This window comes from Mytilus trossulus, chromosome 11 (assembly GCF_036588685.1).
Source record: "Mytilus trossulus isolate FHL-02 chromosome 11, PNRI_Mtr1.1.1.hap1, whole genome shotgun sequence".
Taxonomy (NCBI): domain Eukaryota; kingdom Metazoa; phylum Mollusca; class Bivalvia; order Mytilida; family Mytilidae; genus Mytilus; species Mytilus trossulus.
In genome coordinates, this window is record NC_086383.1 from 56,736,966 (window position 1) to 56,809,054 (window position 72,089).

Sequence of the window (72,089 nt, forward strand, 5' to 3'; positions counted from 1 at the left end):
CAATGCATAATACATTGAAACGAACTATTAGATAACAACTGCCATATTCCTGACTTGGGACATGACAATCAAGAAAACTGCGGATTGAACCTGATTTTGAGGCTAGCCATACCTCTGTCGTTATTGCAATTTAAAATATACCGCTAAAATTACAACATTTCATGACAAAATACATCAACGCTGGATAAACAAATACAGAGAATTGAGAGACACACCTAGGAATAGGAATTAGTTCTCAGCGAAACAGTCATATGCGGGAATAGTTCACGTTCGGTACTTAGTAGACCAGACGAATGTTAATATCATATATGCTTTACATAAACAAGAGAAATGCATAGAACAATGTGTTTTAATTAATTCATTTAAAGCAAATCCAGTTCTAGTGATCAATAACTTTATTTAGATTAGTCCTTGTCTAACATAAGATTAGTTGACAGAGAAATGCTATGATTAATTGTAAATTCGAAATCCTGCTTAATCGTCCATAAACTTGCCAATGCATGGTAATGACTAAACCAATTATGTTTATAAGTAGATAGGCCATTTATCAAATCTCTATAAAAAAATGTATTTTTTCCAAATCAGGTACTAGTAATACGATTATTGAAAAGATTAAAATAAGAAAACCTATAGTTACAAGTAATGTTGTTTATTTAAAACCTAGCACGACTTCGATCCATTTGACTTCTTTCAGATAATTCAACTTCCACCTTTGATTTGTGAGAAGTTCCCATGATTCCCTGAATAATGAAGCCATCTCTGTTACTTGTTATGATGTTGCAACTTCTACAATAATTGTCTCTGTCAAATTTATCATCATTTTTATAATACATGCGGTTGTAAATATCCCGATCATCATTAAATTTTATAAAGCCAACTGCTAAACGGTTGTCAAAAAAATCGAAATTATATGGTGCCGACCACATAATAACCATTCGTAAATCAGAATCGCCAATCAAATAGGATACAACACCTGTAGTTCCTGTTACACCGGCGCTGTGTTTATGACCAATCTGAAAGAAAAAAAATAGTGTCTTGGTTTAATTAATTACTTACAGGAAATATATTACGCAAAACACTAATGTGTATAGAGTATAGTTTCCGAAAAGAATGCAATGCTTAGCCATTTTTTCGGATAGTTGTTTTGTTTTGGCCGTTATTTAGTTGATTTCGACAATATCTGTCTTATGTAAGTCCTCATCTAAAGACAATCTAACTCGTAAAAAGGTGTAATACGACCAAATCAGAGTACGTCACACCCGGTAGTATTCGAAAAAGGGTAAAAAAAATTGGTAGCAAATTAATTCTACATTTCATTGCAGTAAAACAATTCTTTGGAAGAAACATATTTCATATAACTATTTATCTTGTATATTTATGGTTTCTATAGAATATTTTAAAACTGATGGTCACATGGTTATAACAGCTTGTACCCAACGACAACAACTGACTGCAGACTTACACACATGGTATGTGGCGTTGTTAAACATGTTTGTAATTGCTCATCCCTCCACTTATTAGTACCTGGGACAGTGGTGTGATAGTTCAACATAAGAACAAACTATAGATATCCGTTAAAAGGGCTTAACTTGTCCGACGGACACACCTAGCATAAATACAAAGTGGACGTGAACACAACAAAAAGACACCAAAAAAAGACACCAAGTACAAATCTGAAAGCACACGCAGTTACTGAAAACTAGTAAAAGGCCAATGACAATAAATGAAACAAAAAAATCATGTATTTAAGACTAAAAAATACATCAGTCATATCCAGCTCTCAATGGACAAAGTATTTAGACATCATTAACAGTCAGGAAAAAAAACAACAAGACCTTGTTCAATGTTTTACTATAAGTATAGACGGATTGTAGTAACGTGAAAGTACATACGTGTTATTTTCAATATGGTTTTAACATGTTTAATATTACTGATAACAACTTGAATTTACACCAATAAAAACAGTATTCAAAGATTTTGTTAAAGTATTGAATAAGTTAACATTTAAAATAAATTTATTAAAAGTAACATAACCATTTTTTTTAAATAAATTTGCACAGGAAAAAAATCAAGTTTATTTTAAGAAAAGATTAATATTTTATCTTTCCGTGACTTTTCAATTTCTAAATGAAAATTACTATTCGAGATCGTAAATTATTTGCACATTTCTCTTTAAACTCAATACTATAATGTGTATGTATAATTAATTTTGACAGTAATATACAGCTGTATTTCACTTGAAATGACCATGAAAACTCTTGAACTTTAATCATATTTTTGTTCGCTTGTTTTAATGGTTTTTATTTGATAAAAAGAATACAGAAATAATCTAAATGGATTTTCTTTATTATAACGGACATGACGGGTGTATACAAATAATTTTTAAACGTATTAAACAAAAACAATTTTGGTTTTCTCTTGCGCGATTTAAACATAATTCTGTATTTGAATTATAAAAAAAACCTGATTCTATGTCCATTTATAGTTTGATTTGTTCATAGCATTTACTTGAATTGCTGTCCTTTTTTAAGAAATTTAAGAATTTAAAGAAAAAAACAATCTTTATATAATAGGGTATATTTTGCATTCGTACGTGTGTAATGCAGCAGTTTTGTTCTTTAAACACATAAAAAAAAAATAAAAGAACATATCACGTCTGTTCGTGCTCCAATAATTGGTTACTTTCAGGCATTTTATTAATTTCTACAATTACAAATGTACAATACTTGAAAGACTAAAATATGGACAAAAAGAAAATACCTTAAGTTTGATAATATATACTCCAAATTATATGCAAATCTAATATTTTTTTGATAGATGCCTTTACCCCATGTGATGCAAAATCTAATACCCTGAGTGGCACATTTTATATTGAGGTAAAAATGGTTTTAAAACCAATATATTTTTCTTACTAAAAAGCTGAAATTGGGTTAAATTCTACGATATGAATTATTTCTATATAAATCATACTGGAAAAGTGGCAAAAGTGGTTTTAAATCCCGAAACTGGCATATAAAGCCTAAAAATCTGTAACACGGAAAACTAGGAAGAGGTGTTTGAGAAAACAGAGCATTGAAAACGTCTGTTTCTGCTTGTTGGTAATATATTATGATTCAACTAACTAGAACATTTAAGAATAGGCAATAAGTAATATGCATTATTGTTAAAATGTATTCACTCATTAAGTATACAATGCTCTTGTTTTACAATATACGTTAATGTTAAGTTCCTAGCTTTCTGTTTGAATGTCTTTTTTTTATTTGTGCCTATGTACTTTCCATAATTTTAGAAAATTACCAATGAAAAATTTGAGAACAATGCAAGTGTCAAAACTAAATGTGACCTAACCCTTTCTATCATAACCATGATGAAGAACACGTTTTCCTTCATTGACAAAGTAACAGTCATGTAAGAAAGCCCCTTACAAATGTAATTAAAACCTATTATCTTAATTTTAACGAACTTGACTTAAACTCTAAAATTAAAACTATTTTAGATCCAAATTTAGATATTTTGTCTAGTATTGTAGACTGTATGAAGCAATCTATGGAATTGCAAAAATAAGGTCCACATTGGTCAATATATACTTTTAGTATATATATATATAATTATTTTCTGTGACTGTATCTTACATTAATTTGTAGGATCCTTTACTATAGATAATTAAGCTTAGCTGTGAAAATAACATCTCCATGCCTTATATATCATGTACTGTAGTACGACACTAGATTGAAACTGACGTGGAAAGGTAACACCCAGCCACCGAAAGCTCAATTTTTATGAAGCCCAGGTGGTCGTGTGGTCTAGCAGGACGGCTACAGTGAGGCGATTTGGTGTCACGATATCTCAGTAGCATGGGTTCGAATCACGGCGAGGGAAGAACCAAAAATTTGCGAAAGCAAATTTACAGATCTAATATTGTTATGTTGATGTTTAGACGAGTGGTATATATTTCATAAGAAATCCGATGGAAAAGGTATAATTTGCAGTTGTCACTACACATAGACAGATATATACATATATTTATCTACAGTGATTATTTAAAAAAAGATGTGGTATGATTGCCATTGAGACAACTATCCACAAGAGACCAAATGACACAGACATAAACACTATAGGTCACCGTTCGGCCTTCAACAATGAGCAAAACCATACCGCATAGTCAGCTATAAAAGGCCCGGATATGACAATGTAAAACAATTCAAACGAGCAGGAACATACATAAATAATGTGGTGGGGTTAAACATGTAAGCGGGATCTGATTATCACTTCTGTACACTCAAAATAATACTTTGTGTATTGTATCAGAGATCCTTGTTTAATTCCTACGAGACAGTTACACCTCCCGAAACGAAAGCTTATTTTTTATAATCTAGAGTAAGTGAAGGGAATAAGGTCTCTGCGCAATGCTAGGTAGTGTTGTCGTAGAAGTTAGAAATAAAAAGTACAGGTTCCAGCCCCGCTAGGCATTTTATATATATATATATATATTTATATTATTAATATCATCTTCACTTGTTCAACAAATTTATCATGTATTATGTCTTTTGTCAATTGTGTAAATTATGTTTGCATTTTAACCCGTGAGGGTTTCACGTTTTTGCAATAAAGTTACGCAATCTGTCATAAAGCTGTTGAACAATTTCACTTGAAAACAAATGATTGAATACTGATAAAATGATTTGAAAATTATGAAAAATAAACTCAACATAGGGGAAAATGCAGCTTTGCACACAACTAAAGCCTGAATTTTTTTTATTACATGTCTACAGAAACTTACAAAATGTCCTTTGCCACCAGGTTTGATAGCTGTAGGTGGTGGGGATAACAGAAATCCCCACTGGACTATTGTTTTAGGTGAATGTAGAGTATATTTTGTAGAATTCTTAATCTCAATTCCACACACTATTGTATAATTAAGTGTCTGGATAATACTGTCAATATCTTCTCCATACTGGATATTGCTGGACGCACTAGTACCCATTCTAAATGATAAGCTGAAATTAAAACGTACAAAAATATACAAGAAGATTTAAAGAAGATCACATATCGATTGAGCTGACTAAGTAAAGAATCAAAATTACGCGTATAGATATGAAAACAACACCGCACATCAGATACTGCGTCCACCGAAAAACCTAAAATCTAACCTCAGGGCACAATAATTAAATATCTGGGAACCCATCATAATTTATAACTCAAAGGTGATCACATTAAACTCGCATAGTAAAATCATATGGTATATGATTGAAAGGAAAATATTAATGAGAGACAACCTTAAAAACAAAATCTGGTAACTTTTTCCAAATTTTGTTTCCTTTGGACTGTTCGTTTTCTTTCTTTAGACGAGGAGTTTTTTTTTATCAACTTACGTCTTTTTTCTAACTCTTGATATCTTTGGATAAAAATATTTTTATAAGTAGAATACATATAATAATAAAGGAAATTGACAGAAGGTGAGATCTCCAAAAGTAATGTATGCCATAAGACCTAATGAAAACAAACATACGAATATGAATCCTAACACGAGCACGTGCAGTCATATACTGGTAATTTTCTTGGTCTATTTGATACAATATCATATAGGAAGAAAACATGTAAATCCTCTTTTTTTCTGTACTAGAAATATTTTTTATAGGGAAGAATCACTTCTCCCCGGTGCCTGTCTTTCGTCACTTTTAAATGTTGACATTATATTCTTTTTAGTTACTTAAACACACGTGAAGCCTATCCTCTTGTTATGGTCCTATCAAGGTTTACGTGAATACATATTCAAATTAGTTATACTATTAAAAGAGGGGCGAAACTCATAGATAAAGTAAACTGATATCCGATATCATCTTTGAAACGGATACTTTGTAACGGTCAACCAACTCGCGATGGTGTCCTAATTTTTTTTCGAAGGGATGATGACAACTACACCATTTGGAACTTTTTATTTCAATGCTTTCTTGTGAGCAGCAGCTATCTTTTAAGGAAATTATGAAAGGAAATAGAATAAAATTGAGAGAGGAAATGGCGAATGTGTCAAAGCGACAACAACCCGACCATAGAGCAGACAACAGCCGAAGGCCACCAATGGGTCTTCAATGTAGCGAGAATTCCCGCATCCGCGTGTCCTTCAGTTGGCCCCTTAAAAATATGTATACAAGTCCGAAAATATCGTATCAATTAGGAAGTATATACTTTGTATACAGTCGCTGCTGGAATGTTGCCACATATAAATAGAAAGTTCACAATTTGAAAGCAGAAATCATCTCTTTAGTCGTAAGGTTTTGTTTTCAACCGAAATATTATGCATAATTAACTGAATCTTTAGTAACGTTGATCTCCGTTTCGATAATCACCAAATTTTGAAATATTTAATTAGAGCACATCATCTTTATAGCGGGAAAAAAAGTTCAAGAATATTGCTTACTTCTTATTTTTCTTCCTAAGAAGTTCCTATATCAAGTCAGCCTCATAATAATAAAGAAACAAGTCGGCAGGAAAAGGGGCACACTTGGTTTCCATGGGTATGTCGACAGTCTAATGAAAAATACGACCTCTAAGCATAAAAAAGTATGTTGTCAATCACATGAAAGACCCAGCAATATACCGTTGTTTGTAAAGACGCTTATGAAGTTTGAGTATCCAATACAGTGATAGATGTCCAGTCAGAAAAACACCTATAAAATCCAGAATGAGAAAAACTCAATATCAGCATTCTTAGTTTCTTTTGGAAATTAACATTGGAAGGGACCCCTTATAACTCTGTGCATTTTCATTAAAATTGCAAATTTGTGGCTAAATGACCATTTTGAAAGAAAAAAAATGTGAAAATTTGGTACCGTTTATATCTGTAAATCATATTTGTTCAGCATCAACCTTGTTTAAAGAAACTTTCAACCACAAAAAGAAGAATATATGCTGAAGGTGGTATGGGTGTCTTTCCCAATCTTGGGTTGTAACAATCATAGAACCTAAGTTCCAAATTTTAATTAAGTTAGCCAAATTTATTGCAAGAATGCAGATAATTGATATGAATTTTCATTTAAAGGTACAAATGCATATGATTATAACTTTTAAATATTAGGATTTGTAAAAGTGTATATCATTTTACTTTATTTTTATTTTTTGGAAATTGGCATTATAAGGGGAGGTAACTCTGAAATGGTGAATTTTCTGAAGGAATCTACATGGAATTTTGCAAATTGGTATTTTGAGCGGTGTATGGTGAGCCTCTCTTTTCTTTGATATTCTTAAAGCATCTTCTAAAAGCTATCTTCTCGTATTTTATTTTTCGTTTCTATTATTAGTTTAGCTTTTAATCACATAATGATGTTTTTCCTGTTTAATCCATACAAAATGTGTCATTTTGTCACAACCTGTAGCTTGAGAAAGAGGGACATAAGATTCCAGAGGGACAGTCAAACTCATAAATCGAAAATATACTGACAATGACATGGCTTTAAAATGAAAAAGACAAACAGATAAACAATATTACACAAGAAACAACATAGAAAACTAAACAATAAGCAACATGAACCCCACTTAAAAAACTAGGGGTGATCTCAGGTGCTCCAGAAGGGTAAGCACATCCTGCTCCACATGTGACAACCGTCGTGTTGCTTATATGATAACAAACCCGGTAAATATTCTAATTCGGTAGGTAACATTCACGAAGGGGAAGGGATGAGAGAAAATGCGCGGTGACCTACCATTTTTATCATATTTTTGAACATATTCTATCATTTTGAATTTTTACACCCATACCATATTTGGGAATAATATGAACCCAAGAAGAAGTGTGCCCTGGTGCGCCGATAGCGTAAGCGTAAACACATGAGTCTAATAAAATTGAGAATGGAAATGGGGAATGTGTCAAAGAGACAACAACCCGACCATAGAAAAAAAAAACAACAGCAGAAGGTCACCAACAGGTCTTCAATGTAGCGAGAAATTCTCGCACCCAGAGGCGTCCTTCAGCTGGCCCCTAAACAAATATATACTAGTTCGGTGATAACTAAGCATGGAAATCTAATAAAATCAAGACAGTTCCAGGGGTACTTCAGTTGACAGTTTGTAATCAAAAACGTATAAAACAAAGATATCAACTCGCTTCAGATTCCATTATTTTTATATATTTGACACACATTTTAAATTTGTGACATATATGATAAAGTCCGATCTAGGAAATAACACTAGTTGATACAGCATCTAAGCATTCGTGCCGTTTGTACTGTGTGTTTTGTTTAGATAAATGCAGTAGTAACAGCTCACAACCTGAAAAAACAAGGGTAATAGGCAGAATGAACAATAATAATGTTTATCGGTTTACTGATAATACAGGTTTAATAAAAAAAAATATGATTCCGTATTTATTCTCGAGTCCCCCCTTTTTTCTTTGCATTCCGAAACTTGCCCGTGTCTGTCACGTGATGTTAGCGTATTGTGACGTCACTTCTAAATTTCTAAGTTTTGAACGGGAAGCTTTGATAATTTGTTTTTGAAAACACCCAGTCCCATCCTCAACACAGATGAAACCTAAGAAAAGAAATAGACAACCGTCTAATAAATAACGATCTGGTGCAGAGAAAAGTCTACGTCTAAGCGTAAAATACCAAATGTTGTTAAAGGTCATGTGCATTCTGATTCAGTAAGACCCATGGCTCTCGTGGGAATCAGAAAATTAATGCGGCGGGTAATCCTTCAACTCAAGTTATGGCAAATACAAGCGGAGACGAGATTATTGCGTCCAACCAAAACCAACGTGACCGTACGGAATTGATCCCTGTTACAGTAGCCATACATGGCTCGTCGTCGTTGAGATTTCAGATGTCGAGAACAGATTCTTAGCGACCAGTGTTATACCAAGTAACCAGAACAATCCACAGAAGAGCAGCCGATAATGATTCCCGAATAATTTCCAAAGTCGAGATGGTCCCATCGATTCAGAACACTCATGGTATGTATACATATACATGGGACCAAGTTCACCTCCTTTAATCATAGTAGGAGGTCCCGGTCGCCAATTAAAGGCTCGTACATGGTCAGTAATGAATTTTCCCTAGTTATTCACATTCTGGAAGGCATCCCTAGCACATTTGATCTGATTGGGGCTCATATTCCATTAAAGATGAAGGATAAAAATTGGCGGGGTGAGATTATTTATTTATGTTTATTGTTAAAATCGGCTACAGATTTGTGGTGTGATTCTACTTTAGGTAGCACTCCACAGTTAGGTGTGTAGTTTCGCATTTTGGCCCCTGTGGATTTTTCAAATATGAGAGCTAGTGTGCAATAAAATTCATTTTTGGATATCTGAGTATCAAAATAGCCTTTGTATATGGTTTATATGAACATCAAGGTTATGTAATGTATGTAATATAGGCTGTTTTCTGTATGACAGTCCGTATTTGCATGTCCATACCATACATTGGTCCGGCAATTATTGCAATGTTTTTTTCCAACTTTTTATCGCACGAACTTTGTGATTGGATTTTACGAAAAAATGAGGCGAAAGACACCCATTTTTTATTTGATCATTAGGAAGATTTAAGATAACAGTTTCTAAAAAGGTATCACTCAAAGGCATTGAAATTCTAGTTTGATCCAAATTTTGGGGGGATAAATGACATGTTCACCCCCCTTTTTGCAATATTTTATGGTAGATAAATGCAGAATGTTGCCATGGATACACATAACAGGAATCAATTTTCATCCTTTTAACTTTTGAAAATTGAATCTATGGAAGCTACCGATTACATACATATGCACATGTACATCACACACAGTTAGGTTAATGTATTAGAAATCTAGGAATAAGAGATGATAAAACATTTTGGGGCTCATTTTTAATTTTATTTTCTAACTGTGGATTGCTACCTTAGATAGCGATTTTTTCTGGAAAGAGGTACTCTGACTGTGGTACCAGATTCTTTAAACATTATAGAAATTTGGACTTCGGCCTTAATGATTTTCATGCCAATTTTATTAGAAAAAGTGGCCTATAAAAGCCCTAGAGTATTTGAAATATATGCAAAGCATTCGAACAACGTCGTCTAATTTAGGGTACTACCAATGGTTGAGCTTTGTACGATGATTAGTACTGACTAGAAAAGACCGCTTTCCATCATCTTCCTGGGATATCAATTGTCAGGAATTGTGGGTTTTGTGCATAATGACAGGTAGTGTCAACCAGTCATGGTCTGTAGTTATGAACAATACTGTTCATCCCTCCTCTAATTATCATCTCGTTAGGTTTCGGATATCATTCCTAGTAGACAAGAGTGATTTTCGTGGCGACAGTGAAGCCTGTTTTCAATCTCGTCAAAAGTTACGGATTTTCAACCAAGGCTGTTCAACGTTTGGAAGTAACGGGCCACAATCATTCACAAGTTGTAGAAATTAAAAACGTTAAACGGTGTGAATTGTCAGATTTATATCAATTAGGCAATTCCTCTATCAATGTTTGTAAGGTCGAAAAATGTTGGTTTGATTATCCGGAAATAGCCATTGCTCCGAATTGATTCCGGGATTATGTTTCAGCTTTAAACTGATGTACACGGGTCTTAGATATTCTTATACTTGTAAAAATTCTATTTTTTTTTTAAAGAATACAGTCAGAGACCACTAGGAAGAAGTTGCATAAGGAAATTGCTCTCGGGCATATTTCATGTCCATTATCACATCCACATTTTTCTACTTTTCGCTCTTCCCCCCTCGCTTTTATTTCCAAAATAAATGAAGGGGATTCTTTTTTTTTAGCGTCGAATCTTTCATCCCCTTCTGGTAGTTCCGTTGATGAATTTTGTAATCGAGAATTTCGTTCTGTGTGTTATGCAATAAAATCGAGAATGAAAATGGGAAATGTGTCAAAGAGACAACAACCTAACCGTAGAAAGAAAAACCAGCAGAAGGTCACCAACAGGTCTTCAATGTAGCGAGAAATTCCCGCACCTGGAGGCGTCCTTCAGCTGGCCCCTAAACAAATATATACTAGTTCAGTGATAATGAACTCCATACGAATTTCCAAATTGTACATAAGAAACTTGAATTGAAATAATACAAGACTAAAAAAGGCCAGAGGCTCCTGACTTGGGACAGGCGCAAAAATGCGGCGAGTTTAAGCATGTTTGTGAGATCTCAACCCTCCCCCTATACCTCTAGCCAAAGTAGAAAAGTAAACGCATAACAATACGCACATTAAAATTCAGTTCAAGAGAAGTCCGAGTCTGATGTCAGAAGATGTAACCAAAGATTATAAACAAAATGACAATAATTCATAAATAACAACAGACTACTAGCAGCTAACTGACATGCCAGCTCCAGACTTCAATTAAACTGACTGAAAGATTATAATTTCATCATATGAACATCAGGCATAATCCTTCCCGTTAAGGGTTTAGTATCATACCATCATAACATATATGAAGAGAACATAACCCGTGTCATGCCAACAATTGTTTTTTGAATACATGTGTTTAGTTCCGACGCAAAGACCCTATAAGTGAATCAATATTAACGCCAAAATATGCAGTCTTTAATGACCTGACCTAATACCTGAACGTATAAGAAGTCTGCATGTTGAACTATATTTACAAATGATGTCCTTATACCGATGATAAAATTTAGTAAATGTTTTGACTAGTTTGTGATATCGAAAACCCTGGTGTAATAATTTTTCAGTAATACATAAATTTCTCTCGTTAAAATCTAAAACATTGTTACATACATGAGAGAATCGTACAAGTTGAGATACCGTTAGATGGTGACAAGGGAACGTCACATCTTAAAATGGATAATAAACGATAGGAAATGAAAAATCATCTCTTTTATCATTAATTTTAGTATTCAGCTTTCCGTTAGTGATATAGATATCAAGATCGAGGAAAGGGCAGTGGTCATTGTTAGTATAAGCTTTATTTAAAGTAAGTTCAACAGGATAAATTTCTTTAATATACATACTGAAGTCGTCATTATTGAGATCCAAAATATCATCCAAATATCTAGAAGTATTATTAAATTTGTGTATCATATGTTGTTTCGATGGGTCTTTGTTTATTTTTGTCAGAAATTGTAACTCATAAAAATACAAAAACAGGTCCGCAATAAATGGTGCACAATTAGTCCCCATTGGAATTCCGACCACCTGACGATATACGGAATCCCTAAAGCGAACAAAAATGTTTTCTAAGAAAAATTCTGATCTTTTAAATGCCCATTTAATTAGGTGTTTGCATTTTTCTTAATGAGAATGTTAGGCAATGTGGTATACAGGGTAGAAAAATCAAAACTTTGAACAGATTCAAAATCACCAACATAAAAGTAAAAACACAAAAATACTAAACTCCGAGGAAAATTGAAAAAGGAAAATCAAAAATCAAAACGCAAAATCAAAAGTCCAAACACATAAAACGAATCGATAACAACTGTCATATTCCTGACTTGGTACAGACATTTTCTAATGTAGAAAATGGTGGATTGAACCTGGTTTTATAGCTAGCTAAACCTCTCACTTTTATGACAGTCGCATCATATTCCATTACATTGTCAACGATAAATGAACAAAACAAACATACTCAAAGAGTAAAATGTCAAAAATAGGGGTACAACAGTCAATAATGTGTTATCATCTTAATATCACTGTAAAAACATCAAATGAACGAAGAAGCACAAAAAGGCATACATCAAATTTAACATACTAATTTTGTTTTTCTAATACAACTTATATTATAATAATAAGCACGCAATTTATCAAGTACTTCCAACGAGTTCTTGACACTCCAAAAGTAATCAATTTCACTATTTTTGAAGGCCTTATTTGAATAATTTATTATCATGTTTTTAATTGTACCAAGTGGGCTGGTAAATAGAATAGACAATTTAGTAGTGGAACAATTGCTTGAAGACGAAATAAATCTATATTTGTAAGGTGTTTTGTGTAGCTTCGGAAGCCAATACATACTTAAGACTTTCATTGTATTTGGCTCTGCTTGTAAATCGGTAGCTAAAAGTTTATGTTTGTTACAGATGTCGTTTTCTGAAAATGGAGTCAGTTGGAATGTTGGTGAATTGGTTATTTCTTTTTTCAGAACCTCAATGTAGAATTTACGACAAACAAAAATAATATTATTAGCAGCTTTATCGACCGGGACAAAAACAAATTCCTTGGCTAGTTCTTTTAGTTTATGTTTGATACGAGAAATCGGTTTATTGTGGTTATTGTTAATAATGAAATGTTCTTTAAAATGTTGTATACGTATATCAACTATCTTCATTACTGAATTAAAAAAAAGAGTCTAAAGATCGAGATGGTAAAAAATGAAAAAAAAAGTTTAATTGGCAAAAGCGAAAGTAAAGTCCCCCTTCAGATTGTTGAGAATGTTCAAAAAATAATTATATCCTGCCATGCTCTATGCTCATTTTAACATGGTAGGCATTATATTTGTGAATATCTTAATACCAAGCGTTAGCGAGGTATTAAATGTTTACAAATATAATTCTTACCCATGTTAAAATGAGGACAGAGCATGGCAGGATAGAATTAGTTCGATTCTAATAGGAATGCTTGAACTTTTTCACTTCGAGGCGGACCTATAGTAGACGCTCAAAATGTCGTCATTTTGATTTCATGAACCAAAAACGTTATAGAAAATCAGCAGTTTATCAATAAAAAAAAGAACAGAAACATATAAACTTACTTTTAGAATGTTTTTGTTTAATTTCCTAGCGAACAACACCAACAAAAATGTCTATTTTGATCTCTGGCGTTGATCAAAATTCATCTGACGTTACAATTTCAATTGTAACGTCAATCACGTACAACCCTGTTCTATTTGAATTAGAACATTGCTTTGCACCAAAAGCTTAAGAAGAACGTCATATTAGAATGAGAATTTGACCATGTGATTTCGACCAGTTAGATTTTAAATTTGATAATGAGTTTTATTCTGAATATTTTGCATTATTTAGATGAACTTCAGTCACTTATTGAGCTATTGCACTTTGCTTGTCAGGTCGTCGTCCAATACAGGGCATTTTGTCGTCCGTTAATCGATGCAACTTGCAACGTAAAGGAAGCTTGGCATATATTTCAATCGAGATAATCCATATGTACACTGATCGCGCCGAAGGTTCAAAAAGGGGATGGGGGTTTATGTTTATGCCAAATGATCGCAAGCTTGTTGGCATCAAGAGTGGAATCATAACGATATTTTTAGGAATATCACGTTTTTGGAATTTTTTCCAGCCGTCGTTGCTACTGAATGGTAGGGGCGATTTTTAGAGAATAAAAAGTTATTGTTTAATATCGATAATCAGATAGTTGTAACGGTTTTGAATAAAGTCATCAAAATCTGCCTACGCTTTGTCTCTTCAAAGTGAAACGAAAGATACCAATACTCATAAATCTAAAACAAACTGACAACGACATGGCTAAAAATGAAAGAGACAAACAGAAAAACAATAGTACACATGACACAACATAGAAAATTTAAGAATAAACAACACTAACCCCACTAAAAACTAGGGGTGATCTCAGGTGCTCTGGAAGGGTAAGCAGATCCTGCTCCACATGTGGCTCCCGTCGTGTTGCTAATGTGATTACAAATCCGGTAAATAGTCTAATTCGGTAGGTCACATTCATGAAAGGAAAGGGGATTGTAGTTACGACGTAAGGAATATATCCGATATCATTTGTGAAACTGGTTCAATAGCTTCCTTGTGAGCAGTAACTCTCTATCAAGAAAATCATGATAGGAAATGCAATCACGGGAATATCGTATCAATTAGGAGATATATACCCCGTATGCAGGTGCTGCTGGAATGTTGCTACTTAGAAATGGAAAGTTCACAATTGGAAAGCTGAAATCATCTCTTTTGTCGTAAAGTTTTGTTTTCAACCGACCCTCATTGTCAATTTCTAGATGTAAGTCAAGATATTAAGCCGACTTAACTGTATCTGTAGTATCCTTTATCTCCAGTTCGATTGGATAGATGCGTTCCATATAGTCACCAAATTTTTAATTGTTTAGCGAAAGAACATCATCTATATAGCGGAAAGCAGAGTTAAAGGATATTGCTAACTTCTTATCTTCCTTCCTAAGAAGTTCCTGCATGAAGTCAGCCTCATAATAATAAAGAAACAAGTCGGCGAGTAATGGGGCATAGTTTGTTCCCATTGGAATGCCGACAGTCTGTTGAAAAACAAGTCCTCCGAACGTCACAAATATGTTGTCAATCAAGAAATCAAGCATCTTGATAATATCAGTTTCAGATAACTTTTTGTTTGAATCAGAGTGATTCTTTTCAAAGTAGGATTAATCCCTCCTTAAGACAAGATACTTGTATCTACGTTGGCCATTTTTTTTTATGAAGCAAAGTAATACCAACTCTTTTAATTTGTCTTTTAGTTAGGAATGTGGAATACTTGTGTAAAGAGTAGAAAAGTCAAATGTTTTAATACTGTCACAAGATGAAAGAGAGTTAGATTGTATGTACTCTAAAAGATCTTTGGAATTTTTAAGTATCTACATCTGATTCACGCTACCTCTAGAATAGGCAGTTTCACAATAACTTTGAAGCCCGTCTTTGATTGCTGATAAAATAGATGTTAATAATTTAGAAAGAATGTTAACTTTAAGATAGTTAACACAAAAAGCAGTCATGGAACCTACTCCAATGCCAAACCTATTATGGACATTCTAGATGTTGAAACTAAAGAATTGGTACATTTATGATGGCAAAAAATTAATACATGGAAAACTTTAAGACAGCATAAGAGTCGTTAGCAGAGTTTAGCAAAAAATATGACTAAATGTATCATGGCCTATACAAATTGATGTGTTAACTCGTTCTATAGTTTACTTATCGTATTATGGTTATGCATCATCTTCAAATAATACATACGTATCCGGGATTAGCCATAAGCATAATCATTAGGTGTAACTGACACTACATGCACTTTTATAACTTCTAAAATGTTAGAGGGAGTTCAAAGGAAAAGTCCTAAATTATCAGATATTCACGCTCCTGTTACAATTATTTTTTTAGCAAAAATTATACGATCCGTTTGCTCTTCTCATTATGAATCTTGTATGTTTGCTTCTGCATTTAGGCTTGGTTTTATTTGCTTTATTAAGAATAGGTGAGCTCACGACCGATACGAATTCAGATAAAGGAGCCCACGCAATTTTCATCTGTCATTAAAATTTTCGAATAGTAAATATGAATTGCATTTGAAGATTTGCAGTTTGAAAGCTGACCAGAAAGGTATTTCTTCAAAGGTTGACATTAATTTGTCCTATGAGCATGTTGCGTGCCTTTTGGGGAATAAGATACCCTGCTACTAACAAACTCTTGGTTTTACATTTTTTAATTAATGGGTCTCCATTGACTCGTCTTCGGTTTATTTCTATACTTAAAAAAACTTTATTTTTGTGGAGTTAAAGACATGTTCGTTTAGAATAGGCGGGGCCTCGCATTAGATTAGAATTGGGGTTTCGGAAATTTAGAGGTGGGGACATTGGGTTTCTGATACATAAACGAGTTACGTTCGGATTTGGTTAATTCATAGATACGAAGATGCTGTATTTTTATATGCTTTGTAAAGGTTTAAACATAACAGTACTTTTAACAATTAATGTCATTATCGAACTCCGTCAGGTTTGGGTCATGGGATCATCTATTGTATATTTGGCAGCCTGTGGAAGCGTTATGAGAATATCAGGGAGTCAAAACCTCGGATAACAGTCGAAAGGTTATATTTTTCATTGGTATGTCCAAAGAGGGATTAAATGGATTAAATAGGTGAAAATTGCTACCTTTCGTTGCAGAGAATCTTAGATGTTATCCGCCTCTAAAAATTTTGATAATACATTTGGGTTCTAACGATTTTGGTTTAGTCAAAGGAAAAGAGCTGATTGAGCTGATAACGTTTGACAATATGCAATTACATGTGTTATTGCCAAATCACTCCTTGGTATCGAGTGAAGTTTTGACTCGTTGATACTGGCAAGTGGCAGAAAATCAGGTGGCTATCGACTCAACAACTAGTTAATGCAGCTGTTCGAAATATTTAAAGAAGAATATAAAAGCTCAAGATAGAGATATGTTCAGGCATGACGGAATGCACTTGTCAGATGTAGGTAATGATGTTTTCTTAAATAATGTTCAGAAAACTTAAGAGTCGTTTGCAAAGTCTGACCGTCGAGCATTTCCTATTTGATGAGTTTAACTATATTTCACTACGGTGAAGTAAACTCGTTTCGTTAGGGATGAGAGTGTATAGACCTTCTCATTTGGTGGGACCTTTTCATGATGACAGGGGGGTCATGACCCTATAATTCTATGTTATAACATATGTAAAAATGGTTTCCTGTGATACCACAGGGAAGTTGTGGTTTTTTTTATAAATGGCTTTTGCTTGTTTACCAGAGCGGCCGGTTGGTTTCTGCTACCAGTTTTGAATTAATCCTCCGTGTACCGTGGAGGCGTTATTCAAGTAATGGCCAAGCGTCACTGTTGGGTCGTGCTCCTCGTTCACTCTAATTTTCCTAGGAGGAACTTTGGTAACTTCTGTTTCCAGAACAACACTCACTTGCAAATATTAAAAGAAATCGGCCTTTTTTTTATCGTCTTACCAGATTGCGTTTACTGTTTTTTTCCTGCGGTAGTTTTATTTCACATAAGATTTCTTCAATGTTTTAGTATTAAGGAGTTGCGGAATTATCTCATATGAGACAACTCAATTATACAAACAATGTTGTTTTTAGCATCTAAAGGTAACCTTTCAACCTAGTGCATCGGACTACTAACACAAAGGTTCCTGGTTCGATTCCCGCTCGGGATTAAAATTTCAGGAAATCAATTTTCGGCTCTCCCTTGACACCATTTGCGAGTATGGTCTTGAGGAAACGATGATAGTCCGTCGGAAGGGGACGATACATGGTTGACCCGTGTTAAAAGAGAGCCATATGTCTTGCACGTTAAAGACACCCTTGTAGATTTTGAAAAGGAGTAGGCTAATGCCGCTACAAGGCAGCACTCACACCCGCAAAGTGGAAAGGGATTAATATAAGTTGCAAAACTTGTTTCCCAATCCACTATAAATAAATATGTTCAAACTAACCTTCCAACCTTCAACAATGTACACACAGTATTTCTTGAATTATCTTAATCTTTAATTGATGAACATTGGAGATTTATAGAAAAGCGGCATCTTATCAAATAGGTTAAGCAACCGAGATTTGTATTGACCAGATTCATAAAGGTTTGTGAAACATGTATAAAGAAAATATCAAAAATACAGAACGCCGAGTAAAATTCTTAACAGAAAGTCATAAGCAAATGTCAAATGGCAATAGCAAAATCATAAACACGTGATGAATGAATAACATCTGTCATATTCCTAACATGATACAGGCATTTTTATTAGTATACCAGTTTGGTTTAAAATTAATTTTCCAGTGAGCTAAACCTCTCATTTGTATGACAGTTGCATCAAATTCTATCATCTTGAGCTATGTGTGAACAAAAGAAAAAGACCTAAAAGGTAATGCTGTAAAAAAAAAAAGGTTTCACTATCATGTGATTTGTTACATTTGAAAACAGAACGATTTTGGTTGCTTGAATAAATTATTAATTCAGTTTACAGTAGATTCAATGGGTTTTTAATGTTAAACGTTGTTGAAAATGATATAGACATGTTACAAAATTGTATACTCGCGACGCTGAGGTTGGTAAATTAGACTTTAAAAGTGGGTATCGTATCAACATACAAAAGTGATTTAAAGATTTAAGTTGCATGTAATTATTCCTTATGGAACAAATTTTCATAAGGGAACGACGTTTTGACTTAAAAAAAGGGGGAATATTTCTATCCGAAAAAAATTATCCCCCATTTTATGAAAAAAAATTATTGTGGTCAACAAGATGACAAAACACATATCGAAAATCCAGATTTTCTCTACACCTTATAGTCTTGAAAAAAGAACTATTAGAATAATATCGTCGAAAAACTAAGAATAAATTATAACTCAGAACTCCACTTCGATATTAATGGGTTGCTCCTTTATATCTTACTTTTTTCAAATTATGGCACACTGATACAAATGTAGGAGGAGTGGGTATAATAGAAAGGATATAAAATCTAAATCAAGAAAGTAATGGATAAGAGGAACTTTCTATTATTTAATATTTTCTAACTTAAATAAATTTGAGAATGGAAAGGGGGAATGTGTCAAAGAGATAACAACCCGACCATAGAGAAGACAACAGCAGAAGGTCACCAACAGGTGTCCAATGCAGCGAGAAGTTCCCGCACCCGGATGCGTCATTCAGCTGGCCCCTAAATAGTTTATAGTTTATAGTTTATTACAGAAAACTCAGCCGTAGGAATGCGTAACAGGAGCATGTTATACACAATTTAAATTACAACATAGTACATAATACAAACAGAATACATTTTTAAATTATACATCTTCAGAAATAAGTTTGTGTTTGTTACAGTTTTAAATTAGACAAGCATCTTTTCAACCTTTTGAATAAAAATTGACAGCTTAGACAGCACATTACTATTACTATATTTAAGCACCCCAAGTACTTTTTCCCATTTGAATATTTTAAATAATATGGAGGTATGAACTTCCCCTTAAATCCTTAACTTCACAATTGATACATTAACATATAAAGTGGTATTCATCCCTAAGACCAGTTTTACAAAGAGGACAACTTCTCTTATTTCGTGGTACATAAACAAATATATATACTAGTTCAGTGATAATGAACGCCATACTAAACTCCACATTGTACACAAGAAACTAAAATTAAAAGCAATACAAGACTAACAAAGGCCAGAGGCTCCTGACTTGGGACAGGCGCAAAAATGCAGCAGGGTTAAACATGTTTATGAGATCACAACCCTCCCCATATACCTGAAATGTATGTTTACTCATGGTGAGAAAAGTTAGACAGGTTGTTCACAATGGCTTATGCAGAATATAATATGAGGCATGAGTTATCAGTGAAAGGGGACGACGAAGTCCGTATCAATATGTTCTTGTCTTAATTCTTACATTTTCTAATGTTCTAAAAGAATCGGAAGTACCGTAACGTTTTCAAAGTTGGTGCTGTTGTTAGAGATTTAAGATGCAGCGTCAAAAGATAGTTTCAATGAAATTGTTACTGTCCTCGTGCCTATATATTACTAGACTGATAAATATGATTTACTCAACGTTTTTTTTTATTCTATTAATTTTCTACTGTAATTGGGGACTCCGTCCTCTTATCATGAAATTCAGCTGACAAGTTGGGTGGTGGTGGACGTACAGGCGAGCAAGAGAAGAGGGTACCCGTTAAGAGAAATAAACTCATAACATGTAGGGCCTAACTAGCCCTGGTTAGAAGTTGGAAGTAATTTTATACATCAAAATCTGGTAACACCCAAAGTAAGGTAAAATTATTATTTTTCTTTATATTGTTTTCATGGAAAGTGTGACTGATTAAATGAACGCTTCTTATACATAGTCCTCCTCAGATTCAAAATATTTTTTATTATTTCTGAGGCCTGACATTGTCTTGTCGCTTTGCGCTGCCTTTTAAACAGTTCGAACAGTACTCGTGTCACATACACCCTTATACGTGTATTTTCATTATTTTTCTGTATCTCTAACTTAGTCATTACAAAAACAAAAACAGAAAAGATTGAACTTAAATTTAGAACTATCTTGTAAGGGTTCTATGTAAGATTTAACTCGCTATTCTCCCGTTGATTATGCTCGACAACTACGTGGATCGGTGGCAAAATATGTCCGATGCCTCAGGGGTAATTCAAAACGATTTTCGTGCCATTCTTAAACAAGACACAGAGCCTCTGACATTAAATTTATTCGAAATACCGGTAGGGCTAACCTATGCAGGGTTTTGTGAACAAAAGAAATCATAGCAGGTTCAAATGCAGTAGTTTCATAGGACATCAGGATGTTGTTGACCAGTTTAATTTACTGTCTACAATTAGCCAGGTATTACATTTGACTTCTCAAGGATGTTGTTGTTTTAGGTTAAATAAAAATACTGTATGTTGTTCTTATTGCGGTATCCTCTATTGGCGCCATACACTTAGAACGATGTGTTGAACAAGAGCAGAAAGAATAAAGTGTAAAAATAAACATGCAGTTATCGTTCGGAGTCATGAATATGTGGAACACATTAGACGTTTAAAATCTTTCAAAGATAGTGGAAGCCTATGGAGTCAGGAGATATAAAAACTAGAGGCTCTAAAGAGCCTGTGTCGCTCACCTTGGTCTATGTGCATATTAAAGAAAGGACACAAATGGATTCATGACAAAATTGTATTTTGGTGATGGTGATGTGTTTGAAGTTCTTACTTTACTGAACGTTCTTGCTTCTTACAATTATATCTATAATGAACCTTGCCCATTAGTAACAGAGAAAAATATTTGGTAAAAATTTACATAAATTTACCGAATTAATGAAAATTGTTAAAAATTGACTATAAAGGGCAATAACTCCTTAAGGGGTCAATTGACCATTTAGGTCATGTTGACTTATTTGTAGATCTTACTTTGCTGAACATGATTGCTGTTTACAGTTTATCTCTATCTATAATAGTATTCAAGATAATAACCAAAAACGGCAAAATTTCTTTAAAAATTACCAATTGGAGGGCAGCAAGCCAACAACCGATTGTCCAATTCATCTAAAAATTTCAGGGCAGATAGATATTGACCTGATAAACATTTTTATCCCATGTCAAATTTCCTCAAAATGCTTTGGTTTTTGAGTTATAAGCCAAAAACTGCATTTTACCCCTATGTTCTATTTTTAGCCGTGGCGGCCATCTTAGTTGGTTGACCGGGTCACGCCACACATTTTTTAAACTAGATACCCCAAAGATGATTGTGGCCAAGTTTGGATTAATTTGGCTCAGTATTTTCAGAGGAGAAGATTTTTGTAAAAGATTACTTAGATTTATGAAAAATGGTTAAAAATTGACTATAAAGGGCAATAACTCCTAAAGGGGTCAACTAACCATTTCGGTCATGTTGACTTATTTGTAAATCTAACTTTGCTGAACATTATTACTGTTTACAGTTTATCTCTATCTATAATAATATTCAAAATAATAACCAAAAACAGCAAAATTTCCTCAAAATTACCAATTCAGGGGCAGCAACCCAACAACAGGTTAACCGATTCATCTGAAAATTTCAGGGCAGATAGATCTTGACCTGATAAACATTTTTACCCCATGTCAGATTTCCTCTAAATGCTTTGGTTTTTGAGTTATAAGCCAAAAACTGCATTTTACCCCTATGTTCTATTTTTAGCCGTGGCGGCCATCTTGGTTGGATGACCGGGTCACGCCACACATTTTTTAAACAAGATACCCCAATGATGATTGTGGCCAAGTTTGGTTTGATTTGGCCCAGTAGTTTCAGAGGAGAAGATTTTTGTAAAAGCTAACGCCGGACGACGGACGACGGACGACGGACGACGGACGACGGACGACGGACGCCGGACGCCAAGTGATGAGAAAAGCTCACTTGGCCCTTTGGGCCAGGTGAGCTAAAAATCAACAAAACAGGTTTTGCAGAGATTAATTAAGTGTTGTTTGTTTTTTAGCCGGTGACATATTTTTATGAATTTTCAGGACGAGGTTCCGCAGTAAAGTGACATATTGTTACCATAATTATTCATAGTAAAACTCAAACTGTCTTGTTACTTTATTTGTTGAAATATATAGATATATATCTGCATAAGCCATTGTGAACATACTAGATCCATCTCCCCCTCCTCCTTTAAACACGTACGCCTTTTCGCACCTATAATTGCAAGCAATGAAATCAGAAAATGGTTATTCTAAATTTAAGGCTTTGACCAAGTCCCCACATTTAAAGTCTTATTTGTCAACCTCAGCGTGGAGTATAAACCTTTCGTAATAATTCAGATCGTTGATCAAACTTTGTCTAGTAATGTCCTGTTTATAAAACAATTTAATAATTCAATTTAATAATTGTTTCGCTTTGTTTGATAGCAAATAAAATAATTCGAAATGAAAAAATAAATAAGAATAAAATAAATACATAAACACACACGACAGAATACGTTTGAAATAAATGTGTTTTAAATAGGTTTCAATAATGTTAGTTTCTTATTGCGAAATTGAGAAAAAAAATTTTGTTTTTAGATATACGACTTAGTAATTAATATATGACTATGACTTAGGCTAAGGATGAAAGTTGTCCAGACATTTGAATACAAAATTCTACAGAATTTATATTTCACTTTAGGTTACCGCGATCCTAATTTTGAAAGTCCAGAAAATGTGTTAGTAAAAAGTAAAATAACAAAAATACGGCGAAAAATTATAAACGCCAAATGGCAAAATCAAAAGTCAAACACATAAAAAACTATCATATTCTTGACTAAGTATATGTATTTTCGTATTTAAAAAATGGTTAGTTTGATAGGCAACTAAACCTGTCACTTTTTTTTTATTGTCGAATACTTTTTTTTCAATCACTTAGTAACCATTACTTAGCAAGAGCACTTGTAATAAAATAATAAATGATATACATAAAACACAATATACTGTAAAACTAAGAAAAATGCACTACTTAATTTTCTTTTATGATGTGACTTATGATGACGTTCATTTTTTAGGGCATAATATTTGTCATGAAAAAGTGTTAAATATATCAAGCCAGTGTGTATAGCTTTTTATCTTAGACTACTAACACGTATTAATATATACGCATGCTTGATGTGAAAACAGGAGAAATCTGATCACAAACATCCGTTCTTATTTGTATAAATATAAAATCCTGTAAAAAAGAAAATAGATAGGTAAACATAGACGCCTTTTTCAAGAATATGGAACAAATTTTAAATGCTTGCTAAGCGGTTTGTATTCATATCGAGCTACAACATGGCAACCGCTGTAGTGGTTGTATAAGAGAAATACTCGAAGTAAAGTTGAAAATAAAACCGCTGATATTTTTGGAGTTATGTGTTTTGGTATGGTGACATAAATTCCTACAGACTGTTACCTTGTGAGGAGGCACGAAGAAGACAATAACAATCAAAACCAAGGAGTAAACAAAGACTCAAAAATCCAAAGGACAACTTTATCAACAGATATAAATACTAAATAAGAAACAACACGAACTCCATTAAAACCCGGGATTTAAATCAGGTGCTTCATTTCTTAGTTAGATGAGGAAATGTATATATACGTTTGGCAAACATTCACCTAAAATGCTAATTATTTTTTTCTAAACTAATTTTATATGATCAGCAATATCTATCCCTTCTCTTGATTTTAATGTACCAAAGGGACAAAAAAGTCTCGAAAACAAATTCTCAACGCTTCGACAAAACAAAACAATAAATCAACCAAAAGAAAAAAGACACATCATAGACAATTGAAAACGTTCAAACACAAACCCTAAAAGATATTGGGATGGGTAAGTAGAACTCATGTCAAACAACCCCGATGGCAAGTCTAATTTGGTTCGACACATTCTAGGAAAATGGGACGTGATTCTGATTCCTACAATTGCCCACATCCGTTGACATATGTTAAGCAGATAGTCCATAACGGTTACACAACTCTCGATAGCGGCCTTTAAAGATCATAAAACATTATTCGACTTCACCACTTGGAACTCTTGGTTTGAATGCAATTCTGTTACAAGGAAATCATGATAAAAACTACACAATTTTGCATATCTTATCAATCAGAAGAAATATACTCCATATACAAGCGCTGCTAGAACGTTGCTATACACTTGTTCAAAATTGACAATTAAGAAGCTTAAGGCATCTCTTGTGTTTTCCAGCCACCCTCGTCGTCAATTTCTGTATTCGGTGCGATAGAAACATTCAACGCAGTCATCAAACTTTGAATTATTTCGTGACAGTATGTCATCTATAGGGTGGAGAGTGAAGTTACAGAATAATGCTAGCTTGTTTCCTGTTTGAAGTCACTGTCATTAGAAAAAAAATCGAAGAAGTTGACAAAAAGAGGAACGCAGTTGTTTCCTATGGAAATGGAAATAAATAAATACCTGTTACCAGGGTATATTTGGTCATAACTTATTGTTTGATCTTAATTTAACAAATTGTTATTTGTATCGATTGTTGCCCTAGATGTCATTTCACTATAGTTAGCTTCGGAAAACTAGTCAATGATACTAGAATAAAAGCAGTTTTTTTTAATAATATATAGCATGCATCAATGCAAATTACTACCGTCATCAGAGTAATAAGCCGAAAAAATGTCACAGTGAAACTCTTTCTAACACTAAACGTAATTTACTCAAAATATGTGTACAACACAATCGCTTAAAGGTCATATACAACTTAAATCATAATTCAAATGACTTACCTTTGAGAAATGGGTTTCTCTGACTTCAATCCATCAGCAAGATATACAACTTGTGGAAAATAAACGTCGACGTTGTAGACGTATCGTATTCTATGAAATCATAATCCAATTTTGACGAATTTGCCATCCGTAATAAGTATGTCAATTCTAACTCCATTTCAAATTGAAAAGTACCGTTTATTATTTAGGTAAATTATGTATTTAATATACAACGTTCGAAAACAAAATGTGTACACTTGTTTGAATCATCTTTAAAATATTTAAAGAGCATGGGCCTTATACAATACATCTATTGATATTTTTTGGTATTATCATCATAAAAACGTTGTAAAAACATTACAACAAGTTATGCAGGCATCACTCTAGTTGCCGGCGATTTCAATGAAGCGTTGAAGACTTTAGATAGGAAAAGCTTAAATAAAAATACGAAATTTTCAGAGCCTGTTAATAGTTAAAAAGTTCTTTTGAAAAATCATAATTTTGTAGATATTTGGCGTATTTTACATAAAGCACACAACAGTTTACATGGAAAAGAAAGGATAAAACACAAGCTAGTAGGATAGATTTAATTTTAATTGCAAAATAATTTCAGTCTCTCGTTGAATATTGTAAAATTAAATCGGCACTGATTAAAGTGACTGACCATAAGGGATAGTTTTAATCTTTAAGACAGGGGCTTCATAAAGAGGGAATGGATACTGGAAACTAAACAATTCTATCTTAAATGATATTGAATATAAAAACACAATCAACATAGTAATAAATCAGTTCGAAAATCGTATGATCAATAATGACAGTAGCGATATCCTTCTTGTATGGGACAATCTAAAAATTAAAATTAGAGACAAATCTATACTGTAAAAGAAAATCGAAATTATCAAGGGAGACAACAAGAAAGTTAGAAAGCGAATTAGAACACTTAATGACAACCAGAGATAAACAATTAAACGAAGATGAAACACTAACAAATAATATAAAACAATTATAATTACAATTAGACACAATTTATGAATATAAAGTAAAGGGGGCTCAAATTAGATCAAGGGAGAAATGGATAGGACTAGGGGAAAAGAATAATTCTTATTTTCTGGGATTAGAAAAACAGACACAAGTCAAAAAAACTATTAACAAACTCAGAAATGAAAATAACGAGGTAACAACAAATCAAGAACAAATTTTAGAAATGATTAAAAACTTTATAAACAATTATATACATCCACGGCTCCAAATAAAAAGCTTTAGGCATTTATTTTGGTCACGATAGACTTCAATGTGAAAAGTTCAATTGGGAACCTAAAATAGATGAAATCATTAATTAAAACATGGGAAAAAAGAAAATTAACAATGGTTGGGAAAATATTGATCATAAAATCTTTAGTATTACCAAAATTTACATTTTTGGCTACTTCGTGTAAAGTTCCAGATATTTACTTGAAAGAAATTGAAAGCTGCTGTTTCAAATACAATTGGGAAGGAAAAAATGACAAAGTAAAAGGAAACACACTTATTGGAGAATAACAAAAAGGGGGGTTAAGAATGATCGATTTTGACAGTTATTTTACAGCACTGAAAGCCTCATGGGTCTCTCAATTAACAACAACCAATATGCCGAATTTGAAGATTATTCCTACTAAATATTTTAATAATCTTGGTAAAAACTTTCTTGCTTTTAACATGAATTTAGATAATATTAAATCAATAGATGGACTTGGAAAAATACCCGACTTTTATTTACAAGTAATTTCAAGTTGGGTTAAAACAGGAGGAGGTTTGTCAACATTTTCTAATCACTTTTCTAATATTAGAAAGCCGATTATTTGGGGAAATAAATATATTAAATATCACAACAAATGCTTGTTTTTCCCGAACTGGGTTAAAAGTGGATTGGTTTATATAAACGGAATGTTCGACAGTAAAGGAAATTTATCCGAAAGTTTTATCTTAGAAAAGTTAATTAATAAATCAAACTGGATAGCTGAGTTTAAGATGTTAAAATCCTGCATCCTAAAAGAATGGATGCAAGTTTAAAAAAAAGAAAACTCCGTTAAGAGTAAAATCAATATATGTAAGGTTAAATTAAGATGGCAAAATAAACAAATTGAAACAAAAGATATCAACAAAAAAATACTCTATAAAACTTTAGTAGATAAAAAATATACAAAGCCAATCGGTATCAACATTTGGACAAGATATTTAAAATTAGAATACGTACCACAGATGCCATTTGTAAACGATTTTATATTTAAAATTTTGAAGGAAAATAAGTTAAAAAATTTCAGATGGAAACTGCTTCAATATATTATTCCTACAAAGCATCTACTATTAAAGTGGAAAATATCTGAGAATGATAAATGCAATTTTTGTAAAACAAAAGAAGAAAATTATTTGCATTTCTTTATTACATGTTCATTTTTGAAAGATTTTTGGGAGAAAGTACATTATCTTCTACAAAAATGAATTTTCAAAACAAGATATTGGCAAAACATATAGTATTTGGATACAAAATATCAGATCAAGGATATAATGGTTTAAATTATTTCTTGACAATTATAGGTTTTAGTATTTACAAGTCGTACTATGTGTCAGAGCAAAAACTGAAATTTTTAGATGTGTATGCTATGTTTGTAAAGGAACTACGAAGGTTTATGAATGAGAACAAAACAGTATCTCAAAATGTATTTTTCATAAAGTTAAAAAGATTGATATAATTGATGGAAAACAAATAATGTTTATATTTTATTATATTCTGTGTCTTTTCCTGGATACTCAGAAAGTATTTCACAGGGATACTTTATTGAAGCTTGGACAATGAAGTAAAGTTGAAACAAGCAATTTGATGAATAATTTTGTTTTATTTGTTGTTAAAAAAAAAAAAGTTATGCAGTAAATTAAACTTATACTAAACCTTTTCCCCGTAACAAAACTTGAAGTGTTATATGTTTGATAAAACTGTTTTTTTTTCTTTCTTAACACCATGTTTAGATATAACAGCTATGACTGCACGCCCTGTTCGTGACAATGTCAAAACACTGCATTGCAAAAACTCTTTATATCATAGGTGCAACAACAAAAATGTTTATGTATCGCGCATCATACCATATAAGAATCTGGTCAATGCTTTTACATCCCATACAAGTATGGAGAAGCATTCAATGAAATGACCAATTTCTTAAAAAATGTCTAGTGTTGATAAAGTTTGACATATATGTTGTAGAACACCAACTGGTGATCGCGATAAAACAAACGAACACATTCCCCATTTTCATTCTCGAATCTCAATTTTATTGACATATACAGATTGTTGTGTAGTTAAGGTTACCAATCCATAGAACCTTCAAAAGTTCAAAGATGACTCAAGCTAAGAAGAATTAAGCAAATGAATATCTCTTATACGACTTAGTAAGGCGCGCATTGCATTAATTGTAGAAACAATTATAATTATTAAATTTTTACGAATAGGCTTGTAGTATTTACGCCAGTCACAGTGTTGGTTGTATTAACTACAGATACTAACGCAAACCACTTTGCTATTGAAGTTTATCTATGGGCTTTTGATGTCCATGACGATGCGTTGTCGACTTGGATATCAGTAGAAAAAGACAACAGTTATTTGTTTCCACTTTCGAAACTTCAACGTGTATTCAAAAACGTTAATGATAACTTTAACATTGAAACTTTGCAAATAATACCGGTTTTGAAATGATTCTTCTAACGTTTTGCGCAGAAAAATTGACAAAAAACTTTAGCTATAAAACAATTAAATCAAAGTAAATCAAATAACGAAAAAAAAAACCCCATTCAGACATGAAAACTTATTTCATTTTCAAACTGATTGTAAATGTTTAAATAATGCAATATTTTATGGATTATTGCAAGGCTCGCAGTCTTAATCCTATGATAATACTAACAGGAGTCTGTTTCATAAAAAAACCGTAAAGACTAAGTTCGATCGTAACAATGAACAATTTAGTATACCGACGATCAATTTAAGTCGTTAGTATTATTGTGAAACCGACTCCAACATTTCATTCAAAATTTCAAACGATTTTTTCAGTTGTTGATATATTTCTTATAAGTTGGTTTATAAATAAGGTAGTGCATGTTGTCGTAAAAAAGAACCAAATCTAGGAATACCAAAGAATGTCCTACCTATTATGCAGTGAATTAGTACTAACTCCTTTTATTATATATCGCACATTCAACTGCAATCGTCGCCACTTGTATAAAATTTGTCACATGACGTTTATATGATATGAGCTAGTACATGCGACTAAAACTTTAAACCAATCATTTTATTAGAGTTTACATTTTGAATTTAGCTTATTAGAGATAAAACATAATAGGTATCTTTTAAAACTATGTTCTCAGGTAAACTTGACCGAAAAAGAATTTGGCTATCGCTTTAAGTTCTTTTGGTCATGTAGATCCCAACGTTTCAAATGCTTATTTATGCACCATAAAATGTTTAGGTTTAAAAAATTTTGATGCAGGGGTATACAAAAGCTCTTTGGTTGCAAGCGATGTTTGTACTTTTATTTTCATGTACAACACGTCTGAAGCCAATTCGAAATAGAAAAGTAGTATTTGAAGATGGAATGTATTATAAGACGAAAATTTACGGTTTGATTTATTTATGTTGTTTCAAAACACATTTCAAACAGGACAAATGCAGGTTATAATTTAACAATAAATACATTAAGGATGTACACTTCTGAGGAGCCAAAAATAACTTTTTTCTGAACCTGATTTTTGGGTTTATAAGACAGTTACAAAATAATTGGTGAAGAAAAAATCATATGGTAGTGCACTACTTTTTTGCTACTGCCAATTGAAAATCCCTATTTTGATGATATTTCTTTGATTTTTACCTGTATTGGGGCTATGTTCGTGAACAAAAATCACAATTCCACTATTCCACTTACTATGAAGATGAAGTGAACCAATGTGACTAAGTTTACTTTAAAAAACTATAGGTAGGTGTTAATATAATAAAGTAAATCATATTTTGACATGTTCTTGTGTAAAATATTGTGATTTTGTGATTTTTCTCAGTTTTAAGAACAAAATGCCTACCATTTCCAGTTTTTTGTTATAAATTATTGAAAAAATACATATGTAAGAAATTTGAAAAGACCAAAATGATATGGGATGATCATGTACATAATTTTTGTAAAATAATTTTTTGTATCCCATTTTCTCAAAAATTTTGCCAAAAATACTGACTTGATTGGTCGTAAAATTTGAAAACTGGATTACTCCGAAACTATTCATAGTAAATACACAATTTTTTCACAGAGGTATGTTTGATTATATATTTTTTAAAAATTCATTGATATTTTCCACTTGTATCTCATATTTTGGACAAAATTCCAAAACGAGATTTCAACGAGACTGAATGGGACTAAAACGTCAGACGAATACATCCTTAATATACATCTTACGCATGATATGTTTAAACTTTCGTAACCACCATTTCGTCCTTTTGTTCCTCTATTGGTAAACTACTGCATAAGACTGATTTTAACAATCTAGATAAAAAGAACAGTAGATTCCCGGTATTCAAATCCCGTAACTCAATTCAGTAGTTAGTCAAATTAAGATCGAAAAGTTAAGGGGATCGCATAACTAAACAGGGATCGATACCAAGGTGTTTTACAAGGTAAACGTATCGTGCTATGCAAACATCGCCTCCTAGTGAATTCACATTGAAGCATAACCCAAAAATCGGCAGCAGGACACAATTGAGAACATACCACAATTGATAGAAATACACATAACATGGCTACTTATATGTTCAGATCTAGACTTAAAGAACATGTCTCTGGTGAAACAAGACAAGGTTTCAATCAATTCGTGATGGAGACCGTAAAACATATGTAGCGTCGATTGCGTTCGTTTGGTCAACAATTTTGTCGGAACAGTGTTAATGTATTTAGTGAAATACATAAACGACATGCTATAGGGAAGAGGGTATGTTACTGTTAATAAGTGGTAAGTTGCCAATAGGAACAACACGTTTGTCATAGAATCTAGGTCAAAGTCGTCCATCTATGTGAATATCTATGTAAAGATAAAAAAAAAATATGCAACAAACATTCCATTCGTTTGATGTGTTTGAACTTTTCATTTTGCTATTGGATTAGAGACTTTCCTTTTTGAATTTTCCTCGGATTTCAGTATTTTTGTGATTTTACTTTTTTCAACTTTCCAAGTTCGCTTGGATATATGAGATGCAAACACCAACTGAAATGTTGTTTATTGAGGCACGACATTAAAAATATATTTGAAGGAGAAATAAGCGTTGTCTAAAGATCGAAACTGCTTGCTGAATTTAAATCATGTATAAAATCCTGCTGTTAAAGGAACTTAAAATGAATGTATATTCTAAAAACTTGCGTATATTGCAAACAAAAAAAATACAGTTTTATTACATAATAGTAGTGACGATATAATCCATTCATCAGCACTTTATTGTATGATGTTGGAATCCTGCGAAACACAAAATGTCCGCTACAGTCATTTTTACCTTCATATTTGTCAGAAACGGCTTTTAGGATTATCAAAAGAAAGATATTTGGTGTAGTCTTTGAATAACAACTTATGATCTGCACTTCAAGTCAAATTTGTCAGCTAAAAGGTAAACTAAAAAACCCTGAACCATATGCCTTAATGACGCCAAAATTCAAGTTAAGTCATTTTTCTATGACATTGCCAATTTTTAGCCGTATACTATAAAGTGAAATCAAATCTTTTAAAATTCAACTTATTTTATTTTGTCAACGCACAATTGATTAAATTTATTTCAAAAATACATATAAAGTGGATCTACATTTGGTAATGTAATTTTTATATTTCCTAACTTCAACTTGTGTTTCCCCTTAGCATGTGGTATTAAGGCACGATCAGGATTTTCTAACTGGTAGGTTTAAATGAGTTATTGAAAGATTATTAATATTTTGTACAATTTTCTTTGTCAATTTTATAGCAATCATATTCGTGTTACCAAAATCACTTGTAAGATTAATATAATGGAATACATTTTAAATACATTTATGAGATAAACTTCGATTTGTATTAATGATAGGTAACACATACAAAAACAATATAATAATGAAATAATGGTTAGCTTTGCAATCTTTAAAATCTTTTATAAAGATGATTTGACAAATCGAGTGTTCAATTATTGGTTGTAGTATAAGTCAAACTTAATTAACAGAACATAAGACATTTATCAAATACAATCTAACACTTGTATAAGGTTCATACCACCATTTATTTGTTTGATCCCTATCCGTATTTGTTAAATTGGCATTTTAAAGTATATTGTGCAGAATTTATCTTTGTTTCAAATCAATAAATAATGCACGAGTACAGTTTAATCGTGTTCAGTGCTATTGAACTTTTCATAGCTAACTAGAAAACAAAAATCAGCGCGAGTAAACCAAACAAGTTTTCAATACATTTTGAAAATTTGTATACTACTGCTGACATAATTTATATATTTTATAACTTCAATAAAAAAAAAATCGAACAATACATTTGCTGAGTGCTATATAATTTCGAGACAGTCTTTTCATGGTTAAATGGTTTTAAGAAATAATTAAAGACCAAATTTCGGAAATAAAATCTTTCATGTGTGCTTTCAACAAATACTAGTATATCAAATACACAAACATTGGCTTAAGAGTGTACAAGTAGTTTAAAATAAGTATCACTGAATGAAGTTTTAAAAGAAGACTTGAATTCAAAATAAAGGTACTCTTTCTGTAAATAATCACTGTTTGTTATAGGATTTCATTGGGCCCTGTTTGATATAGTTATGTCAGTATTACCATAAATTACATTTATTAATTTTAACAAAATTAGTCTCAGTACCATGAATAAAATGGTAAAATTGAAATTTTAAAATTATCCTGTATGTTATTATAAACAATGAGTCATTTGAATAGAAGAATAACTAAATCATAGTTTTATTTTGATCATAGTTTTTCAATATATGTAACTTCCTTCAAATTTAACAAAATCTACGTTCTTATTATCTATTCTTATAAAAAATTAACCAACACAGGGTCTACATTGACTATAGACTGTGTGAAGTCAACACCTGCTTTAAACTATATGTAAACATTGCTTTGTATCAGTGCGAACGTAATTGGGTTTATTTTAAGTGTAGAGTACGCTTACACAAGAACGAGTTTAGCTCAATCTAAACACGACCAAAGTTTTACTGCGATTTTACAGATACTGCCTGTCTTTTTTTAATATCAAGCTTAGCATTGATGTCTTCTCGCTCTTCTTTTGTAAACTTTAATATTGCCTTGACTTTTCTTAGTTTGTAGATTTCTCAAATAAAATATTTAAATATTTTTTTAAATAGATTCTGTATTCGTAATTTGAATTTGCAATCAATATTTGGTTTTGAGTCTATAATTATACTAGTTGATGTCTTATATCTTCTGAAGAACTATCCAGTCATATAAGTTTTAAATTAAATTAACTATCACCTTTGAAATCAAGCTGCTGAATAACATGTCAGTGACTATATTATAATACTTCGTTTATTTAATATATATGACTCTTAATTATGAATCAATGAATGTGTTTATAGATAGATGTTTTTGTGTTCTGTTAAAATGTTCCTTGTAAAATTGTAACACGATGATGACTGCTGTACCCTTATTTTGACTATTTCATTGATTATGTCTGTTTAGTCCACGCATCATTATAAATATTACGGAATTTGATGAGACTGTCATCAAAGTGAGAGGTATAGGGCTATAAAACCAGGTTTAATCCATTGTTTTAATCATTTGTACCAAGTGAGGAATATGACAGTTCTTGTCCATTCGTTTTTTATGTGTTTTGTCATTTGATTTTGCCATGTAATTATGGACTTTCCGATTAGATTTTACTTTTTATCTTTTAAGAAAAAATATATGCATTGAATATGAATTTGTTGATCTGGTGTTTGTATTTCATTCCTAAGCTTGTTTTTTTTTTAAATTGGGTGATCAGGATTTTCTGACTGATATGTTAAAACGAATAATTTAGAGATTATAAAAATAAATTTCATTGTCAATTTTAACAATTATATTCGTGACACTTTAATCATTGTTAGACTTGCATAATGGTATACATTTTGTGTTCATCATAGGTTACACATACCAATTATAGAATAATGGAACAATGGTTACCTTTAAAATATTCAATATCTTTTATAAAGATGATATATTGATGTTCAATTAACGTGTGTATTATAAGTCAAACTTAATTAACAGAACATAAGACATTTATCAAATAAAATCTAACACGTTGATAGTGTTCATATCAACATTCAATAGTTTGACACCTATTAAAATTTGTTAAATTGGCATTTTTTAATTTTTTTTTATCTTTGTTTCAAATAAAACAATACAGTGTATCGTCCGCGAGGATATCACCAGCTCAGTAGTATTCACTTCGGTTTTGACATGAAAACAAATTATGTGGTCATTTTTATAAAACTTAGATCACCTTAGCCGCACGGTGATTTAGGCTTATCAATCATCTTCAAATGCCATCAATGTCTCGATCCCACACAGTCTTTTTTTCCTTTTAAAGCAAAAAAGAGGACCGTATGACAACCAGTAAAAGTATGGATCACAAATACATTATGTAGTGTGTGTGATCACTTATTGCCTAATGCATTTGAAAGGTCATGGATAGATATTTATCGGAAGTATTTTGTCCTCCCAAACACAAGCCATAGTTTGTCTACACCTATGGAACTGAATGTATAGCGAAACAGTAACGAAATAATCAATTGTGAAGGTTGTTCGAATTATGACACGTTGTTTTTTTTTAATATGTTGACATGACTTTTTCCAAAAACTAAGGATTTTCTTATCCCAGGAATAGACTACCTTAGCCTAATCTGGCACAACATTTTGGAATTTTAGATCCTCAATGCTCTTCAACTTCTTAATTTATTTTGGTTTTTAAAAATATTTTGATATGAGCGTCACTGATGAGGTTTATGTAAACAAAACGCGCGTCTGGTGTACTTACTTATTATCCTGTCAAGTGCTATTGTACATTTCATAGATATTGAAAAAAAACCCAGCTCCAGGAGTAAAGCAAGCAGGTTTTTCATATCAAGTTTTCGTTTATATATTTAATATTTCCAATAAATGATGATTTGAAACATTCTAAGTGGACAATACTTTGGTTGAATGAAATATAATTTACGAGACAGTCTAATCAAGGCTAAATGGTTTAAAGACCAATTAACGATTGAAATTAGGAAATAACAGATTTTAAATGTGCTTTGATCTGAGCGTCATTGATGAGTCTTATGTAGACGAAACGCGCGTCTGGCGTATACAATTATAATCCTGGTACTTTAGATAACTACTTTCAACAAATAGTAAAGTAAGTTAGTAAGTAAGTAAATTATTTATTATAGTGACATGTGTAAATTATGTACAGATTATAAACAAATAATATATGATAAATAGTAATACACCCGACCCAATGGACCTATAAGTCACCTCTAATAAAGTAAAACAATTATAACATTTATATCACGTTAATATATATATCACGAGTAAATTTCAAAAATATATAGACATAAAAATATTTGTAAACAAAAATTCAAGCTTTAAATTTGTAAAAAAATTAAGTGTTATATAACAACTGACGTCTTATATGAAATGCTCGAACTATATATTTTGCTGATTTTCTTATGTGGAAAGACATTAAACAGTTCAATTTGTTAGCATGATTACAAATATATAAATGGCAAACAGGTTGGTTTCAGAGTGAACAGGTTAAGATAATGATATCAAAATAAAAGAAAAGAGATTTAAGATAACTGTGAATATCATATATAACATGAGTAACACAAAAGACAAATGCACATGATTATGTACATAGAGATAGTACACTTTAATTTTTTTAATTACTTTTTCAAATCAACTTGGATGTTTATGAAACTATGCAGGTATCTTAAATATATATTAAGCTTACTGAATCCCATGTCAATTAGTAATTTGTTGTATTTCTGTAAAATTTAAGAATTGAAGTTATCTTGGTAAAAAAACAGCTAGGATTTGCAATTCGGACAAAATAGAGATAGTACATTTTATTTTTTTAATAACTTTTTCAAATCAACTTGGATTTTCTTTTCATGTAGCTATCTTAGATATATATTACTGAATCCCAGGTCATTTTGTTTTTTGTTGTAATGCCGTCAAATTTAAGAATTAAATTTATCTAGGTAAAAAAAACTCGAATTTGCAGTTAGAACAAAGTATAGATAGTACACTTTAATTTTTTTAATAACTATTCAAATCAACTTGGATGTTCTTCAAACTATATAGCTACCTTGATGATGTATTAATCTAACTAAATCCCAGGTTGTTATGAAGTTTGATGTATTGCTGTCAAATTTAAGAATAAAATTAATATTTAAAAAAAGCTGGGATTTGCAGTTTTGACAAATAGAGATAGTACACTTTAAATTTTTTCACAACCTTTTCAAATCAACTTAGATTTACATCAAACTCTTCCACTATCTTTGCAATATACTGATCTGATTGAATCATAGGTTGTAATTTAGTTTTGTGTATTTCTGTCAAATTTAATTAATCTAGTTCAAAAATTGATATTAGAAATATATCTTTCCTCATAAATTGGGAAAAAGTATGTATAATTACTTTAATAATTAATTTTATTCCTTTTGATGTATATTATATAAATTTATCAAAAAGGGATGAAACATTAAAATAGTTATTATAATAGTTTTTCTGATTTGTGGTGATTTATAAAGCAATACCTTCTGCTTGGGGGAAAACTTATTAAAAAGATCACATCTACCAGAGAGTTTTAAATTCTAAATAACATTTATTCAAAGCTGCAACATCCTGTTTAATTTAAATCGTAAGGCTTTTTTAATTCACTAGATAAGTAATACACGAGTTAAAGAAAAGAAGGGCTTTCTTTTTACCTGGAAAAATTCAGATGTACTGATGTATTTAAACAATGTATAGTGCCATGTCATTAAATTTAACCAAAATAATATTTTAAGATTTGATATAAATAAATTTTTACTGTAACTTTGAAACAAATTTCTTTTTTTAAATGGTTATCAAGGATTGTTATGAAAGTTCATAATATTGAATTTTTGTTTTAACATAAAAAAAGGTGTTCATTTGGTTTATCATTTTAAGCTGATTGAAAAAATTATGAAATCATAAAAAATACTGAGTTTTTTGTTAAAACAAAAATCTAATATCATTTAATATGTGAGGAAAGATATATTTCTAATACCGTAGCTGTTTGACCTAGATCAATTAAATTCTTAAATTTGACAGAAGTACACAAAACTAAATAACAACTTATGATTCAGTAAGATCAATATATATTCTAAAGATAGTGGTAGAGTTTGATGAAAATACAAGTTGATTTGAAAAAGTTGTGAAAAAAATTAAAGTGTACTAACAAGTATCACTATTTAAAGTATTTTGTCAAAACTACAAATCCTAGCTTTTTTTACCTAGATTAAATTAATTCTTGAATTTGACAGCAATACAACAAAAATAAAATGACTTCAGATTCAGTAAGCTTAATATATATCTAAAATAGCTACATAGTTTGATGAAAATCCATGTTGATTTAAAAAAGTTATTAAAAAATTAAAGTGTACTATCTCTATTATGTCCAAATTGCAAATCCTAGCTTTTTTTTACCAAGATAACTTTAATTCTTACATTTTACAGAAAAACAACAAATAACTAATTGTCATGGGATTCAGTAAGCTTACTATATATGTAAGATAGCTGCATAGGTTGATGAACATCCAAGCTGATTTGTAAAAGTTATTAAAAAAATTAAAGTGTACTATCTCTATTTCGTCCGAACTACAAATTTTAGCTTTTTTGACCTAGATTAATTTAATTCTTGAATTTGACAGCAATACATCAAAAACCTAAATGACATGTTATTCAGTAAGCTTAATAATTAAATATCTGATAAAGCTGCTTAGTTTGAAGAAAATTCAAGTTGATTTATAAAAGTTATAAAAAATAAGAAAATGCCTATCTGAATTTATAGAATAATTTTTATTTTTACCTATTGTAAAATTAAATTCTTTCATTTCACAGCAATAAATCAAACTACTTAATAAGCTTGAATTTTGTAAAATCAATATTTAATTAAGTTAGATGGGCTGATTTGCACCAGTAAAATCTAAATTTGAAGGTCAAAACTAGTCGAGACAGGTCGAGACTAGTCAAGACAGGTCGAGACAGGTCGAGCCTTGGTCAAGACCATTTCAGACTTCACAAAGATTATCAAGTACTGAATCAGACTAATTAAGTAAAGTCTAGACCTAGTCGAGTACACTTAAGTACAGTCGTGACAATGTCGAGATTAGTCAAGTAAAATGTGTGCTCGATTTTACTGGTCGAGCACAAAAACTGGTCAATTCAGACTCTAAGCAGTTTGTAGTGTATAAAGAACTGCCGGTTCAGTAGGTCTCGATTGATATAGTTATGTCGGAATGATGATAAATTCCTTTACTCAATTCTAACTAAATAAGATTCACTAGGATGCGTTACATGTGATAATTAAAAAAAACCACACATTCCTGACCCCGCTCGGGGGGTGGGGAGTGGGGTGGTTATTACAGAATCAGATCTATTCTAAGTAGTTATCAAAGGTTTACCAGGATTATAGTTTAATATGCCAGACGCGCTTTTCGTCTCCAGAAGACTCATCAGTGACGCTTATATAAAAATATTTATAATGCCATCAAGTACAAAGACGAAGAGCATTGAGGATCCAACATTCCAAAAAAGATCTGCCAAATACGGCTTAGGTATATGAAAAAGAAAATCTTTAATTTTTCGAAAAATGCAAAGTTTTGTAAACAGGAAATTTATAAAACATTGTTATGCTGATTTTCTATGCATATAAAAAAATTTGCAAAAATTATCATTTATCATCAGTAAAAGAGGGACGAAAGATACCAAAGGGACAGTCAAACTCGTAAATCTAAAACAAACTGACAACGCCATGGCTAAAAATGAAAAAGACAAACAGAAAAACAATAGTACACATGACACAACATAGAAAACCAAAGAATAAACAACACGAACCCCACCAAAAACTAGGGGTGATCTCAGGTGCTCAGGAAGGGTAAGCAGATCCTGCTCCACATGCGGCACCCGTCGTGTTGCTTATGTGATTACAAATCCGGTAAAAAGTTTAATTCGGTAGGTCAAATTCATGAAAGGGAAGGGGATTGTAGTTACGACGTAAGGAAATATCCGATATCATTTGTGAAACGGTTATTCCATAACGGTCAACCAACTCATGATGGCGAGGTAACTCTAACTTGGTTTTTGACGTTCTGCTATGGGAGGCAGATGCGTTCATTTGAATATTCATTAACAAATGAAGTTAATTTGACTGGGAACAATAACTCACAGTTTTATATAAAACAATACCATCAAATTGGCTGTGGCTTGTATTTTCGTCAATATTTATGGTTATTGTTTTCCAAGATTTACCCCTTATCTTCTGTTTCCTATTTCGTTTGTTAATCCTCCTAAAAGAAAAAGATCACAATTACAAATGCCGACTTCCAAGGAACATTCAAAACGGAAAGTCCTATAACAAAATCAAACCTTTTGAAATATAGAGCAAAATGATAGATACATGTTTGAAAATAGAAATGTTCTTATAATCCGCTATTTACACGTAAATTTTGGTAGGCAATGATATTGAAAATAAATTTGGTGCCAAATCCTTTTTTAATTATTTCAAGGTTTTTTTATGACCCAAGCTTGCTGTTCGGTGTGAGCCAAGGATCTATGTTGAAGACTGTAATTTTACCTTTTTGAAATTGTTTATTTTTACATAATGTGTCTTGAATGGAGAGCTGTCTGACTGTCTCATTGACATTCATACCACATCTTCGTATTTCTTTTTAATATGTACTAGAATTTGTATTATATTTCTTAACAGTTATATTTACAATTTTAGTAATAACATATAATGTTTAGACGGTATTTTATGATGGTCAATGAAACAAAATCTCTTATCTCACCTCCTAGTTAAGAATAGCATCGGTTAAAAGCTATCAAGTGTACATTTCAATGAGGTAAGTATGCTGGGTTTATTCTAATACACAATTCGTAGTGGTGCTACGAAAAATATAGAAACAAAGAAATTGATGATGAATGAATGAAATAAATGCGAAATACACATAAGAATCTAATACTAGTACTAGTTTTATTGTTAGCACTGACTTTTGTATAAACTTTTTGATGAAGATTCTTTATTTCAAATATTTGATCACTATGATAGGCCACTAGCTAGAAAAAATGCCTTTTGTTAAGTCAGTACGAAAAAAATTGTTACACAATATGATAGTGACCAAAATGATATTTATATATATGTAGGGTTAATGCATTGTAAATGGGGTTCAATTTTTGCTCTGTTTTCATATAAAAGTTACTGAACCCATGTCTATCGTATTATATAAGCTAACTATATATATATCTAAGCATAATAATATGAGAAAGATGCTGGATGTAGGTCAAAAACCACCAAGAATGAACACAGTATGATTCATTTACTCTTTAATGCATGCTATACGAAAAAAGCTAGTATATGTTTATTTATAGACTAAATTGCAAACTTTCCTGTATCATGTCATGAATACATTTGGAAAACGTCTTAAATTGGGCTGAATCCGAAGGCTCAATGCTACAGTGGAAATAATAACAAATGCAGAAACAGCCAGGCCATACAGAGTTATTCGATTAAACTGATTTTTGTCAATACTGATGAAAACGTCCAAGTATTTAAATTCAACATAAATATTATTTTTTATTCGACGATTATTACTTAATTACACGTTAATTAAAAAAACACATTAATTGATACAAATGAAAAAAGTACAAACGAACAAAAAACATAGTTAAAATCTTTTTGACTTGCGTAATCACTATCCAGAGAGTCATATCAGTTGTATATAAAGAAACATTTTTTCTCTTGTAAATAATTGTTAAATTGGTAATCATATATATATATATTTATGATTAACTGTTTTGTTAAATCTTTACGTATGTGTTTTTGTGTAGGTCAAATGCCAGTCAGGAATACATTACACTGTCTCCATGACTTTTGCCAATTCGAACATTCAAATTGCTGTTAGATATTTGATTGTCTCGCTTGTTATACATTCAAAACTGATATGGATTTATTTGATGAATTGCTAGTGATATATGTTGGTCGCTTTATTTTCATCTTTATCATTCGGGAACTGGTCAATTTGCACGTACCAAACCGATCTCTGCGTTCAAGGACAACTAAACTACTTACCGTTCCGAAAGTGCGGACAAAGACGTACGATGAAAGACAATTCGATTGGGCAGCGGAATCTCTTTGGAATAATCTCCCGAACAGTTTAAGACATTGCAAGTCCTTAGAGTGTTTTAAATCTAAGCTAAAAACTCATTTTTATCGCAATGCTTTTTAATCAGACTTTTTCCATTCTCTTTTACGGGATTTTATTAGTTTATGTAGTTTTGTATAAACTTTTAATGCATTTTGTTTGTATATGTTCCGGACCATATGAGTATTTGGACCATACGCGTATGGTCATGACAATATGCGTATACTCATATGGTCGGACCATATGAGTATAATACTCGTTTGGTTATTAACGGGTCGGACCATATGAGTATTTGGACCATATAGGTATATATATTTTTTTCAAATTACATTATAAAAGTTTCAATAATACAAAAACTTTATCTAAAAAAACAGTGATGGTTTAAAACATGACAATTTTTTTAATTTTATAATAAAAAAAACTACGTAAAAATTTAATATTGATGCCATAGTTAGTTTTCATCGCTAGTTACATTCCTGCATTTAGGTTTGGAGGACATTCACTTCCACACGGTATCATAGCTTTTTTGCATTTGCAAGAAATTTGTGCACGATCTTTTTCATTTACACATTTTGTTTGCGAGTGAAAAACAAGCCTTTTTTGCAGCTGCGTTCAGTGATACCGAGGTCTTTGGCAATTCTGATGTCTACGGTGTTTTTAAGAAGCTCTAGATCTCAAATATCGTAAAATGACTGCAATACACCATCTTCACAACACAACTTAAAAAATAAATAAATTAATAGTATGCTACTTTCCAGTGACTTCTTATGAAACAGTTCGTTAAGAAATTTTTGGAATTTAATTTTTTAGTCGACATATTGCCATTACTCGTAATAACAAATCGGTAATGACCATCGGTATAAAATGTGTTTACTTTAAATTTGACAATTAAGTAAAATTAAGTAACTATGTGAAACTTCTTATTATTATTTAGCTTATCTTTTTATTACAATATTATGATAAAATTACCTATATGATAGCGTATTTTGAATGAACGGTCATACTATATGAAGAGTTTAGAAGTATGAAAAGTAAACTGTAACAGAGTGTTAATTACCCCGACCATACGCGTATGGTCCGACCATACGCGTATGGTCGGACCATCTGAGTATATACCCATATGGTCATGACCATACGCGTTTGGTCCAAATACTCATATGGTCCGGAACATATACATTTTTGGGATTTTTGCTTATTTTGCATGCTTTTAACCTAGATTGCTATTTATTTTTTAATTTGTTGTTTTACAATGATTTTTGTTTGTTTTTGTATGGACCTTTTATATTATGGTGTAGGCATTTTTGTATTATATTTATGTTAGTACTTGAATCTAGCACAGTGTATGTTTTATGTTTTTGACTTAGATGTTTTTTTATCACCATGCTGAATGTACAGCGCCTTAGAGTAATCTTTATTTTTTATATAGGGCGCTCTATACATTTTCATTATTATTATAATCATTATCAATATTCAACAGCAAATAGATAAACAGTGGAAGATATTGATTTTTTTAATACAAAATCTTTACAATGTAGCTTTGTAATGAACAGTATGAATACAATCATCGATGCATTAGATTATTAACGTTTAAAGGAACAATCATATATAAAATTCACAACAATAAAGACTTCGGATTCAATGCCTACGAAAAACTGTATTACTCATGTGTAGTTCCAATCTTAGATCACGCCTCATGTGTCTGGGGATACCGAAAATTTCAAACAATAGACAATATTCAAAACCGTACAATATGATATTTTCTTGGTGTTCACCGTTTTGCGCCTACTCTCGCCTTACATGGTGATGTTGGATGGATCCCTAGCTAGTTTCGAAGATGGACAAACATGGTGAGGTATTGGAACAGACTAGTCAAGTTTGAAGATGATCGCATAACGAAGATCGCTTTTAATGCAGACTATAACCGTTGCACCGACAATTGGTGTAGCGAATTGAATGACATGTTCTGTAAACTTAATCTAGAACATTATTTTGATTCAAAAACAAAACTGTAGAAATGAACATTCAGCGACTTTATTCAAACATATGGAATGACAATATACAACAAGTACCAAAACTTCGTACGTATGTAACTTTCAAATCTGCCTTTAAACAGGAACAGTATGTAAAACTAATTTTAACCAAAGTCGAACATTTAGCACAATTCAGGTGTGGAATATTAACTCTGAGGATAGAAACAGGACGATATATAGATGAAAGACCAGAAGAAAGACTTTGCAAATTTTGCACTGCAGACGTGTCAGAAACTGAAACTCATTTTTTACTCGACTGTACATTATATTCTGATATACGAGAACATGTTGTTGGTGAACTTTTGTTAACTACTTCCTTTATTTCTATGAACATTAATGAAAAACTTATTTTTTTAAATATTAGCCATACTCGAAAACTAGCCAAATACATTGTACAGGCATATTCTTAAAGACGAAGTTTTGTTTACAAATAGCTTAATATTTATATATTTTTATTTTAAAATTTATTTTGATTCTTTTTATTATAGACAAATGAAAATAATCCCGGATTAACTACAATTTACACTTGGTAACAACAATTTAGAAATTTAATTGTCGAATGATATGGACTATGAATTCACTTCATAGCATAATACTATAACCACGATTTATTAAAATAATTATATCCGCTTTCCCATAAGAGTAAAAATAGATCAATATCATGGGCCCTCTGTATAGTGATAAAAGTACACGTAACCGACTTTCTTTATTGCGAGCGTTACTGGTGAAATTTCGTATATGACACGATAATTTTGTTATGAATGACGATTATATATTCAACTTTTTCATTATTCCAATTTCAAATGAAGTATAATTTTACGACATGCCACAAATCTTTCGGCGAATAAGTGAAAACTGTTTCACATATTGGTATATGCATTACTCATTGCAATACGAAACACGATATATATAGATATAGGAAGATGTGTTGTGAGTGCCAATGAGACAACTCTCCATCCAAATAACAGGTTAAAAAGTAAACCATTATAGGTTAAAGTACGGCCTTCAACACGAAGCCTTGGCTCACACCGAACAACAAGCTATAAAGGTCCCCAAAATTACTAGTGTAAAACCATTCAAACGGGAAAACCAACGGTCTAATCTATATAAACAAAACGAGAAACGAGAAACACGTATATATTTCTGTACATCAGATTCCTGACTTAGGACAGGTGCAAACATTTGCAGCGGGATTAAACGTTTTAATGGATCCAAACCTTCTCCCTTTTTCTGAAACAATAGCATAACATCACAACAAAGAAAAACATACGATAAAATATCAATTGGCAGACTTAACTCAATCAAAAAACGTATGATTACACAATGAACGAATACATTTGATCTGCGATATCTGAATACAAATGCACAGTTAATTAAATATTAGAGACAAACATTCATGACCAAAAAGCTAACAAACAAATTCAAACACAGGACATCACTGAGAAATATTTAACCAATCAATGTTCACTTAAGAAATGTCTTTGTTTATGTCAAAGGTCAATCAGGAATATTTTCAGTTTTTCACTATCTCCATCACTTTGGTCGGTTCAGCATTTTTTTCAGTTATGTCGTGAAGCTAGTCACCTATGTATAGATATTAAATTGTGAATGTAACGAGCCTCCTGATTGGCTGACATTTTTTGTCTATTAGCTCATATACATAATTTTGTCATGTAACCGTATGTCATTATATCCAACTTAAAATGGAATTTTGAATCAGACAATAAGACTTTAATATTTTTTTGCATTAGGAAATAACATTAAAAAAAGGGGGTGCACTCTTTAAGATAACGCACCACGTGGGTTATTCAGTGTGCATAACATTTTTTTAATGTTATTTCTTTATATACAGGCAAATATTACAGTCATCTTTAAATATACATCTGAATCAATGTAAAATTACATGAATTTATATGTTGTTTGAAATGAAGAAATCTCTACAATTCAGTTAAATGAAATACTGTATCGCAATTAATCCTAATTCTGTGTTTGCCATGATTATAAACTTATGAAATTAGAGTAGAAAAAATATAAAAAGGATGAGCATAGGTTAGAAAGAATTTAAATCATGATTTTTAATACTTTTTTTTATAACCAAATGAACCTTATCCCGGATAAAGAACTATGATTAACACTTAAAAAAAATCATTTCATATTTTAATTGTTGAATGATCTGGAAAACAAACTTCACTCCATAACATTTAACCCTAACCAGGATTTAATTTTAATGTTGCATCATATGAAAATATATATGTGTATCCGCTTCCCTTAAGGGTACAAATAAGCCAATTCATCTGCTCCTGTGTCATATAATAAAAGTACAAAGATCGTATCTTTTTATTCGAGCGTCACTGATGAGACAAAACGGTAATCTATGACAACTGTATCTTCAACTTTTCATTATTTCACTTTTCAATGACTTACCTTTAAAAGAGCAATAGCTAGGAGATAAATAAATATGTTTTTTTGGTCATTTATGGAAGTGAAATAGCATCCAGTATGGTGATTGTCAATTTAAGCGATGAAACATTGATGATGACTTATTCACTTGCAAGTGAATAATTCAGCCTCATTTAATCTGCACTCATATAAACTTCAAATTAACCCTTTAGCTAGTGATCGATTACACACAAATTCTGCATGGTTTGGTTATTTAACATATAAAGTGAAACAAGGGAAAATCATTTGAGTGACTGATTCGATCCACAAAAAATCATTCTTATACAAGTAGAACTATCATTAACATACATTTTTAATCTTTAATATGAAAATTCGAGTCCATGTTTTTTTATACCTGTTAAAACTTTGATAAATGTTTTATATATATGGTTATAAATCATATATAAAAATTTAAGTCAAATCGGTGAAAATAGAAATGACAGCTAGTGCCCCTTAAAGTAAAAGCCGACATTTGTGTCCCTAAGTTTAAACAAGAATTATCAACGAAACTTGATATATAATTTCGTTTCATCTCTTCAATCTGTAAGACTCGTCAGTAGCGAGTTAAAAGATTTGAAAGGTCAGGACGATGTTAATGTGGGAAAGCACTACAAAAACAAGAAATCAAATATGATTTATAGAATGGTTCTCTTCCCTTGCACACTATGTCCTATACCAAGCTAGGAGGTTGCATTGTCGTTTGTTTTTGTTGTACTTCAGTGTTCTTTTGTTTCGTTGTTTTCGTCTTATAGTTGATGTGTTTCCCTCGGTTTTAGTTTTATTTCCCGGATTTTTTTTTCTCTCAATCAATTAAAGATTTTGTTTAAAGCGGTATAATAATGTTGCCTTTTGTCATCTGCAGATTATACATCTCCGAAAGTGCAAAATTTTCTCGATAATTATAAAACTTGTCGTTGAATACATTTATGGTAATATCTTTCAAATGTACCCACACAGAAAAACAGAAACTCGTTAAGTATTGGCATTAAATTCAAAATCGAAAATTAATACGAGGCATGTATACTATTATTGACTAATAATGATATTTTAAACACAGTATGAAGTAAACTGCTAAAATCCGTTTCAAATTTGACTTTAATCAATAGTACAAAACTTTGAAGATTCCTTAGATTATTTAATTTTACTATGCACTATATTGTAAAATTAAGGACATAGTAGTTAACCGTGTTTCTGACTATATCTGCATCAATAGCCAAACCAATAGAACAGTGTTTTTTAGTCTTGTATTATTTTTATATTAGTTTCTTGTGTACAATTTGGAAATTAGTATGGCGTTCATTATCACTGAACTAGTATATATTTGTTTAGGGGCCAGCTGAAGGACGCCTCCGGGTGCGGGAATTTCTCGCTACATTGAAGACCTGTTGGTGACCTTCTGCTGTTGTTTTTTTTATTTGTGTCGGGTTGTTGTCTCTTTGACACAATCCCCATTTCCATTCTCAATTTTATTAAAAAAAAAATCGTGCCAGTAACCAGGACATTGTGCTCGTTTTTCCCCCCACTGTTTACAAATTAAAAAATCAAATGAATGAGTGTATTTTTGATATTTCAAATTCAGGATGATATAAAACGGACAAATGTCACACTATCCGGCATAGCTACAAGACATTTGTCACATAGATAGCGCTTTGAGAAAAAAAAATGTCTGACGTAAAACGAATCGGTGTCATCGGAGCCGGGCTTCATGGTATTTCAGCACTCCGACGTCTTTCTCAAAATGAAAACTTCAAATTAACATGCTTTGAGAGAAACTTTGATTTAGAAGGAACATGGCTGTATACAGATCAAATCAAAGAAGACATTTATGGACGACCTATAACCAGTGCCATTTATCACAATCTAAGGTATGTAATTTTCAAGGAATTAATAGTTCACGCTGTTAAGATATAAAAAAGTAAAATCACAAAAATACTAAACTTTAAGAAAAATCAATTCGAAAAGTCCATAATCACATGGCAAAATCAAATAACAAAACGTATCAAAAACGAATGGACAAGAACTGTTATATTCCTGACTTGGTACAGTATAAGAAAAATGCAGTATGAGTGCCATTGAGAAAAATCTCCATCCAGATCATAATTTGTAAAAGGAAACCAAACGACAACCACTGATACATAGATATGCAATTGTTTGCACCAGTCCAAAGTCAGGAACCTGATGTTCAATGGTTGTCGTCTGTTTATTTGGTTAATAAGTGTTTCTCGTTTTTCGTTTTCATATAGATTAGACCGTTGGATTTCCCGTTTAAATGGTTTTACACTAGTAATTTTTGGGGCCCTTTATAGCTTGCTGTTTGGTGTGAGCCAAAGCTCCGTCTTGCAGGCCGTACCTTGACCAATAATGGTTTACTTTAATAAATTGTGACTTGGATGGAGATTTGTCTCATTGGCATTCATACCACATCTTATATCTCTATAGTTTTTCAAAAGCTTGCAGACCTTAAAAACACTAATGACTTGTGTTTAAAAAAACAAACATTTAGAAACAAGTAATTGATAGAATATCGGCACTGACATGGACTGTATTGTGAATAGGTACGGACCTTACACCATGTTGACTGATGAACCACAGGTTTTTTCAATTATACCAGTTATGCTTGTTTCTTTTCTCAAACTTAATTGTTGTCAATATAATGGACTTCTATGCGACTGTCAAAGAAGTGAGAGGTTAATCTAGCTATAAAACCTAGTTAAATCCACCGTTTTCAACATCAAGCAACTTCTGTTTCAAGTCAGGAATATTTACAATTTTTTTCAATTCATTTTATTTGTTTGAGCTTTTGATTTTGCCATTTGAAAAAAGGTCTTTCTGATTTGGATTTTCTTTGGAGTTCGGTATGTTTGCTATTCAGTTTTTTAAGTTCATAAACCTATTTTGTAATCAACTGTTATGCTGATGCTTCGTGCAAAATATTTATATGTTGGAATTCCACATAGCCTTGCTTCTATCTTGTTATGCTGTAATGGTTAATAATTTTGTATGGGAATACATGGTCTATCTGTAAGCTTTCACTTATCTTTCAGTAAGTTTGAGTACCGTTCGTTTTTTTGGCGTTATCTTAGTTAGTTGCTATTCCAAAAGGAATAGATTGAATAAGTTAACCCTTTACAAAATATTTTTAGTTAGTTTTTATGTTGTTCTGCTACGTCCTATTCTGTAAGCGTTTTTAATGTTTTCCTGGTATCTCTCGCCTTTTGGTTACCTTCATCTTAAAAAGTAAAATCACAATAATACTGAAGCGGAAAGTCCCTTATCATATGGCAAAATCCAGTGATAAAACACATCAAACGAATGGACAAAAACTGTCAAATTACGGACTTGGTACAGGCATTTTTCAATGTAGAAAATGGTGGATTGAACCTGGTTTTATAGCACTAAACCTCTAATTTGTATGACAGTTGCATCGAATTCCATTATATTTATAACGATGCGTGAAAAAAACAAACAAATAGGTAAATTTGTCAAAATAGGGGTACAGCTATCATCACCGTGTCATAATCTCAATCAGAACAAAAACAAACAAATATTTAACAAAGAAGCACAAAGAGGGATATTTAGAATTTTACAACCACATGCATTGCTTACTTATATATGTATTTAAAATCAACCAAAATATTTGAAGTCCTGTGACTGCATGACAAGGTTCACATCAACTCTATTTGAGATTCGCGTGTATGTATGTACTTGTAGATTCCTCCGATATCCGAAGAACCCCTCTAGAGCTGCGAGGGTACAGTGGAATCCATGTACACTCCCTATCGGAATTAATGGAGATGTGTCACTAACGTATTTACAATGTTTTAATATTTACAAGGACAATCCCCACCCCATCAACAAGGCGTGTTAGGACACCGGGCAGGGTCTGTTATTATGGTGGAGGAAGCCGAAGTACTCGGAGAAAACCACCGGGCTGCTCGGCGGGAACAGACAAACCGAAGAGATATCAACAGATTAATCTCCAGGTCAAAGTCGGGAGCAACTTTGACCAACCGAGGCCCCCATAGTACCATGTTTGAAGTAAGAATGTTGCGTCACACAGGAAGAGATATAAAATAATTTTGTCGTTCAAAGTATTTTCAATATTATAATAGAACAAAAACATAATGGCATTATAATAGAACAATGATTTAAATGCGGGATCAAACATTAACATCCAAAAGCCATATATGCTTAGAGGGGTGCGTACACAAAACGAAACGTAAGGAGTATTAGGAAAAAGGACAGAAGATTATATTTAATGTTGACTGACATTTTTAGCTAAGATGTATGTTTGTTTTCCTCACTCGTTGTTGTCAATATAATGTAATCAGAACTTTAGATAGCTACTAAACCAGGTTTAGGAGCCTGTTATCGAGTGGACGTCCTTTCGGGACTTTTAATAGCTGATTATGTGGTATTGGCTTTGTACATTGCTGAAGGCCGTACGATGACCTATAGTTGTCAATTTCTTTGTCATTTGGTCTTTTATGAAGAGTTGTCTCATTGACAATCACCCCACCTCCTTTATCTATATATTAATAAAAGTTTTCTTCTAAAGGTGTTAAGGCTGTTGATTTTGCCATTTTATAAAGGATTTTCCGTTTTAAATTTCCCTTGTATATCGGTATTTTCTTCATTGAACCTTATTCAATGTTAGGTATGTTCATTTAAGAAATAAATATATATTAACATTATGAAATCTAGTTGCATTTTTCTATACTTTCACGATATTGAAATTTGTTAAGGTATTAAATAGTGTTGTAAAAATATGACAGCAGTTTTGTATTTGGTGCAAGCAACTAAGGGGCACATGATATGAAAAAACTTCAGAATAAACTTGTAGTAATAAATATTATTTTCCACTAGTACTGTAATGTTTTTTTTGTTAATTTTATAAAAATGACTAAAACATAATTTATTGTGGAAAAGGCGTTTTCGAATACTAGTATCCAAATCATATAGCCATTAAACTAATATACTCGAACGTCATTCATGTGTTGTTTGTTTTTTGTACTCTGAACGCGCGCCTAGCGTACACATTAATTATCTGTAATACGTGTATTTATACATTCCTCTTGCCTGTTGTAAAACAGTAACCCCAGGACCACTGATTGAAATTGACGATTACCCATTAGATAAATATGGTTTACCTTGCTTTATGACTCATCAGCAGTTTTTACAGTATCTTAATTGGATTGTTGATGACTGTGACATACGAAAATTGATCAAGGTAAATTCATAATGTATGTGTGAGGTGGTATCAAGAATGATAAATAATGGTAGGTGATGCGTGCATAGTAGGATACGATCGTACTGTAGACAAAACCTGCTCATTTGTAATCCCTTCATTATTTTATTATGTCCTTAAGATGCCATTTTTTACGACTAGGAGGTTTGAAAAGCGGTTCACTATTGTCACCTAATAATTGTACTGAACTATGTTTTACTAAAAAAATCACATGTTTCGACTAAAAAACAATAAACTTATCTATTTGTTGTTGTTGTTATTAATATAATGATAATTAATAGCCGATTCGGTGCAATCTCTATTATTACACCTTCGTCTGGTAATTTTTGTATTTCACGTTATTTTTCCTGCAACGTAATCGATTGACATTTTTCATTTTCCAAAGAAAGGAGTAGATCTGGTGCCGGCCTATTTTGGCTTAAAACGTCAGGTTCATCTGATGAAAGATTTCTGACACTTTTTAAACACTAAAGTGTCTACTTTAGTATATTCAATGAGTTTTTGGGATATAGTTGAACTAATTTAGTCACTGTATAACCTCAAATTCAATTTAAATATTCAAACTCTATCAAATTAACCATTATATGTCACTTTTCAGATGTTTTTTTGTCAAAAATGAAAGTGGCCGAATCCGTGTTTATCCTCAACTTTTATATATGTTATGTATTACTACAAAATACATCTTGCATTTAAATGTTGAGAATGGACACAATAGCGTCAAAATTTAACTCAAATGCTAAGATTGTGAAGATTTCAGTGAATCAGCATGACTTTATGATGCTAGTATCCGATACCTATTATTGTATTGTAAAAATTAGCCCATATTTATGTAACAAAAGTATTTTTCTTACAATAAATAGCAAAAAGTTTACATTTTAATTATTCCGTAAAACTGCTATATTTTGGGTAAAAAAAGGGGTCATACTCGACCTACTCCTCTCACATATTAGTCAAATAAATTACAAACAAGAAACTCGTCAACATAACCTCTAAAACCAGTGACAGTTATGTAATATTTTTCCTTTGATTTTTAAGCAAATTGATAAAAAGTAATATTTAAAAGATTAGAATATTAATTACAACACTTGTATCAGAATTATCAGGGGATTGTCTCATCTTTGAATATACTTGAATTAAATGAAAATATTTTATCATATATTGTAATATTCAATCTTTTTTACGCATCTTAGTTCAATACAGAGGTTAAAGAGGTAAAACCTGTTGACTTGTCAGCAAAAGATACAAAATGGAAAATTACATACGGAGACATCAGAGATAAAAACGATTTGCAAACAGAGGAATTTGATGCAGTTGTGGTGTGCAAAGGGTGAGTAAAACATTATTAAATATTCATTTACCAAACAGTAGAATCACAAAAGTACAGATCTCCGAGAAATTCATAACGGTTAGTCCCTAATCAAGTGACAAAATAAAAAGCTCAAACACATCAAACGAAAGGATAACAACTCATATAGTCCTGAATTGGAACAGACATTTTCTTATGTATAAAATGGTGAATTAAACCTGGTTTTATAACTAGCTAAACCTCTCACTTGTATGACAGTCGTATAAAATTCAATTATATTGACAACGATATGTGAACAAAACAAACAAAAACAATAAGAATATCAAAACAGGAATACTGCAGTCAACAATGGGTTTTAATCTTAATCACTATCAAAACAATAAAAAGCACAAATATGTTACAAAGAAGCACAAAAAGGCATACACACATTGGCAAAAATGAAAGACAAGGGTACAAAATTTTACCATAGAACAATAACACAATGACGGGATGTTTAGTGCAGAGCCACGAAATATGTAACAAAAAAACCCTACAAAAGGCATTTAGACAAAGCACATCTATTTCTGTGTCCCTCCCCCCAGTTTGGAGGGTTTCACGTTGCTAAAATTTTCTTTTTCAGTTTAATGTTATGTAATGTTGTTTGTCTCTACGTCGTTGGATTTGCCATTTTTAAAAGGGAATAGTGAGAATCCCATTGGTGTCTTTTTTTGTTAAAACAAAAAAACGAATAAAGTCAACAGTAGTTTACCAGTGTTCAAAATTTATCAATTGATTGAGAGAAAACTATTTGATAACAACTGGCATATTCCTGACTTGGTACAGGGCATTTTAGGGAAAAAACGGAGGATTGGATCTGGTTTAATGGTTATCCAAGCCTTCTGCTTTATCATATTGATAAATAAAATATCTCTAAAAACCGTGCATATGTTTCACAATAAATATATAACTTACTTTCTTAGCAAACTTTGATAGTTCAAAAGCAAGATCTATCCCTGTATACCGACATCCAAGTAAGGCAACCTTCAGATCTACAAAATTTTCTGGTCTACGGTACCACATACTGTGTAATAAAAGCCCTTCGAATTCCTCCTGGTTTTCTACTTCCGGATATTTAGGCACCGAACAATTTCTGCAAACAAAATCAAAGATTTCGAATTGTTAACACTTCACAATCATTAGAAATTTCTTAGGGTACTAGATTTCATTTAAGGTTTATCTTACAGTAAAAAAAGGTAAAATCACAAAAATACTGAACTCAGAGGTAAATCAAATCTGAAAGTTCATAATCACATGGCAAAATCAAATGACAAAACACATCAAAAACAGAAACCCTCCAAACTGGGGGGAGGGACACAGAAATAGAGCATATAAAACTCCAATATATTTCAGTAATATACAAAAATGACTGCATCAATTTGACATAGTTTACAAGTATGGGATATCTAACCATCTCATTCTTCAATTGCGTAACTAAAAGCCTATTAACAAAAACTATTTATTAAACAGAAAAAAATCCTGATGTTTGCCCCAATTTATTGTTTTACAGTTTTCTTTTACGTATTTCAGATACATTATTTGTTCTTTTCTACCTATTACTGTTAAGTCACTCTTATGCTTTCACCAAAATTTGCATTTGGCACACACATAGGTTCAAAGGAGCACATTAGATCACCCCAAGTTTTTGGCGGGATTCCTTGTGCTAAGTTTTTAGTTTATTTGTCGTGGTTTTGTGCTCTATTGTTTGTCTTTTTCATTTTTAGGCATTTTATTCCGAGTTATGAGTTTGAATGTCCTAATGATATCTTTCGCCTCTCTTTTAAAAAATAACTTTCTAGAAAAATACATTTCTTTTCCCTATTTTTAAACTGAAAGAAAAGATGATGTTTGTACGTCCGATTTATACCTCATTGAAAGTAACAACGGATATCAATTACTTTATTTGTTTTTGTTTGTAATAACAGTTCAGCTTTAATTTTACAGGTTTATCCTTGCCATAATTGGACAAAAGCACCAACAATCCTACCAAATAATATAACAGAGAAACGTTCGTCGTTTAATCGGTTTACCAAATCAACCGTATTATGATACCGAAAAGAACCCTTTTTCTAAATTCAAAAAAACAAATAATATATCTTTTAAACGTCACATTAAATTCTCTACTTACAACGAAAATCAATTGCGTATTATTTACCTTCCATGTTCATGTTGTATTCAGCTTTAATTTTGCAGGTTTATCTTTGCCATAATTGGACAAAAGCACCAACAATCCTACCAGATAACATAATAGAGAATTCCGTCGTTTAAACGGTTCACCAAGTCATCCGACATACTAGAAAATGTCGAAGAACTGGACGTCGATGCTGTTATCTATTGCACTGGATATCAACACGAATTCAAATTCTTACCCGAAGGAATAGTCAAGATCGGGAAAAATTGTGATGTCTGCAACTTCTTTAAATATATATTTCCAGCTGAGTGGCGAACATTGTTTTTTATGGGAATACCACGGCAGGTGTCGTTTTTCAAGATGAGTGATCACGAATCACTCTTTATTCGTTCGATGTTAGAAAACAAAGCAAAATTTCCGAATGACGAAGAAATGCAAAAGATAATTGGATACGATGCTGCCAATCGACGAATCACGTGTCACAATCAGTTTGACTGGGATCAAGAACTATCTCAGTACGCTGGCACTTTTCAACCTTATCCACCAGTAATGAAGAAAGTGTGGGATCACTATTTCAACTCTTGGTCAACTGATTTTAGAAATTGCAAGAAAAATACTTACAAAGTACAGGGAAACGAGTCATTCAGTGTAGAGTGACAATTCGTGGGTACAATAATCAGGAAAAGGGTAAATCTCAATAATATTTAGGCTGTCTACTAGTATTTTGTCAATGTAATGTAATTTCTAGAATTCTGTCAAAGATAGTTGAAACTCAATGTCGTAGCTGAAATATTTGGCTCATCAGATGTACTAGTTTCTTATCTAAATGTGTACACTATTTGTATCAGTATTAATCCTACAAATACCTTTTGTATATGGTATCTATTAAATAAATTTAAATTTATTTATACCTGTAAATCCATATTTCGAAACAGATTGCGTAACTTTCAACTCTGATTCTAACCACATGTTACATGTAGACTGAAATAAAGAAATCACTCTTAAATATTGAGGTAAATATAAAAAAAATATGACCGATTAACAGATTTAATAATTAATGCATATTTTGTTATAAACGCTTGACTGCTGTACCTCAATTTTTGATATTTTTACCTATTATGTCTGTTTGTTTTGTTCACACTTTGTTGTCAATATAATGGAATTTGATGCCACTGTTATACAAGTGAGTGGTTTAGCTAGCTATAAAACCAAGTTTAATTCACCATTTTGCCATTTTCTACATAAGGTAATGTCTGTACAAAGTCTGGAATATCGTTTGATGTGTTTGATGTGTTTGAGCTTTTGATTTTGTCATTTGATAAGGGACTTTCCGTTTAGAATTTTCCTTTGAGTTCGGTATTTTTGTTATTTTACTTTTTTTCTTATTTTAGGATGTACTTGTCTTCAGAATATAAATATCTTTTTACCAACAGGGTCCTTTTAAAACTATCTGGAATACTTCAAATATAAGACAGTTATCTGGAATAGTTCAAATGTAAGTTCATTGACATTTACATACATTATTAGATTTCCCAAAGTAATGAACTGTGATAATCGAATAGAGCCATTGCAAAACATTGTAATATTAACCAATTTGTATTTAATCTAATGGATTGTAATTGCAAGGATGATGATGATGGATGGTTGCTTAACGTCCAGCGGCAAATTTAATGCATATTCAGGACGATAACATGTTGATTTGATATGATTATAAATCTTACACGCTGAACTGGATTTTTAACGTGCTAGTTCACAGGGTAACAGTTCGCGGGAAGACACGTCACCCTTCCCGGACATTTTATTCTGACTCCGAGCCGAGCAGGCGTTGCTCTTACTCTATAATGCCTCGTGATTAGCGAAGAAGCAACAAATGCCAATTTTAGTTTTTGGTTTGACCCGGTCGGCGTTCAAACCCGTGACCCCCCACACTCAAGTTACCATGAGACCACCGAGGCGGTTCTAATTACATGGAAGAATCGGTAGACTATGAAGGCCCTGCCCATATGCAAGTTACAGGTTTTTTTATAACGAGCTTTGAATTAAGGGTTTTAATCAAACTCTAGAAGTTAAACATTAGGGGGCATTTATTTTGCAGGTTTATGTGTCAGTCCATTTGTCCATCCAGTCTTAGGTTATAGTTAACGTACTGGCGCGGTAGTGTACAATGAACATATCAATAGGATTTTTTTCTATGATGTGACATTTTAAGGATTTATATTCCAAATTAGGGTTTAACCCAAATGTCGCGGTTCACATAATGTCATAGTAGGAGTTGAACATGTTGTCTTGTAGACATATAGTCTACATATTTTTTGGGGATTGTCTGTGGTATTTAGATTCAATGGAGTTTAAAGGCCTTTAGGTCTCAAATCAGATCAATCAATTTGTATTGGGTTGACGTGTACGGTGAACAACAACCATGAAATAATCAGTTAAAAACATGTAAGATCATTGTAGGTCACCTGGACAAAGTGTCAGCCATTTCGTGCAACTGGAATCCACCAAAATAAGACATTTTTCAAAAACTTCTTAAAACCAAGTTTAGTTGTTCGCTGCCTCATGTTTAAAAAAAGGTATCCATTTATAACGCCGAGCAAGAAACATTACGTTGATTGATTGTTAGTTGCTTAACGTCCAGTGTAAAAGAAACATTACAGCTATTATTATGAATAAAAGACCAGGGAAACAAATCAGATTACATAATCACTTTTTGCAGTTATGATATGTTTTAAGGAATGTGATCTACCCAATTAGACTTATCACCGGTTTGTACCTGCATGAACAACACGACTGGTGCCACACGTGGAGCAGGATCTGCTTACCCTTCCGGAGCACCTGAGATCACCCCGAGTATGGGTGGGGTTCGTGTTGCTCAGTCTTTAGTTTTCTATGTTGTGATTTGTGTATTGTTGTTGGTTTGTTGATCTTTTTCGTTTAGCCATGGCGTTGCCAGTTTATATTAAAGGATGGGAAAGGCAGTTTTTAAACATCCTAATTCTTGAGCTACGACAGTTTAATAATTTCAAATAAAAACTCGTAATAAAAAGATACATGAAGACCACAGAAGAAACAGATAAATCTGATTATCAAATATAATGAACTGTACATGTATTTGTTCATTCTTTTCTAAACTAAGCCATTCCCGAATTTAGCGCAATGTTCAAATAAGTTTTAAAATAATGCAACATATTTATCAAATGGCAGTTTGCAATCATTATCGTTGTACAAGTGGAGCACAAGTGAAGCATTGCTGATAACATGCATCGATACCTTGTTTATCGACACCTGAGTAAGATAACCTACAAATCAACAAAATTCTCTGGTCTGCAGTACCACATACTGTGTTATAAAAGTCCTTAAAATTTCTTCTCATTGTCGACATCAGCATAGCTAGGTACTGACAAAATTCTTCAAAGAAACAAAAGTTAAAATAATTAAAAAAATTAGCATAATGATTATGTTGCTAAATGCTGACTTGAATAAAGGAAATAAATCTTTAAATCATTGAAGCATCTGTAAAAGTCAGATTCATTAATGCACGATGAGCAATCATGTGAACATTATTTAAAAACTATGTGTATCTCAGAATTTAACTTCGAAAATGGTTGAAACAAATTAAATGTATATGTGATTGTTGATATGTATGTCCCTTATCTTAGACGTACCTCCTAACAAAACAGTTGTTAAGAAATTGTATGTTATGGACTGGACGTTGTTGTCATTTGGCACACGATGAATCTTTTAAAGTTACAAACTCCTACATATAGAATCATTACATTTACAGTCCTTCCTCAAGTTGTTTTCCATTTAATCCGTTTAATCCAGTTCAAATAATGTATTTTACCTATAGTTGTTCATCTAGAACTGTTTACTATATAGATAGGTAGTTAGCATATTTAATAGAATAAATTTGTAGTAATAAAGAGATTCTTCGAATGAGATGAGGTGATAAAAATCATTAAAAATCATTAATAATACTATTGCAGGCTTTTAATTTTGTACGCTAGACGTGGAAAAAAACGACTGAACTTTAAATGTGTATCCTTTCTCCCTATCGTGTCATTTTGACTGATTAACATTCGCATGGCGGGTAATGCATGCACACCAAGAGTCATACTTTTTTTACAGTTCGTGCGATCCATGCATTTTTCAGTAGTTTTGATTATCGAAAACGGAATTTCGAGATTTAAAATTCGACAAACTTGTCTTACCTCTTATCAAAATAAGCTTTACTTTGTACATTGAAAAAATGAAACATAATTTAATGGACAAATGTAATCTATATTTTAAGGTCGTGCTGTCTAGACCATGTGTTGTTCTTTTTTATTTGTCTTTTTTTTTCGGAGAAGTGTGGAGTTGTTGGTTTAGATGATCTGTTGTTACGTGTGGTATTAGGCGATTCCTGTTATCCCTTTTTATCTCACTTGGCCCAAAAGGGCGAGCTTTTCTCATCATTTGGCGTCCGTCGTCCGTCGTCGTCGTCCGTTAACTTTTACAAAAATCTTCTCCTCTGAAACTACTGGGACAAATTAAACCAAACTTTACCTAAATCGTCCTTAGGGTATCTAGTTCAAAAAATGTATCCGATGACCCCACCCATCAACCAAGATGGCCGTCATGGCTAAAAATAAAAAATGGGGTAAAATGCAGTTTTTGGCTTATATCTCTGAAACTAAAGCATTTAGAGCAAATCTGATTGGGTACAAAAATTCATCAGGTCAAGTTATATCTACCCTACAATTTTCAGACGCATCAGACGTTGTTGGGTTGCTGCCCCTGAATTGGTAATTTTAGGGAAATTTTGCAGTTTTTGGTTATTATCTTGAATATTATAATAGATAGAGATAAACTGTAAACAGCAAAATTGTTCAGCAAAGTAAGATCTACAAATTAGTAAATGATCAAAATTGTCACTTGACCCCTTCTGGAGTTTTTGCCCTCAAGGCGAAGTGAACGTAATTAAACTTCACAATGGATTTTTTTTAAATTTCACATACGAATTCTGCTTGTAAAATTACACCAGAAAATGAAATAAAAAAAGGGGGTAACCGTTTTCGTTTTTGAGATACGAGCCGTTGAAATTAACTACACGATACACCAAAATTGCAAAGGATATATAGGGAAAATCATCAAAATTAGCAGATATTTTTACATTATCAAGATTTTATATTTTGTTGGACAATGGATTTTTTTCCTAAAATTGATATACGATTTAAAAATGAAAGACGAATCCATCGGTGCAAAGAAAGTCCTTAGCAACCGTATTAGTTTTTACGCTACTCTCTGTTGAAGTTAAGTTTTTGGCCGGAACATTGAAATTATCTGGCGACGTAATTGTCTGCAGTAACGTCGCCACAACTTCTACGTCGAAACTCTATTATACCGTCCAATGCCGTAGCAATGGCGTTCGTGTGTATTACCTATCTTCCTATGTGTTACAAATGATCTTACGCTATAATTTGATAAGGAAATAAACTAACTAATGTTAAAGAATATTTCTGTCGCAAAAGAAAATGCAAGTTTGTAAATTAATTTACCGCAAATGAAAGAAATTTGCCGTAGACTCTAATTTCATCTATTCTATATTAGAGTGATTTCCGAACCTTTTTCAATGCTGGCATGGATTGTTTAATTCTTTTATGAATCAAATATCGAGTTTAAATTTGTCCCGGTTAACACAGTGTTGTCAGAATTAATTGATCGGCTTTAATACTAAGATCGGGTATACACCTCGTTTTCAATCTTACTTCTGTATGTTTGTATTTAAAAAAGTAGACCTATTTTCTGCATATTTTCATGTTCGTCGTTTCTGCATGTTGTTAATCTCAAGGATTTGCACACAATATAGGCTACATCATAAACCTATTTGAGTAGTCATGTTAACACACATGCTAAAGACGCATCTCTGCCAAAAAATTCCAATCTCGATCACTTTCCCTTTTCTTTAACTAAATGACAAAGAATGATGTAATGTTTGCTAAATGAAGTTTTAGTAACATAAGAAAATATTTGTTTGTCCATGCATTATTTGTAAAAAAAAACACATTTAAGGATTTAAATTGATAAATTGATTGATTGTTGGTTGCTTAACGTCCAGTGGCAAATATGTCATGCATGTTCAGGACGAGAACACGTTAATAATAAATACAATAGGAATTTTTGTTCATAACAGAGGCCATCCGGGATGATGGTCTGGGAAATTTGGAGTGCCACTAGAAAATGAGAGAACATGTATATTGGATAGGGACAGAAATTTTGCCGCGTGCAACAGTCCACATATTCAACCCTTAAATTATAGTTGTTGCAATGTTTTTTAACGGGTATAGAGTGTGACACTCTCTTTACACGAGGCATCGGATTTAGCTTTCCCATTCTGACTGGACATGACTGGGAGCTTAATAAATCCTGCACAGCCAAACGGACGCTCCTCTTCGGCAAATGTTTTACTGCCGGTCGGGAGAAAACCATGCGACCATATTTCGTTCCCCCAGTCACCCTTGGGGTAACACGGATTTAAACAATAAGCATAATGCATACTATGGTTCTTCAACTATTTTAGTTTTTATACATTCGTGGCTTTAAAATGTTCTGCCTTTAGTGTCCCTTATCTAGGTTAATCCAGAAAAGCGCTTCATTTCATTTTATCTTCAGATTTTTTTTAGACCGCAATGAGGTTAAAAAGAAGGACTCGCTTATATATACATTTAGAAAAAAAAAAGATCGGAGTATTTGGTATAACTACCAGTCGCAGATATTTCATACATGTATATTCAAAAGGAAAACCTTACACCTTATGTGATTCTTTTGAGATCGACGTACCTAGTCAGTGCAATAACAACCGTAACATACCCATGCAGTGTTATGAAATAACATTTGTGTAGGGGAAATCTTTAAATAGCGATGAATATAGAGTAACGCTTTAAATTAACTGGTGTAAAATTAATTATATAAGAATGCGACCTTATGATAATTATCATGTTCGATGCTTTATAAATTTACCTAATAAAATGTTACAAGAATGTACTCAGTGTAATGCACGGAGATTATCCATACTGTATTGCTACACGGGTTTACCTTGCAGAGTGCCGTACGAATATAGCCTCTGCATAATGCAAATGCACGGCTTTCCTATTTATTTCATATAAAACAATAAGGAGATGTGGTATGACATCCAATGAGTCAACTACCCGACACTGGTTAAATGAAGTCGATGTCAGCAATAACTATTAACAACCAAATTCTTTTCAACAAAAACATAATGTGTAGGCCACAAAAACCCCGATATGAAAAATGCCAAAAATTTCCAACGAGAAAATCAACAGCCTTATTCATGAAAAAAATAGTTACGAAAAACAAATACCATGCTGTGAAGTAAAAGACTTGAACCAAAGTGAATAACAACGTTAAACACGCTACGAAAACTGGCATTAAATTTCAAATTTATTGAAAAAAATACATTCGTATAATCTTGTTACTTAATCCAATTTAAATTCAATTAAATTGTCTTATATTAGTACTTTTGTTAAAATATAAACCTATCTGTAAACTAAAAGTTTAATGAGGGTAAACTAGAATTAAATCTTTTAAATAACAAATTTAAACTTGTATTATTTTTCAAATAATTAACAAATTTAAAAACCCATTAATCGGAATTAAACTCAATAAAATTTGAAATTTAACAAAAGCATTAAATTTTCATAAACTACTTAAATAATTCTTCGTAAATCAGAAGTTAAATTTAAAACTAGAAATTTAATATGAGAATAAATTTTGTAAACGTATCATTTCATGCAGTGAACCAGTAAACTATTAGTCCAATAATACAAATCTTTGGAGTTTGAAATGATTTATATTCAACCATTTTTATCGGATACATTTTTTTTTGGGAGGAAGGGTCAATGTTGATAATAAGAAAAGTAATATCCTTTGTCCTGGATTGGGCCCACCTTTTTTTTAATGGCTGGATCCGCCCCTGCTAGTACACCACTGGCTTCTCAATTCTTGTATTATGATCTATTATCATGAACTAAGTGAAAGCATAGGGCTGACTGATTGCGATATCTTCCTGGATAATCATTGATGTCGTTTATATGCATTCCTTGCATTAGACTTCCGTTAAATTAAAAAAAAATCTTTTTAAAATGCTATCGAAATGTATAGAAAGTCTGAACTTATTTCATCTCTCATTCCACTAAACATTAAATTACAGTTACAAGTGCCACAAAACTTTCCTGGCCTCTTTTCTTTAACCGTAATGATATTTTCTACTCGTTCATAATCTTGAATTGAGATCTAGACCTAGAAAAGAAAACAATTGTTGCTATCTCTTCGAAATTGGAATTTGAAAAAGAAGAAATGAAGTGTTATATTTTTATCATACACATGATAGATCTACATAAATCCTGTGTATTTGTACTTTCAATTTCAATTTGGTTCTAAATTTAGATTCAGTTTTCCAATAAATTTCGGACGAAATAGAAGACAACTATTTATTTTCTGCACATGTATAAAAAGTAAAAAACTGGAAGTTGAATGACATAGTTTTTACTTATTCTAAGATAAATGTTTAGAGTGATCACTTTTTAGTTTACTATGAGTTTATTTTGGGGCCTAATTTGTTAACTTTCGTCTTTGTTCTTCCGACTTGTAAATGTTGCCCTAGACTAGTCGTCAAATTATATTCTCTTGGTATCGTCTTATTTTCTAAATTGATATAAAACATGTCCTAAAATTTTCATTAGCACAAAATACGAACATGTCAACGTTTTTTTTTAATCTAATAATTAATTTCACATGTCATTCATTAATTGTTCGGTAACCTAAAACTTTATGTCGAGTACTGTGTGGTTTTTTTTCAAAACTACGGCTTTTAAAACGATATTGTTGGGTCAATTCAGGTTTAATTTTTATAATTAGATAATTAATAATAGAAGTAGAATCGTCACATGTTTATTTATTTATAATTCTGTTGTGAGGCGTTTTTACAATCTGTTGATATCATAAGTTTTTACACGAAATGCCTTTCATGTCCCATGCGTCTGAAACCAAAAAAATCAACTAGTATTAAAGTCAGGCTGCACGAAACAATAGAATGCTTTGATTTCTAAATGGAGTAATTTAGATAATTTCTCATGATTAGGTTTTTTAAGACAGCACGGGCGTGCTTGTTGGATTTATGATAGACCGCACGTCTTTTCTCTTTCGTGTGTCCTTTCTTGGAGTAAGGGAGATAACTTGCGTAACTAACGTCGAACGTTATTAATCCCGTATTCCGCTAGGGGCGTGCAATTACGTACACTTCGCCTTAAAGTCAATTTTTCACAATTTTTCGTAAATTTTTGTAATCTTTTACAAAAAAAGTTCTCTTCTGAAACTACTGGACCAAATTAAACCAAACTTGGCCTAAATCATATCTATTTAAAAAAATGTATCCGATGATCCCACCCATCAATCAAGTTTGCCGCCATGGCTAAATATAGAATATGGGGGTAAAATGCAGTTTTTTGCTTATATCTCTGAAACTGAAGCATTTAGAGCAAATCGAAGAAGAGTAAAATTGTTCAACTGGTCAACATCTATCTGCCTTGAAATTTCCAGATGCATCAAACAACCCGTTGTTGGGTTGCTGCCCTGAATTTTTAATTTTAAGGAAATTTTGCAGTTTTTGGTTATTATCTTGAATTTATAATATATAGAGATAAACTGTAAACAGCAAAATTGTTCAGCAAAGTAAGCCTTACAAATAAGTCAAACATGATCAAAATTGTCAATTGACCCCTTCTGTAGTTATTGCCTATTAAAGTATTTTTTTTTACAATTTTTGTAAATTTTTGTAAACTTAAAACATGCCATTTGAATGAAATTGTATCCTAATTTGAATCGTTGAACTAACGTTATAGCCATCAGTTTGTAATTTCTTATCTGCATGACGTCACGTTTAATCATGATGTCTATGTGACAAAATCATTTATCAAGTTTCAGAATATTATTCTATTTCATATGCGACCATTTTTTTCAAGCTCTAACGTATTATTTCTTTTTGTAATGGATTAAATTTGGAATTATAACAAAACTGAGGTTGAAGAGTTGGCGCCGTCAATTTTAGTCGTCGCCAGTAAAACTGCATTTGCGAAGACCAAATCGCCAATTGAGGGCGGCAACTTTTTAATGACTGTACTGTTATTCCTTAAATAAAATAATATTCCATTAACATACAGATATCAAAACTGCAGTTGATTACTATTTATCATCAAGTTCTTCATATTTGGTTTAGAGTCAATATGATAACACATTCCACAGAGAATTGTTATGGACAATGTTTATATCATCAGTAATATCGTGGCAAGATTTACCACATTAAGTCCACCCTTTAAAATGCCACCTTAACGTTTGTAAAGTTTAGTTCGGTCTGATTTTCCATTCCATATAAAATCAAAATATTTAGAGGTGAGCTTTATAAACTTCGAGTGTGTTATATTCTGTCAAGCAGGCATTACCTTTATCAATTTCGAAAGAGCAAGTAATTTAATTATTTGACTTTCTGCGAAGATTTTGTGTCGGTCTTTGTCTGTTTGATCATGCTGCCGTGTGTAATCAATTTCAAACTGAACATGTTAAAAAAGCATATTTCTCTGTAACTTTTGTATTTGCATGGTTTAATGAGAATAAACTAAACTATCATATCGATGGTCCCTTGTGACAATAGAAACGATAAATAATGATTGACAACCGGAATAAAAAAAAATGTAACAGGCCAATTGTTCTGTTTGATTTGCACGTAATGTTAACGTTTAAGCATGTACTTTTAAATTTCGTCTATAGGGGCATAATACTTACTCCTTTACCCGTTAAATTTATAAGGCACAAGCAATTATGCATGATGTAACTTTCTTTCGTCTTATAAAAAATTGCATGAACCAAAACATTCTATATATGCAAGTTCTAATCAAACATTTATTATCAAGATGTGGTATGGGCTTCGCTGTATTGAGCAAAATAGAGGTTCGTCTATTCGGGCGTCACGGAGGATTCTTTTTAGACGAAACGCGTGTCGAGTGTACAAAATGATAAGCCTAGTATCTGAGATAACTTTTTTGCATGTTTTGTGAACCCGTATATTGATTTGTTTAACAACCAAATTCTTATTTATTATGAACGTACTAACTTCTTGAATACTTTGTCCACTCCCACCCTCTTTGCGGATGCCGTAGAATGATATTTAGGTTAGATTTTCTAGCTACAAAGCGTTAAATTTGTTTGATATGGTCATATTTATAAATTAGCTGTTAACATGGTTAACAAAACTTTTGATTATTCGAAATACTAACGGTCTTATACTCTAGGTATAGAATATTATAGCTGTATTTGGCAAAACCTTTTAAAATTTTGGTTCCTCATGGCTTTTTAGCTATATTTGGCCTTTGATTTTTTTATTCTAGCGTCACTGAAGAGTCTTCTGTGGACGAAACGTGCGTCTATTGTACATCATTATTGTAATCTGGTACATTTTATGAGTTCTTTTAACGGCATGTTGTACGACAATTGGTCTCAAACCGTACATTATGGTGTGAGAAATCTATAAGATTTATCTAATATTTCATTTAGAAAACAATAATGATGTGTTTTGTTACTTGTCCTAGAAATTGGACACGGATATTCAGTACAAGTCAAAAGTCAGCGACTTATTTGAACCGACCGGATTAGTTATATAATCTTAAAATATATGTATTATAATAATGTCAGTGTGGTTCCTTTGAATGGAAATGAAACGTAAAATGTTAATATTTTAGTGGTAAAAACATATCTATAGAATATTTCGGTACATTTAATTCACCGCATTAAAAATCAATCTTAACTTTTCAATTTGTCTTAAAATGTTTAATATTATTTTGATTAAAATATTCGGAAGAAGTTCAAATGATTTTGGAAAAAATGTAAAATGATTAATTTGAAATAGTTGATCTATGGATAAAAAAACTCATCAAAGAAAGCTTTTTAAAAATCATTAGGGCTGACGGAATTTTCTTGTTACATTTGATTTAATATTAAGGGTTGTTTTGCTGTCTGATTAACGTATACAAAAGAACTTCCTTTATTCATATAGTTTTTTCACATGATAAAGGTTTTGTTTCTAGTTGAATGATATTTGTAAAAGTTGAAAACAAATTAATAAAAGTATACCAAATTATCACTAAGGTCAAACTGAGTACCCTCCATTCAGACGTCATTATTTAAATAATAAAAAAAATAGCTGACAATTCATATTAATGCATTTGAAAAAAAAAGATAAAGGTTTATGCCTTAAAAGTAGATATGCTAATGTGATATCAACATGTAAGAAAACCTATATTCCAAACAAGTCTTGTTTTGCTTATGTGTCTATAAATTGAGCATAAATATGCCATTTTGTTCTTCTTTGTTGACATAGTTGTTTTATAGTGATTAAGATTATAGCACAATGTTGACTGCTGTACACCAATTAATGACATTTTTACTTATTATGTCTGTTTGTTTTTCTCACACAATGTTTTCAATATAACGGAATTCTAAGCGACTGTCATACAAGTAAGAAATTTAGCTAGCTTTAAAAAAAATAATTAATTCACCACTTAAAAAAGCTGCTAGGTACACAATGATCAGACAGGATAACATAGTACAAAAAAACAACATTATAAGAACAGGAATCGAATACCTTTCCTGAGCACCGAATCCCACTCATGATTCTGTTATTTGATTTTTTGTCACGTTTTATGTGCCGGAATTTTCTTGGTCTATTTTTATCATTTGGTCATATTATTTTTTGGGGTATTTCTCCGACTAATGGTCGTTTTGAATTCTTCGTGCTTTTTTAAGAGTTGTCCCGAATCTAGACTACCGGTGGGTAAACAAAGCAGATAGACACTTCAACAAAATGTAAACAAAATCATCAATTTGCAACTTGAAGAATGTGAATTAATAATAAACCTCAAAGAGATTGTAAACAATCATTTTATTTTAAGAGTTATATTTCAAAGCAAATCATCATCTGAAATTTCCTCGTATAATTTACAAATCCGAGGCGTTTAATGTTTGAAAGCCAGGGCTGTATAAGAACCGAATCAGTTGGATAGCTATATGACAATAAAAAACCCTTAAATAATAACCAAATCAGTATAAGGTAAACTTTATCTGAGGGAGTTGCAACCTTAGTTTATTTAGAATTTTAAAATCTATCTACGTACAATTATAGAAAGTGTTGTACCAAAGTACTTACTATTGAGCTGATATGTGACCAAGTTTAACAGGAAAACCCTGTTTGCACTCGTGATTTTTAACAACTTCTTTGATCTTATAAATGTCATTCAATTATTTGGATATATGAGATAAAAAGTGCATACCGAAACATCCTACTCAAGACCAAAAATAACTATCAGTATAAAATTGTTTTGGTGATACATACTTTTTTTTATCTTTAATAATCTTTTTATGTGTAATGTCTCTTCCATTTCGTATTTTATTTGACTTTTTATTTTTTTTATACGAGCGTCATTGATGAGCCTGGTTTTTTTGTATAAGAGAATTTTATAGGCATATTGTATGACAGGTGGTTTGAAACAAAGCATTTGTAATGAGATATGTATTAGATAAATTCAGAATCGATTTAGATAATGTATAATAATATTGTTATTTGTTAGTTATCCTACTGTAACGTGTAACCGGGCGATCAATGAATCCGTATCTGAATAAATCAGGATTTCAAGTGTTCAACTCATTTTTCACCACAACCAGTTGTCCTATTCAAAACAATCAACACATCCATAAAAGAATTCACAACGAAAAATATATACACAGCACAATGCACATAAATCAAAATACAAGGTGAAGTACCTCATTCACAATGCATAAACACACTGTATCATAACAAAATATATATTCACAATGTTACTATGAAATCACTATGCATTATGTATCAGACCGATTTATTCACAATATCACTAACAGATTAGTATGCAACATGCATACGGCCCTTTATTACACAATGTCACCAACAGATTACTTTGCAACATGCATCAAGTAAGTATCACACAAAACGTATGAACACAAAATCACATATATTCAACTTCTATTTACAACGTCAATCAATATGTAGTATCACCTTTTTAGTCTGCAAATAACCACAATAACACAAGGACACAATTACAGTTTCACAAATCCTTCAATGCACAAAGAATATATCTATAAACACACGCACTGAACTCACGCACTAACTATCCCTTTGAGTTTCCACACAATGAATATTATCCAAACTGGTAAGGTTTAACACAGTGCACTTTCACTAATACACTTCTACAATATTACAACTTGCAACACCAGCAAGTAAACACCTTGTATTCTCACTAATACAAATCTATGAAGTATTCACACTTCCACATAGTACAACTTGCAACACCACCAAGTATACACCTTGTATTCTCACTAATACAATAACTTATTACATATATAAGTTTCACTTTATACATTGTATCACAATCACTATTGCAATATTCACATATAAATCCGAACACTATTTATATATACATCCTTTGGAATCACTAAATTCACTCTACCTACCAGTTGGAAAATAATCCCAGATGTTATCACTTCAACGGTCAACATAAAACGGACACAGTTTCACTGTCTTGAGCTGGTTTATATACTCCCATCTGGATCAGTCCATTAAACTTAAAGGGGCGAAAATCAAGACTATACCATTTAGGGGTGTTTTAAGTAATAGATGGTGCTCCAACTCTGGAGAAACTAATACATATAGAAACACAATTAATAGGGAAAGAAAACTGGTGTTTCACATCAAAATAAATGAACTATGACCGATTTTCGTAACACTACATATGGGACAATGATATTTTGTAAAAGTCAAAAGTCGGTGACCTAATTGTAGTGAATGATTCAAAAAATGGAATAGTTTACAAAGTTTTGTCTAAATTTATTTACTTAACAATAAGATATTTTTAAGGGGAAAATATATTATTGTGAACAAGGGAATAAACAAAATAGAGCATCATGGGTAACAGGAATTATAGTAAATTAACAGACCCAGCTTCACTTCTCCAAGTTTCATTCAAAATGTTAAAACGTCAAATTACGTACGAAGCTGATGAGCATTGATGACCAAACTTTCAAAAGGTTTTGACAAGTACAGCAGAAGATATCTATTGTTGGTGGAAATAGTTTTGGAACGAAATATTTATTTTTAACTGTTGACTGGCAGGCATATTGTTTCCGAATCCTACTTTCCTTCTAGTACACAACTATATTCCGTATGTTTTAATGCAGGATAATGAAAAGTGAATTTTTACAATAGCATACATTTTCAGTTTTTTAAGCATGCCAGCATATTCATATTGAAATCCTCCCGACCAGTTGAACATAATGAAAATTAAATGGTCGTTTGAATTTGATTATTGTATGTATAATCTGTTTATTAGCAATTGTTTGAAATTTTGCAGTTTTTGGTTATTATCTTGAATATTATAATAGATAGAGATAAACTGTAAACAGCAAAACTGTTCAGCAAAGTAAGATCTACAAATAAGTAAATGATCAAAATTGTCAATTGACCCCTTCTGGAGTTTTTGCCATTAAAGTAAATTTTTCACAATTTTTCGTAAATTTTTGTAATCTTTTCAAAAAGTTCTCTTCTAAAACTACTGGACCAAATTAAACCAAACTTGGCCTAAATCATCCATAGGGTATCTATTTAAAAAATGTATCCGATGATCCCACCCATCAATCAAGTTTGCCGCCATGGCTAAAAATAGAATATGAGGGTAAAATGCAGTTTTTTGCTTATATCTTTGAAATTGAAGCATTTAGAGCAAATCTAAGGAGGAGTAAAATTGTTCAACTGGTCAACATCTATCTGCCCTGAAATTTCCAGATGCATCAAACAACCCGTTGTTGGGTTGCTGCCCTGAATTTTTAATTTTAAGGAAATTTTGCAGTTTTTGGTTATTATCTTGAATTTATAATATATAGAGATAAACTGTAAACAGCAAAATTGTTCAGCAAAGTAAGCTCTACAAATAAGTCAAACATGATCAAAATTGTCAATTGACCCCTTCGGGAGTTATTGCCCTTTAAAGTAAATTTTTCACAATTTTTGTAAATTTTTGTAAACTCAAAACATGCCATTTGAATGAAATTGTATCCTAATTTGAATCGTTGAACTAACGTTATAACCATCATTTTGTAATTTCTTATCTGTATGACGTAACGTTTAATCATGATGTCTATGCGACAAAATCATTTATCAAGTTTCAGAATATTATTCTATTTCATATGCGACCATTTTTTCAAGCTCTAACGTATTATTTCTTTTTGTAATGGATTAGATTTGGAATTATAACAAAACTGAGGTTGAAGAGTTGGCGCCGTCAATTTTAGTTGTCGCCAGTAATACTGCATTTGCGAAGACCAAATCGCCAATTGAGGGCGGCAACTTTTTAATGACTGTACTGTTATTCCTTAAATAAAATAATATTCCATTAACATAAAGATATCAAAACTGCAGTTGATTACTATTTATCATCAAGTTCTTCATATTTGGTTTAGAGCCAATATGATAACACATTCCACAGAGAATTGTTATGGATAATGTTTATATCATCAGTAATAACGTGGCAAGATTTACCAAATTAAGTCCACCCTTTAAAATGCCACCTTAACGTTTGTTAAGTTAAGTTCGGTCTGATTTTCCATTCCATATAAAATCAAAATATTTAAAGGTGAGCTTTATAAACTTCGAGTGTGTCATATTTTGTCAAGCAGGCATTACGTTTATCAATTTCGAAAGAGCAAGTAATTTAATTATTTGACTCCTGGGAAGATTTTGTGTCGGTCTTTGTCTGGTTGATCATGCTGCCGTTTGTAATCAATTTCAAACTGAACATGTTAAAAAAGCATAGTTCTCTGTAACCTTTGTATTTGCATGGTTTAATGAGAATAAACTAAACTATCATATCGATGGTCCCTTGTGACAATAGAAACGATAAATAATGATTGACAACCGGAATAAAAAAAATGT

At 31.9% G+C, this 72,089-nt stretch overlaps 1 protein-coding gene across 1 annotated transcript; it reads right to left on the minus strand.

Annotated features, from left to right (window-relative positions):
- Nucleotides 1-333: 333 nt before the first annotated feature.
- On the minus strand, nt 334-29,616 carry LOC134690492 (echotoxin-2-like). The gene is made up of 3 exons (XM_063550466.1): nt 29,543-29,616; nt 4,781-4,997; nt 334-1,013 (listed from the first exon to the last, which is right to left on the minus strand). Exons 2-3 carry the CDS (start codon nt 4,982-4,984, stop codon nt 654-656), a joined length of 564 nt encoding a protein of 187 aa, XP_063406536.1. The 5' UTR covers nt 4,985-4,997; nt 29,543-29,616; the 3' UTR covers nt 334-653.
- Nucleotides 29,617-72,089: the final 42,473 nt, after the last annotated feature.

What these genes read in the sequence shown, in the direction of transcription:
- LOC134690492 (XM_063550466.1), bottom strand. Translation starts at nt 4,984, where the DNA reads ATGGGTACTAGTGCGTCCAGCAATATCCAGTATGGAGAAGATATTGAC. An exon ending in CTGGTGGCAAAGGACATTTT is followed by an intron (nt 1,014 to 4,780) that starts GTAAGTTTCTGT and finishes TTTTTCTTTCAG; the next exon opens with ATTGGTCATAAACACAGCGC.